The sequence below is a fragment of the Platichthys flesus genome, chromosome 15 (assembly GCF_949316205.1).
Source record: "Platichthys flesus chromosome 15, fPlaFle2.1, whole genome shotgun sequence".
Classification (NCBI taxonomy): domain Eukaryota; kingdom Metazoa; phylum Chordata; class Actinopteri; order Pleuronectiformes; family Pleuronectidae; genus Platichthys; species Platichthys flesus.
The window spans coordinates 6740968-6801606 of NC_084959.1; the positions used below are offsets into that span (position 1 = coordinate 6740968).

Consider the following 60639-nt stretch of genomic DNA (forward strand, 5'->3'; position numbering starts at 1 on the left):
ACTTGGCAAAGGCAACATGTAGGACTGAATTAATAACAGAGTGAACTTTAAAACCAACTCCGGGTATTTCTGCCCAGAAAGAGTATTCAAAATTAGACTTTATGTGTGTTAACTCACATCTTGAAAAATAGACTTGTTCTCGAAGGGAATAGAGCTGCATGAGATGCAACATGCTGAAACCACGAGGTCGGGTTTTACATCCTGACAATTTTATGCTCAGAATCGAAGCATCTGTGAAGTGGATGTCTCAGGATTTTGGAAGTAAGACACACATCTTGTGGGAGGCTGTGAAAGGGGGTAGAGCGGTCGTCCTCTCACCAGAAGAACAAATGTTCAATCCCACTCTTCCCCATTCTTTCAAAGTGTCCTTGAGAAGATACCAAACCCCCAAATTGACCCTTCTCACAGAAGCAAGTGCTGCACATAGATGCACAGTGCTATATAAAGGGATGCAGGTCGTGAACGTCTTCTCATGTAGTAAAGAAAAGTGGACGATCATTGTAATTTAATTCTCATTTTATTCAGATCCTACAAAAAAGGCGAATAAGAATATCCAGGACAAAAACACGTGTTGGTAGAACAATAAGTTAAACACAAAAAGAGGCTTTGTGTCAAAGAAATCATGTGAAGACACAGTCTATGCAAAAGGCATGTGAGTACACATGTTCTATGTATGTTAAAGCAATCACGATTAAAAACAAATATATACAATACCAAAGGAGCAATGTGGTAGCAATATCATTTTCACATAATTTACAAAGGTGACTAGTACAGATGGCATACCAGTGGCTACACAACATTGTTGATATCTAGAAAAAAAAAAAAAAAAAGACGGATATCAGCACGGCAAGGTTCATTTTCTCATCTGAAATAATCCAAGTAGTTTTGTTAGGAAGGTTTTTTAAAAGCAACAAATCATTGTTCTCCACCCAGTTCACAACACGCCAAGAAGGATATCGTAAGAAAACAAAAAAGTGTGTCAAGAGAAGAAAACTTGCGCCGTCCCCTCATTTCTTTCCTCCCTCCCTCTCTCAAGTACAACAATATTTTATTTATGTCTTGGCTGTGAGCAGAAATCTGAATTCAGAGTAGTAAGGGAATAAAAAGCTACGCAGACCTCCAACTTCTCTCTCTCTCTCCGTCTTCCAAAGAGAGGAGCAGTGCTGTTTCTCCGCAGTGGGTCCGACCCTCTACACACAGCGAGTAGTGCTCCCACATGTTGTCGACTGCGGAGCCCCACTTTATGAGTTTCTAACAGTTTTCTACGGCTCTATCTCCTCGAATGCACATGGTTGCTTTTAAAGGATGTGGCGAGCGGGCGGAGAGCGTTAACCCCGAGTGTTTTTAATAAACACAGCCGCTGAACTCTGTGCTCTCCCCTCGGTGAACTGGAATTCTTCAGTGTGAGAGCTCAAATTCCTCTCCCAGTCAGGTGCACGAGCCAGAAGCACTTTATCTCCTCTGTTGGGAATGAAATTCACTGCATTTGTGGCAATTTAGCTGAAAATGAATTCAGTTATTTTTTTTGTGCTCACATCTTTGACTAAATCTCACCACGACTCTCGCGGAGCTTTGAAAATGCCTCCTGCAGTTTTTGTTGACATTTCAGAAGGTGGTGTTTTCATAGCTGTGTACCGAGGCGTCCACCGCAGGTTATAGTTCAGCAAACCCACACCTCAAAGCAAACTGACGCACATTCCATCCCCGCTCGGCTTACAATGAATCACACGTAACAGAAAAGTGAGCAATACAAAATAAAAAAGTGACAATCGAAGAGAGATGCTCCCCCGTTTGCGTAACTGTATAAAAGTCTGAAAAATGAACATGTAAATTACAAATGCAAAAAGTCCAACGGCAGCAGGAGTATAATGTGTAACTGTAAGTTATAGTTTAAAAAGACACGGACACCTTTAAACCCCTCCAAGCATGAAACAATACATCACCGATACCTTCAGGGGACTCTGCAGAACACAGGCAATTTCCTAGTGGAGTGTTCTGTCTGGGAAACTGTGGCTATAATGGGTGAAATGGGAAATTCAGCAGCTCCTCTGCACACGTCATCACAGCAAACCGACCAATCAGCTCAAACCTCTCTTGTGTTAACTGCGATGCTTATTCGTTGTATTCTTTTTACATGGGATAATCTGGTAATGTGGCTGGAATGCGGATTAGAACATTGTTTTGTCTTGAACTGGTAGTTGTGTGTGTAGGACTCAATGGGTGAGTGGGGAACAATATCAGCTTGTTAATGGGTTGGAGATGCATTTGCATATTTTAAGATGCCTGATGCCTATTTGCATTTCATAAGGTCAGTCAGTGTAGAAACACACATTTCATAGGACTCTGCGAAAAGGTAAAAACTCCAACATCCAACGCCGTCATTCCTGCCTGACGGAGCCAAATGAAACCCAGGCTAAGATACTCAGTAGACCCATCCTCCCATATCCTGGCTTCCCACTTATATTACAGAATGACCGGCTCCACCTCCGGCTCAGACGAGCTCCACCTTGGAGTTGGGGTAGACCGCCACGACGTCGTAGCCCTCGGGGGCCTGGACGTGCGCCATGGCGTGGGTCTCACAGTACAGATTGTCCTCGATGAAAAAGTAGCCTCTCTGCTTGAGGTTGATGCCGCAGTCGTCGCACTTGAAGCAGTCGGGGTGGTAGAGCTTGTCCCTGGCCTTCACGATGGTGCCGCTGAAGGGAGACAAGGGAGGGGGAGACAGACTTTTAGACATTGAAAAAACAGCAGGGATGCAGCAGGGGACGGTCGCACAATGAAAAACAACCAACATGAAACAAACAGATGTTGTTTTTAGCCTTTATCCAACAAACACTTATAACAGATGCACCCTTTTGATTTATAATTGACGGGACCTTAAGGCACGAGAGCAATAAGAAACAACAAAAAATAAAATGATATATATACTGGAAAATAAGTGGTTAGTGGGTCATCATGACATGTCCATTTACTCCCTGGTGAATTAAAAAAATACAGGATCAGAGGACACATAAATATCTTCTATGTACTGATTTCAACTTTTTGTTTTGACTTCCCTTACTGTAGCTGCACAATCCTCTTGAGAAAAAACTATTCCTGAGTGTGTGGTTACTTTTTTTTTTGCTCTTTGTCCAAAAGAGCCACCAGGATTTATTTTAGGACCAGCTCTCCGTCTTTCAACCCTGTCCTAAATGTCCAGCTTGAGGTTTACAGTATGATTCATGTTTAGTGTCGACTGGTTTCTTGCTCGGCCTTCATGTGGCTCTCTTGGCTGCGTGCTCTGCTGGACTCTATAGTCTGAATCCAACATTTATTTTCTACCATCAGTGTCCAGGAAGAACACGGCCTTATATGTGTGGGGGGAGCGAAAACTAAAATAGTGATGATGATGCTTTGACGAGGAAAACGCAGGCGGCCTTAAAAGGCATCGCTGCAGACGACATCACATTGAGCAGAACACTTACAGAGGAAGCTGCACACTCACTGTTGTTTATTGCATTTCCCTTTATCTATGCAAATCAACGTTTATCAAGCTTTATAGCAACTAACCAAATATTTTTAACATATTCCTTCCTCGACAAAACATTACACATATTCCTTCTGTCACATATGAATAGTGCATGTTTGTTTTTCCGGCTTGCCACCGATCAACACTACTTCATTTAGACGCTCTCCGCTCTGTGACACAGTGACTGCACTTGTTCCTTCACATGCTTCCAGTTAGACTTTCCTCTCGGGACCCGATCATTCAGTCGAGGGCCTGCTGGCTTTTTTTTTTTTTTTCTATTTACTTTAACAGCTTTCCCCATCTTCCCACTTGCAGGATAAACCCCTGACTTCTGCTCTGCACTTGTTTAAAAAGCTGTAAAATGCTCCCAGGTCGAAACAGCTTTATTATGCCACACAAGCTCCCACAATGCCCTCTTGTTCACGGGTAGAGTAGGCCGATGACATCACTGCTTACCTGGTGCTTTTACGGGGGGGTGTTAGCAGTGCATGAAGGCTGGAGTGTGTGTTCGGGAATGTGCGTGTGCTCACTGTTTATGAATATGCAGCTACATGCACGTGTGCAGTCAAAAACACGTGTAAACACCATTTGTGCCAGGGAAGGGGTGTGGAACAGGGTTTGGTTTGATCCTTAAAAATGATGAATGGGAATACATATATTTTTTTCCCGAGCGCTTGCAAAATGACTGTTGTTAGGTTATGCTTTAACATAACTGGATAACTATGTTAACTTTATGACCACGAGCTGTGTCGATGAAACATGCGGGAGAAATATCCTTTCCAGATGGGGGAGTGAAGCGGCCTAAAGAGCGAGGCTAAGAGTAAATCATCGTATTTTCAGTATCATGTTTACTGTATCGTCAGCAGTCTGTAATCGTGGATCACGGAGACCTTTACTCGGCTGTCACTGTAAAGGATAGGACAGGATACGGGGGAGGACAGAGGATAGGACATGTAGCGATGGACGGGTGCTGCAGTAAAGTCTTGGACATATTATGTGGAGACAGACTCAACCAGAGGAGCTTCTACCTGCTGGGCTTCATTTGTTATACTACTCAGATCAGTGCTGATTGATAGTTTTACCTTAGTTTTGAAACATTTGACCCAAAAAGGATGAATTCATACTATTCATATTATCATCACATCATGTCTGTACTTACACAATGCCGTTGCAGCAGCGTGTGCACTGCGGGAGCTTCTGGAGACCAGGCATGGGGCTGGGAATGGGGCTTCCCAGTTTGGGGATCGGAGACCTGATTGGAGACTTCAAGTTTCTCATCCTCTCCGTTGGGGACACACCTAGAAATAAGAAAATAACAACAGAATAAGGACAAGAACGTTTGGAAACTGGTCAGGCCTTAAAAACGATTGTGTAATGTTCAGTTCTTATTGTTTTTCCAGAGTTGTTATCCAACTTTTCATTAATGTTGCTACAGTTTTACATATAAATAACTCTGTGAGGCTGGTGGATGATGGTTGCTGCCTTATGAGCATTTAGTCATGTCTAACCGGATCACATGAAAAACAGGCGTACGGTTAACACTGGATATCTGGAACCACTTCAGACTGGTGCACCAGGGTGGATCAGCTGGGCACAGCCACCGCAGCACAGAAGTGATTTTCCTTCACTTAGTTCACTGGGGATGTGCCTGCAGCTCGGAGGCCTCATATCACCCATACTAACAACCTGGCACCTGGCACCCGACTCAGAGGACTCTGTACCAGTTCCCCTCACACCGTGGCGTGTTAAAGAGCTGACAGGAGCTGGGTTTGTTATTCCTGGGATTAATGTCTCCACCAGCTAATGATGCTCTCTAATGGAGGAGCTCTTATGTGCAGCCCTCTTTGAGAGACATTGGACGTTTAGAGTTTTCAGAGTCAGGACGGACTCGTCTCGTTTGCACACAACTTCATACGCCGTGTTTCGTTTGAAGGACAGTGACAAGCCGGCGTATCCCACCCCGAGCAACAAGTGTGTCCCTCACTGTGACTAATATCAACCAGATGTGATGCAGAACAGTCAAACACTCCTGTGTGAGAGTGTGTGTGTGTGTGTGTGTGTGCGTGTGTGTGTGTGTGTGTGTTAGCCTCCGTCTGACTGAGACCTGTCAAGTGCAGAGTTTGGAGCCGGGGGGGCGGGGAGTAACAGGCAGAGCAAATCCCGATATTGAAAGAAAAATAAACAGCTGTAATAATATAAGTGTGTACAGCTGTTGCGGGGAGAGCAACCACTCTTTAAGGAAGTCAGAGAAAACTGTCTTGATTGTTCCTGACCATTTGCAGGTTTTAAATTCTCGAAGGGTTTTAAAAAGGGGATTTAGAAAGACATATAGAATTGGAAAATGGGGCCCAATGATCCGCTGCTGGAGGGATTCATTCATCTTCTCTGGGGACGTCAGAGAAAAACTTTGTTACAAGATAAAGAACAACTGAAGAAAGTGCTGACACGATCGTTTTTTAGGATTAATGAAAATCTAATATTAAAACCATGTGTTTATGAATCTTATCGGCTTCACACTGTGAGAGCAGTTTAGAATTTGGTGTGATACATAAAGTATTAATGACATTTGAATAAACAGGTGATCAACACTCTGAAGCAGCGGTGGCGCATTCACAACAACAACAACAACAACAACAACAACAACAGATTTTTGCAGTTCAGGGTCAAGCTCAAGTCAAGCTTCAGTTGAAATTCAAATTAAACAAGTAACCAGCTCTTTGTGCAGCAGAATCAGCAAAGCTCCCTCAGCAGGTCGTTTTATAGCTTCAGCTAAAAGCATCACAAGAGGCCAAGCAAAGAGCAGGTTTCATAAAAAGCCTTGAACTAGTTCTACAAATTAAATTAAGAATCTAAATAATGTCTGTTGGGAGATCTGAAGTGTTTTCCCCTGTGCCTTTCGACAGTTGAAGGGTCCCCCGTGGAATCCCATGTTTAACAACCACTGGAGCAGAAGTCTTAACGGGGCTTTAAATCTTTCCAGGTCCGTCTCGCTCCCTGAGGAATAATCATCTGAGCTGAACGTTCCCTGCAACCCTCGCACCCCGAGTCAACCTCCTCTGCACTGGATTGAAAAGGGGAACTTGACTGATGCGATGTTTATCTCCATCACTCTATCGCCTGCGCTGCATTCGAGCAGAGGGACCACTTTGATATGTCTCCCTTTGACCTCCCATATGGTGCATGGGACAAGGTGACCTGAGCGTTGCAGCTCCCACTATGTGCGAGCCATTTCGCGTTTACATTTCATCATCCAGCCGGCATCAATAATCAGAGAAGTGTTTTACTTTGAGAGTATAACATTTCCCTCCGTGCAGACCAGAGACGCTGATGGATGTAGGAATTCACAGAGGTCGTATTCTGGGAAAGGACACGGCCTGTTTCCCTCCTGAGCACTTTTACACGCAACTAAACTCGCTTTTGTGGCCGACGTTCATCATTGTGTGAGGCGACCATCTTTCTGCTGCAAAGATGGAAGGTCGTTTTTTTGGGACATAAACAGCTGAAGGTAGAAAATATGGCGGGTGGGAAGTTGTGAGGTTTTTAGTGGATGTCGGCGGCACTAATGTTTATTTCTTTTCCCAGCTGTTGAAGAGACACGTTCTCAAACGTCTTGTCCTCTCGTGTCCTTCTATCCCTGAATCTTTTTTTTTTAAATCATAAAGTGTAAATAAAATAAATAAAGAAATAAAAAGCATAAAGTAATTGTTCTTATCTTGAGTAAATGCTTATTTGTTCTCATACAACTTACACAAAGAAAACACAAATATTGGTAAATTGGGTTTAACTCTCTTTATTCTATCCATCTTAAGGGTTACAACTTTAAAACTCCTCCCCTTTTCTATATCACCGTTTCTAGCCAATCATTGTGAAGCCTGAGGAATTCTTGGAAAACTGACACTCTTGTTTGCTTTAACTTTAAAAGCCCCCTGAAAGTCAACATGGCCTCTACCGGGGGGGGGGGGGGGGGGTGGGGGGCGGGGGGTCTGCTTCTTCAAAAGTGGGACCAACTGTGGTGATTTAAAAGGCTGACAACAAGGTATGCGTAAAAAAAACAGGACGATTTCACTCGAACCCGCTCACAGCTGTTCACTCGACTTCCTGCCTGTCCCGGGGACGCACTGCAGCGACAGGATCTCTCACACGTCTCACGCAGATGAACGCCCAGACAGGTACAGCATTTTGGAAAAGTGATCCCGATGTTAAACCTGAGGATTCGTCAGGCTCCTCTCACCGAGGACCCGGTCTGTCAATCAACCTGTCGAGTCTGCCCCGAAGCCGAACGACCACCGACAGCAGACAAACACACTTTCCTTTTAATCTCTCCCATCCATCAGCGGCGCTACTTACTCTCTCTCTCTCTCTCTCCCTGCAGCCCCTTTGTCTATCATTAGCGCCACTCTTCTCCTTCAACAACACCCCCCCCTCTCGCTCGCTGCGTTGAGTGCGGTATTGAGCAGTAAATTCAGTTTGAAGCGGCCTGGCAGCGCTCCAGGCCTCGCTGCAGGAGCAGGCAGCGTTTGGTCCGTGTGCTCTGGATTATCCTGTCGGTTCTCACATCAAAAAGGCCGACCCAGAGGTGTGATAACCGGCAGGGAAGTTTTCACTTTTGCCCCCGGGATGGTAATATTCCACAGGGAGAAGAAATCAGTTGTTTTCTTCTAAAATATGAGAAACTGAGGCTTTTCCATATATATATCGCATTGTATATAGTTGCTAAAGATAATGATTTGCAGACTAAACGTTGCTATCTCGCTAAGTACCTGCACCGCTTATCCTTTTCAGGGTCAACGGGGGGCTGGAGCCAATCCCAGCTGTGTTTTGGCAGAGAAGCAAGATACACCGAGCTTTGATATTACCCAGCATTATTAGTGAGAGAAGAGATATGGGCTTATTTCGCTTTTTTCAAATATGAGTAGCGCGGTCTCTGTTTCCCGAAAGTGATTTGCAGACACGTCTTACACACAAATGGTGCCGGCATCCCGTTGATTATCTCCCATAAATTACTGATACATATCATCAGATCACTTCTTTATAATTGTTATTTCTTGCACTTTTTATATAAAGAAAAAACAAGAATAAAACTAAGGAAAAGTTGAAAGCATATCTTTAAACTGTGCAACAATACGGAAGACATGCAAATGATGAGTAAGAGTTTGACCTTGAGATCTCGACAGAGTATTCACTGTAAAAGTTCCTTGTGTCATTGTGTGTGTGTGTGTGTGTGTTGCTGATGTAGCTGCGTGTCTAATAGACAGAATGGCAAGCATTAATTGTCAATAATAAATAAACTGAGGGAATACAACTCCTGCAGTGCTTTTATTTTTAGTTAACATTAATATAAGATGGAATGCTCTCAAGTTGCAAGCCTGCATGCTGCAAATTTACTGAAATGGCTCCCAGGAGGAAACATAAACTGCATATTTGTCTTGATTTGTTGCATGGAAAATATTCAGTTTACTATACCACGACACATTAGCCATATTTCGTTGCTGTGGAACAGGAACATCTGCAACTGCACTGCCATCCAAAACCCACATCAGTCAAACCAGAGTATGTGAACTCTCTAGGAGCAGATTGAAGCAATTGCTCGAACTTTGGACAGAGCTTCTCAAATATGACAAAGTACACACGGTGCACACAAACCATTCGAACGATTGTTGACACGTGGAATTTGTTACTGAGCAAACATGCTGATTATGCTAAGAGGAATCCTGCATTAACAGCTGCTGACACTCCAGTTCCAGCAGTGAGAGTTAAAGGACGTTTCTAAAGGATGCCTCAGTGTGAGAAACAAGTATCAATCATTGATGATCCGAGCTAACAGGTCACCACCCCTGTTCCCTGAGGAGTGTGCTCTCTCGGCTGTGACATACCGACCCTCGGCTTATCATTACTGCTTTCACAACTTTTGTCCTGCGCTGGTGATAAACAAGGAAACCCGAAGAGAGGGTTTTAGTTCCGGGGATTATCCCTGCTGTCAGCATCACATGACTCCCTCTCAGAAGTTCGGCGGCCGCGTGGTCAGAGGGCCGACAGGAAAACCATCTTTCTCTCTTTAGTGACCTTTGTGAAGTTGTTTTTGCAGTAGATCGCCTTAGAAAAACTTCCCTCCCTTGTTCATCCGTGCGTGAGCTATTTAAAGAGCTTCATCCTTTTTTTTTTCTCCTCCTCTGTCTCTTGTTCTCTCTCATGCTGACTCGCTCGCTCTGTCCTCGCTGCCTGGGTCTTTCTATATAAGGAAAACTATGCCAGTTTGACAGAAGGATTTGAAAACAGTCTTGAGCAAGATGTTCCTTTGGCCGGACTTGGCCTCATTTGCATTGGAGGAAACATTGACCCAGGAATTGTCAGCATACACATGAATAAACAATATTCGGTTACAAAACAATTCGTGAGAATTGCATGGATGCACGCAGGCAAGTCCAGAGGGGCTTACCACATACCTCATCTCAACATTTAAAACTCAAATGAATGAAATTCAACTCCAGCTTCTGGCTGAATACCAAGATTGTTATGGGTGTTTCCCTGTTCCTGCACAAAGCAGCATGGTGTGAAGTGCAGCACAGTAATCCCTACCTCCATCCTCAGCCTCCAGGATTCCCTGGAGATACTTGAAGGAGCCGGACTGTTTGGGTTCAGAGACGGGCTCCTCGTAGTCCTGCAGCATCTTGTAGACGTCCGACTGGGTGTTGAAACCATTGTGGCCCCCGGGGGAGTGCAGGGGAGGCTGCACGGGAGACTGCATGGGAGGCTGCATGGGAAGCTGCACGGGAGAATGCATGGGAGGCTGCATGGGAGAATGCATGGGAGGCTGCATGGGAGAATGCATGGGAGGCTGCATGGGAGAATGCATGGGAGGCTGCATGAGAGGCTGCATTAGAGGCTCAGGGCTGAAGGAGACAGGAGAGGAAAGAGACAAAGTATTAATGTCAGGTGTTTAGAAAAACATGTAGTAATCACGGGAGATGATGTGAATTTGGCTGATTTGAACAATGCTTTTGTTGTGATGGGATGTTTGACTAAAGAAAGAATGAAAGGAGCTGAAGTAGCCTAAACATAAAGATAAAAAAAAAAACGCATGATTGTTCCCAGACCACAAGAAATGCAGCATTCTTCTTTCTACAAACATCAATCTGTCTTTTGCAGAGAAACGTCTCCGCCTTACGCTCGACATGTGATTCCACCGGCGTGACGTCTCAATCACAGCAGCCCCGCGCTCTGGTCGGCCATGTTCATCCATCCATCAAGTCATTCCACAACCGCACAGGAGAGAGCACGTTCACCCGATACATTCAAACCTCCCGGAGATGCACGGGGCTGCTGACAGATGTGCTCCAATCCTGACACACTCAACTGCAAGTGTGTCTCCGGACTCCAGGAGTCTGAAGGAAGTGCGGTGTGTGTGTGTGTGTGTGTGTGTGTATGTGTGTGAGAGAGTGTGTGTGTGTGTGTGTGTGTGTGTGTGTGTGTATGGACGTTCATTGGGAGTCTAAACTAACATATTTATCGTCCACCTGAGGGGACACACAACAAAAAATGGCTTTTCCAGAGGCACCAACTCATCTTTGCAGGTGTGTCAGGAGACATTAAGTGTTTATACTTATGTGTGTGTGTGTGTGTGTGTGTGTGCATCTGCTGCTGAGTGTCTTCATGGGATTCACTCTGCAGGTCTGTAAAAGAAACCTGGTGAGGTTTATGGATTTTAGAGGAAATCACTCGAGAACTATTTATAACCATTACCAGGATTTTCTCACAGTTGTGCTGTGCAATGAGGCAGGGGTGGGAAAACCCCAAGAGAGATAGTGAAAGCTGATACACCTCATGAGTCCCTGCTATCAACAACATAGAGATGGTTGAAAAAAAAATAGATTTCTAAAAAAGTTGTCATTTATATAGTTATATTACTTTGTAGATATATGAGGTATTATCGTTCTGCAGAGTCCAAAACCAGTGTTGCTTTAACGCCTGTTTAGTCTCCAGTGCAAGACCCAGTTTGAATGTCTCACCTGTGTGAGGCGCTGAGGTTCAGGCCGCCCATCTTGCTTGGCAGAAACTTGTCCCCGTTGCTGCCAGCGTAAAGCCCGGTCGGGTTGTTGTACTGTGCGTGTCCGTTTCCGTATCCATAGCTGTGGCCGTTGTTGGGCCTGGAGTGTCCGTTATTCACGTAAGTGGGCTGAGGGGCCGGTGGGGCCGGTGGGGTCTGGGGCTCGGGGGTGTATGAAGGTTTACGGCTGTAACCGCCATATCCGCTGCTGATGGGACGGAAATTCTAGAAACACAGGAGAAAAAAGAAGGATGTGTTAAAAAAACAAACAAACACAGGATACAGAAGATAAAATAGGACATTTTTTATGGTTTAAAATTCATGTAATTATAGAGAAACGGGGGATGCGATGGCGAAGGAGAAGCTTGTTACGTTAAAGAGGAGCTCCCTCAGGAAGGGAAATGGTAATGACTTAATTACAGAATGCATCCTACATAAAAAGAGAGAAGAGGGACAACTAACAAAGCCTGGTGATGCCCTGACTAGAAACCCACAGATCTTTAGAGGCTGAAAACGTGGTTGTTCCCAAATGAGCCTTTGCTGTGGTGAGGCCTTTTTCTACCCCCCCCCACTCCTTTCTATAATAGTCAGGGTTATAAAGAAAGACCTTGCATTATATATCCTGCAAATGCTTCTGTCAAAACAAATTAACTTATGTGGTGTAAACATGGCAACATAGCTTTCCCCCCGGCTGCTTCCATCTATGAAGTGAGTAGTCGACCGAGCTGATGGACTGTACAAGATTACATTTATTATCTTTCTGTCGTTCTGCATCAGACTTTGTCTCCGCTGTAACTTCATCCCAGGGACCACTGTTTAGACGAGTCGACCGGAGTAACGCGGGACAGATGCACCGGCGCCTGCTGAACGCTCGGCCCAGCGTGTTTATCTCGAGGTCAACGCCCTTTGCATGCATTTGCAAAAAAAAAAGCTCCACAGTGACATCACCCAGCAGCTCGGTGTTTATCAGCAGAACTCCAGTGATACCGCTCGGTAACCGAGACTGAACTTTTCCAGATAAAACGTTTTATTACATGGCTTGTGATGATGTCACCACCTCCGATAGTGTTTTAAGAGCTTTTGAATTTGAGAGATAGCAGCAGCTTTTCATGATGAGACGCGTTTACACGATAAGCAGGAATAAGCTGGAAATATGCAACTTGTTTAGTTAAGGGATGAAGCAGGATGAGAATGGAGTCATTGTAGATTAGAATGGTGCATTCGCCACTGGGAATAAGTGTGTGTGCTTGTGTAGGTGTGTGTCTGTGTGTGAGAGACTGTGTGGCTGACTGTGTGTTTTGGTTGAAGTTGAAAATGCCTTTTAGCTACAGGAGGTAGAGGTTCACGGCCTTTCCACACAGGACTCCTGTCATTTAAACAGATGGGTCTGCTTGATGTCATCCTGTCCTCGGCCCTCGCCTGGACCACACACTTCCTCACTCACACACACACACACACACACACACACACACACACACACACACACACACACACACACACACACACACACACACACACACACACACACACACACACACACACACACACACACACACACACACACACACACACACACACACACACACACACACACACACACACACACACACACACACACAGACTTCCTCAGATCTTTCCATATTCAGCACTTTTCAGCAGACTGGAGACCTTCGGCACATCTATCCGGACCAGCCCACATCTTGAACTCAGCCTCCTGCAGTTAAGACAGATGACTTTCTGGAAATCTAAAACCACTTCTTCCCACTCGCCCCAAAAACCATGGGCATGTGAGGATGGATAAATCCAGAAAGTCGGGGGGGTATCAAATTCGAGCAGGTGGCAATTCATGGTTTAAGTTCTCTGGGGAGGGCTGGGGGACGGGGGGGCAGTGCTCGAGGTAGCTTCACCCTAGAAGCCAAAACCCTGTTTGGGCAGAATATCAAAACCAGCCGGTTCCCTGTGAAGCCTGGTTCTCACCACATCACCAAACAAACCAAACCAGACCTTACTCATCGGCTTTGGCCCTGTTTGTGCAGATGGAGGATCTAAACTGAGCTGGATTAAAATATCCTACAATAAAATGTTAAGTGACATAAAACTGAGTTAGCAGTGATGTTCTACCTCTGATTAATTATACCGACCACAGGAGGAGTGTGAGGTCAGGTGCAAAGTCAGATTCACCCAAACAAGAACCGAATAACCCTTTATCTCCAAGCCACATGTTCAAATTCCCACGAAGGGGACTGGTTATGGTTATTGTTCTGTCCACCGATATGAAGTGGATATATCAATATCCAAGCAAATGGTAATCTCACTCTAGCCAGGTAGTCACAGTAGCATCTAGCTGGAGGTGTCACTTGGACAAGCATCAAGAACCCAACTGCCTGGTTTCTTAAAAATGCCCTTTTGAACCTGGCAATCTTTTATTTCACCGACAGTTCATCTTATGTCAACTTCCTGAGAACACGCCCAGAACTGGAAAGGTGAAGTCACTGTCCTTGCAAGTCTTTTTTAATCTTAAGAAAAACCCTGTCCTCATTTATCATATCTAGACAAAGCTACATCTGCAAATAACAATCGCAACGACAACTGTTTCACTGTCAGGCAGGTTTCGTCACGTCTGGGTTTAGAAGAATATAAAGGGAGGCAATCGGAGGAAAATCCCAGAGACTATTGAATTACACACCCCTGCAGAGACATGACGGTAAAGACATTACATTTATGACCCCTAATCTGAACAAACACGCCATGTGCAGGAGGACAGGTAATCACACGCTAACGTATACGACCATATATTTAAAAGAGAGGTAGAAGACAAAAAAGATGCTGATCTGGTTTTATTGAGTGGAGGGGAAAAAATAACCCTGAACGAGAAATAAAGTTTTATTTGCTTAGCCCTGAATCACCGGTGGGACCCAGATGGGCACCTGCAGTTCAAGTCAGGAGAAGCTGTGCACTCGAAACTCAGGACAAAAAAGGTTAGAGTTCTACTCGGGCTGCGATTGTCTCCACGGCCCTGAACTTGCCGAACTCCACAGACAGTTGTTTTGTTTCATTCCAGCCTGATGTTTTCCAGGATTACAAAGCCCATCTAAAGTGACAGAACTCCACCAGAGCCCTCGTGTCAATTCAAAAACAGCAGGACATCAAACCGTGATGACGCAGAATGATAAATTCCTTCATTCCCCTCAGTTCCTATTCCGATGAATAATTATTTAAACTTGATTAAGTGCCACATCAATTTTGACATCCAGCAGAGACAAAAGAAGCTCTTAAAAGTAAAAAAAACAAGGATTTACTGTGAAACTACTACACCTGAAACCACTGCTCTACTGAGGTTTCCCTGTTGTCGGCAGGAAACAAACATTCACCCATTTTCTACCTCACCCTCCTGCCAGAGCTGGTTGGACTCCTTCTGTTTCCCCCTCCACCTCCTCAGCCCTTCCTTTTGTCTTCTCCTCGTGTCACTCACTCCCCTCCGGTCGGCTGCGTGTCCGTTTTCCAGATATTTGTCTTGGGTGGACGGCAGATTTAAAAGCCTGCACATCTGGGGCTCGCCTTATAAAAATGCCAGTTTGGTAACATTCTGGAACCGGTGAGCGCTTTCAAGCTGCTCTAAAAGCACAGTTCCTTTTCTTTATCACGAAAAATCGGCTGTGAGACAACTGTCTCATTAAAGAGATTTATTTGACCTTTCCAGGGTCTGGTCTACATTGGGGTTTAATGGGGATTTTGTGTTAAGGTGACACACAAGCTAATCTGGTGGATGCCTCCTCACCCTTACGCTCCCGGTAACCTTATCTTGTTTTCCAAAAGTAGTCAAAACAGTTTAGAATTAATATGAGTTCCTATGAGCAGCGTCGGACCGCGTCCAACAGAAACTCAACATAACAAGACTTTTGAGAAAGGCCATCTGTGGGATCTTCTGTTTCCTAATTTCTGTCTCTTGAGGAAACGGCTACTCTTTCGTTTTCTCCCAAATCTCGGCTGCATTCCTCGCAGCTCGGAGGAAAAGAAAAGGGAAGAAAAAGAAAAAGAACCAGAGGATTTATGAGAACCAGCATTGTCTACCGCTGTATGCTCGTAAATTCAGACGGCTGCCTGATTCCATCGGCCTGTTTTACAATGGTGATCAAGCATGGCTAATGGTTCAGGATCACTGACCATGTATGTGTGTCTGTACGTGCCAAAGAAAGACAAATAAGGAAAAATATTAACCGAGGTGATTTCGGCCAAGTGGAGCCAAGTAGCACCATTCATCAACCTGACTGAAGGCTACTCTGATTAATAAGAGCTTGAATGTTTCAGCCACGGTGCCTCAGCCACAGTCTGGTCAGCCGGGGGTACACGGAGACGAGGAGGAGGAGGTAAAGGTGGAGGACGCTAATTGAAATCATATGCCTGAAGACCGAGAGCAGCCTGCCTGCCTGCCTGCCCCACCGGAGACACAAACAAATTCATGCTCAACACACACACACACACACACACGGACATCACCTCCTCCTCCTCCTCTTGCGTGGCTTAATCCCTCCAGACCTCCGAAATTAAGCTTTTCACATGGCGCTCTGCACCACTAACCAAACACAAACCAGCCCTTTATGGCTCCCTGGGCCCGGCCCTGGGTGCCTCTCTGGGAGCAGAGTCAGACGGGCTGAGGCGGAGTGGGGGTGCTGTGAGGAAGATTAATGGCGCAGTGGAATCCAAGGTCCTCACATACGAAACGTGTTGTAGTTTATCAATTTACACGTAATGATGAAGTGATATTCAACTTTAGATTTTTTCTAGCCCACACTGGTTTTGCCAAGTCACTGTAGCCAAGTACAGAATTACAACACAGCCTTAAGGATTCAAGTTACACCAATTTAATTTCAAGTGAGAGCATTAAAGAGAATAAAAAAGTTGTTAACTTTATTTGTATGGGACTGAATGTTCAGATGTTGAGGAGAAAACCATCTGGTTTAAAGTAAAGACACCAACTCTTGGGTGAGACACAGAGACAAAGAGGAGCCACTAGGCCTTTAGCATGATTCCTGTGGTTGGAAGGACAAAGTCAGTCAGTGATAACGATACAGAGATGGTTCCTTTTTAAAAAAGTCTGTTATCAAGCATTTACCTTAGTTGCTAACAGGCCAATAATAATTAATAATCCTACAAAAGACATATTTGTACTCGAGTCTCATAATTGTGTGTTTTGTGGAGAAGGTTATGCCCCGACAGTGGAAGGTTAAGGTGCAGATAAAAGATACAAGATACATTTATCAATCCCACACACATGCACAGACACACTACATGCAAATGGGGGAAATGTGTCATCTGCTTTCGACCCATCCGGTGAACACAGCAGGACACACAGAGCATTGGTAGTGGACCTGTTTTTCTGCACAAATGTACATCAGGACAACTGGAGGAATCTGTGACGTGTGATCCAAACCTCTCAGAATTTCACATTCTTTCCAACAGAGCCACAGTGCTTTGACAAAACTATATATACAACTGGAAATATACACATAAGGACATAAATAAACAGTCCCTATGCAGGAGGAACTTTGCCTATTGGGGAATTGAACACCAGTCTCCCCCATGACATACGATCGGATGATTCTGAAGTAATGAAAACACCATGAATCGTAGGTTAAAGCGATTGAAAACATAATCATGAATATTATTTTCCATTTCTACTTATAGATCTCCTTAAATCCTCCACACTGGATTTCTCAATGAACGCGGATGGTGCAACGTCTCTGCCTTCACTCACAGTTCAATGCTGTCAAGATGGTTGGTCCTTTGGTTCACCAAGTTGAATTTGATATGTGGATTTATGCAGGAGTGAAGCCACTAATGGCAGCAATGCTGATAGCATCTGTTTTATAGGCTTCAGTGACCTGTTTTCTTAGGGTTTAGATATCTTTGTCACTTCTCCTGCAACAGCTACGACACAGACCCAGAAAGTTGAAAAATTTCAAACCTCTAATCCTCGACAGACCTCTGACAAAAGGTTTGTTCTAAATCTGAACAGGTCTGGACGACTGCCCTCTCCTGGGACCTTTCTTACCCCTGCAGTGAGCGCTCCCAGTGACCCCGTCCACTCCCCGGCACGCTGACAGCCGAGCAGAGCGGGGAACGCTCCGTTACCACGAAAAGCCCAAAGACTGGTTTGGACATTTCTGGGATTACTGACTGATAAGTGAACACAAACATCCAAACAAGAGGGGTCACAGGTCTGCGATCTAACACGCATGAATACGGAGCTGTTAAAAAGACTTTCCAGCAATGACCCACTAGTCTGAGATTTCCTGGCAGGGGTTTATATTGGAGGTAGCAGTAAACATATTTTGGCAGCGTATGATAACACTCATAAAAGGTTTGATGGCCCCATATTGTTCAGACCTATTTAAGGTTCTCTAGGATCTAAATCTTATTCCATGTAACTGGTCTCATCTGGTTCACTGTTTATTATCTGAGATATGCATCTCAGACAAATCAAGTTTACTGCGCTGTTAAGTTTTAAACACTCGTGGGCAAATGATTCTTCATGACAGATATTTGAAAGCAGCTGATTTGTTCCATTCCTAAAACAGACGTTTTTTTAATCCTATCTATCACCTTTTTTTCCCTCCAGAGGATTAAATTCCAAGCAGTAAAGGAATTACTGTGTCTGTAAGTCATGCAAGGACTCTGTCTGTCAGCTCCTATTAACGTTAGCTCGGAGAATTCGACTTCAGCTGCCAGCTCCTGGCCTGGAGCTGGAAGCGTCAGTGACGTGTGATCCAGAACTTTCAGCTTCCGCATTGCGGAGCCTCATTCTTTCCACGGGGGCCACCGGGGCCACGGAATTTGGCCACAATAGCTTTCCCTTTAATAACGGGGTATCGTCCCAGGGAATGGCATCCTGATGTCGCTCGCCAGAAGAATATTGTTTCATTTCAGCATTGACGAATGGGCTTTTCCCACCTACTTGAAGCGGCTGCTGTGTAATTTCATGGAAGGAATTCTCAGAAACTTGAAATGTCAGTAACTGGTGGTGTGAGTTAACTGGAGCATGCAACTGATCCAAGAATAAAACTGACAACCAAGATGTTAGATTAGAGACCCAATTTAAGCCTGTGAGGCATTTTCCCTCAAAAACTCTTTCTTATCGGAAAAAAGGTTAAGATATAAGATCAAGACATATCAGGATACTGGTCCTTAAATCAAAGTTATGCAGATAAATTCTTGAATTAGTTTTAACTTATTTTAGTTCTGTTTTATAAGACTTGTGGTTGTTAAATTATTTATGAGCATCTAACAAAGCATGACGTAAACATCCATCTTGAAAATGGCAGAAAGTGATAGTTTGCAGATTTGACGGCTCTTGAGGACTTCTGATGAACACACTGTATCTGGAGTATTTTAATAACAACTCACATGTCTTAGAGAAACCAAACAAGAGCATGAAAACTTTTCATTTCAGTCCAAATGAGGGAATTTGAGAATTACGACTCACATTGCAAATTTAAAAACCATCTGTCGGAGCTGTAGCACTGTAGTTTCCACATTTTGATCTAAGCAATCGCATCTGTTCAAATGCACTTCAGCACACTGCACACATCAGCAAGTGATCACCGCACTTGACTCCGGCTGACTCCAGCTGAGGTTTTGATTAAAAGTCAATCTGAGGCTCTACTTGACGCAACGGGCGAACCACAACACACATGTTGATACGTGATGTGACGACAACCAGGGGGAAAAAATGTGGACTGCATCTGAAGTGGAGGGAATCTGATTCAGGAAAGGAACGAAAACAACCGGGAGCGCTCCGATGATGATGAGGGTACTGCAGGGTTTATTGAGACGGTAAAACAATAGCTGATTTCAGACGAAGTCCAGACTTAATATTGAGATTTTCCAGAGGAGCTGTTTGTCCAGGTAAGTTGATCCGGACATTTTCTGGAACGGGGCCTGGCAGAAAACTGTCTGGAAAATGGCCGAATGAGCCCAAGTGAGAAAAGAGCAGAATGAACCTCTGGAAAATTTCACAGCAAGCGAGTTGGCACGTTGAGGACATTTGACGGACGTAAAAGTGGAGAATACAAAAACCTCAGGATGAGAAAGAGCAGCCGTGCATACTGAGAAACATGTCATCTTTGAAAGACAGCTAATCTTTAACATCGTGATTTCCGATGTGGTATTCATATTTCATCTGACCCAAATAGGCCACTCTGAAATGTTCATATCTGAAAATTGCTGTAGAATAGTGCCAGAGGATTTCTGTGAGGAATCTGGTTTTGTTATTGTCATGCGTTTCAGTTTCAACTGTAAAACCCTCTGATTGTCAAAACTGCACAAGCACTTCATGTTGTTCTGCTTCAGACGGCTCGTCAATATCTCGTCCCGGACAGCTCTCTTTATCTACAGGAAGTTGTGTATGACATCCGGTGGACACCATTGCCAAGACGTGAGCGCAGCTCCATGGAAACACATCCCACAAACACTCGGACATTGTTTGGTAGAACATTCACATCAACAATATCATATCACACAGACACTTGTGTCCAAACAGCTACATCATTTCCACGTCCACTTTTATGACGACATCCCGAGGCGCAGGAAACGTCTCAGAGCTTCCACGTGTCACTTCCTGCTGAATTCCCACAAGTGAGGTTGGAATTTCTAACTCGGGCAGTTGCTCAAGAACAAGAAGCTTCTGGTGACAAAAGGAAAACTTAAGCACAGAATTCCCTGAAGAATGCTGGCATCACATTTAAGCCCTTTTTATTAGCCTTGAGTGCTGCAACTGTTCTGCAAATGCTTTACTGATGCTGCTGCCGCTGCTGCACTATTCTTAGTGGAATGAGTCAATCTTTCTTAGGCCGGGAAATAATGTGTGGTAATTTCCAGAGTATATTGTTTAGACATCAGCTGGTGTCCCTCTCTGGTCTCAGCTCTCACCCTGTTTGACAAAGAGCTCTGCTTCGGCAAGAGTCCCTTGGTTGGGGGTCACGTCACGTAGCGGTTGGCAAGTTTAGAATCTGCCAGCACAACCAGTTTGAAGAGTCCATTCTCTTCAAACTGGCTCAGCTCTAGAGCAACTGTGTATCAAACAATTCGGCATGATTTGGGTTGAGCCTGTGTTAAAGCAGTTTTCAGACAGGATCTCCAAATATATGGGCCCAGACAGGATATTGTCAGACACGTTTACTACAATGGGAAGATGTCCGGATCACTCAGACTTGGACTGGTGTCTGAGTGCAGAAGGCAGGACAGGACATTCTTAATTTCGCCAAAAGCTGTCAAATTTTCCCATTAACTTTCAGCCTCTTATACGTGTGTGGCACCTTTTCTTCACCCTGAGAATTCAGTTTAGATTTTTCCTGACATTTTGGCAGGAATATTTACAGAAAAATGTAGGAGCAACTGACTCTGACATTTGCGTTCTCACATACAGCCCCTCCAGGAAATTTCAGGATCATGTCTGGAGCTCAGTGCACGTCTGGAAGCAGCGTTAGAGGCCCCACCGCTTTTATAGTTTCCAATAAAGGCGAGGTGTCTGAGGAGCAATCACCATTGTGTCAGCTCGGCCCCTCCAGCTGTATCTTCACACAGCAGGAAACAAAGGAGAGAGAGAGCCCCGGCCTTTTATGTGACCCCGGGGGGCGGATGTTTCCCCTGCTCGGGCAGAGAAGAATTTACCTGAGCGTGAAGCTAAAGTGGCCCTGACTTAGTGGTTTCCAGGCGTCCAGGTTCACTTCATTAAATGAGACGCCAGGGAACATTTTTAAACTCCAGCGAGGGAGGGAAGGAGGGAGGGAGGGAGAGGAAGAAGTGGATAAGATGTTACTGAGATACAGGGAGAGGGGAAAAAGGGAGAGAAGAGCAGGCGAGAGGCCGATTTGCTGCTCTCACGTTTCCCACAAGCAAAGCCGTCCCGTCATGCATGTCCATGTTTGTATAAACCGCTGGAGCTGATGGTTCCTCTCACTCAGGTTTGGTATTTCCTCCTGTTAATCAAAGCAGGATCTGAAGTGCCGGTGCTGAGATTGTGATGTGAAGACTGTGGCACGGTTTTCACCATTGGCTGGAGAATACAAGACCAGCTTTGGGTCTGTAAAACTATCAAGATATCAATGATTGTCTTATACATGATCATTTAGGGTCACCGAAAATAAATGATTCATTTTTAAGCAGTCAATTTATGGTTGTTTGAAAAAGTTATTCCACCCAGGACTTAGGAATTGTTCAGACAAGTGGTTAAACTTTGTTAAAGATGACCTCTTTGTATAAGTTTAAAGGTTCATTGTATAGAATTCAGTGACTTCTAGTGGTGAAAACATCACTAGTATTATTTTATATTCAATTTCTACAAATAAATATTTTTCATCCCCAGCTGTTTCAGGAAGCCGTGGATCATGAGTAATATTCATCATTCAGCTGTTTCGGGTCATAGAGTGCAGAGGTAATAACCCAGTATAACCACAGAGGGCGTTGTTGCTCAGGGAAATTTACCTGGTGTTGCTTTAATTTTTGATTGACATCGTATTCAAAATACAGCTCAGTTTGCTGATTGGACATTTCAGAGTAAAAGTCCCCTGTGAAGCTGCCACTTACAAAGATGAATCATCTCACGAGAATTCTCATCCCACGAGCATCAACAACCCTGATTGATTACATGAGCTGGAGCCTCTTTCCCTTTTGTCTCTGCTGCTGAAAACAATATCTTCCTGTAAGGTGTCAAACTCCCATTGATGTGTGGACGGATAGATTTCATCTCAGCTCTTTGTGCGACTGCTCCGCTCTTTTTACACAAGAAGCCCCTGTCTCAGCGAGGGACACACACCGATCAGTCGTAACTCCACAGCCACCCCCGACACAATACTTGACAAATGGTCATCTCTCACATGTCTGAGCCACAATACGCTCATTGTCCTGACTGTTCAGTTCACACACTCGTCGTCATACTCGCAGCATATGTGCGAGCGAACGCACACACACATAGACACACACACACACAGACACACACAGACACACACAGACACACACAACCTCCTGTTCTCTCCCTGCTCAGAAACCTGTCGGCCTGCCAGCACTGGAAAAACTTGGATAAGATCATCTGCTTGAATTCATCCTTCCCTGAATATCCGTTTGGCAGCTCGTATGATTGGAGAACAATCAGGATACTATTTCAAACCCGTTCGAGTGAACAGTGGGATGCATTATCTCATTTGTGATCATGTGAGCGTTAGCGTATATGTGCACTTCACGGACCCAGGGTTGTGCCCGTTTCCATGGATTCTGTTTACGACATAAACAGACTCAGAAGACTTGAGTCTCACACCCACCAAAATGCACTTTAAAAAAAAAGTCGTGGCCCAAAATGTGAATAAGTCTCTCTTGTGACTGATTTGTGTGTCGACGTGCAAAGTCACACGCTCGGATTTTAACTTTAGGAAGTTATTGAATCTGGGGTCTCATTCAGAATTACGCAACATTGAATAGTCTGTGTTTAAAGGGTAATTTCATCCAAAGCAAAAATTACTATTTCAATGAATTAGTTGAAATGCAGCTTTCAGATGATTTGAGATGTGTTATTCACTTCTGCTGTATCAACACGGTAGCGTTCTCATTGGTGCATAACCCCAAATCCCGGTGACAGCGTAAAAGCTCCATTCATTTTTTCCCAGAGACAATGTTATGTGATTCACAGTTGGAGCTTTTCAACAACTTGGACGAATAGGAAACTTTCCCCTTAAAGTCAAAAAATATGCATCTGTGTTTGAAAATGCCTGGTTTCTAGATTTAAAAAAAGTGAAGGTATGAACCTGTGCTCATAAAAAACGTGCATCTCAGCAAGAATCCTTCAATAACAGTTTTATAGCTCTGCTACGTGCACCACTAACGGCAGGGAAGAGCCGCAGAACAAACAGCTGAAAGCAATCTGCAGCTTAAGTCAGTTTCCCTTTTCGGATTCCGGGAGAGTTTTGGATGTTGCAGTGTTTTCTTCACAAACTGAGCAACAAAGGATTTAGAGTTTGCTACCGCTCTGATTCACGTCAATGACTAAGAACAGCAATGGCAGCCATGGGTCCTGGGTATTGTGGTCATTAAACACCGGACTGATGGAGAAGATGTAATTTAAATGGACTGATAGTAGGTTTCCAGTTTTATCGACCAATCAATCAAAGTGCTTCACAGTACAAGACATATTCGCCCTTTTCTATCACACACTATTAATACCCTCATGGGCCATTTGAAGCTCGATAGTTTGGCCATCAAACAGTTTGGCACATGGACTGGAGGAGGCGGGGTTCGAACCCCCCACCTTCTGGTTAGTAGATAACCCTCTCATCTCCTGATGCATGTTTTTTCGGGATGAATGGGTCTGCCTTGTCTCACCACTAGAACACCACAAAGACAGATGAGGTCCCAAATCCAACCAAGGCTTCACTGCTTGACTTCACCAATTACTTATTTCTCTCATATTTGAGCTGGTGAGTAACATTTTTGGGGAATTTTTAAACCAAAGTCCAAGTAGACAAAGTCAGGATGACAAACTCAGGCCCTGAGCTGAGTTCAAATCTGAAGAAACTTCCGTGAGTGGTGCTTTTTCGGTAAATCCAGAGTAAACAGTGGTTACCTGTGAGTCAGGCTCCGTGTAAGGACTTGTCTTGCCGTCTTCACTAACAGTCGGCGACCACACTCTGTCTCCGGATCCCGACCTAGAAGACAATACCCATGAGAGAAACAGAAAGAGAGAGAGTGAGTCAGATCAATCTTTAGCCATCTCACACCCCGGCATTGAAGCGTTCAGCCCTTTCTGCCCAGACACACAAAGGTTTCTTTACCACAGAATATCAAGTTTTTCGAGTGTTATTATTTCTGCGTGTGAATGTTGGAAAGAGAGAAAGACATTACTTATTAAAACCCTCTTTGAATTATTCTAAGCTGTGTAAGATGACAACTTTAGAGTCACATGATACTCCATTACTGCGGTCTGATATTAGCGGTCTCCTGTTTGTGCCAAAACAATCACTTACAGTATAAATACACAAAATCCTTTGCAGCTTTGTGTCAGTATATATTTCAATGTGGATTTGTGCATTTGGCAGGTTTTCACATTAGCAAAAGGATAAGGCTACGTCCTGGGCCTCATTCCACTGGTGCAAAGATAAAGTCTTCATCACATCATAACTCCACCGGAGTCTTTGAAGGAGCACACGGCAGTCTGGGCCGCGGACGTTTCAAAAGCAGCGATAACAGAATTACTGGTATTTGAGATTTTCACCCTGCTTTTGAGATTACCAGTAATTGGCTGCGGTCGCCCATTCTGCTCCCACTGCACGACTTACAGACTCATAATTCAATTGGTCCTTTTTCAGCCAGAGAATGAAATGATTCTGTGGAAAGGGACTAAGGGCAACTAAGGGTTGCTCCTCATTGTGATTCATCAGCAACAATTCACATCCATTGCTGTTTCACATCAAGTTGATTTCGTGATGGTTTATGAAAGTCGTATGAAAAAGATCTGAGGAGACTTCTTTGGTTCATTAAGTTTTTGTTGCCATGGCGTGAGCTGCTTAGCGGGAAAGCATCCAAGCGACAACTACCAGGAAATCACTCAGAGTGTCTACAAGGCATGTGTGTGTGTTTGTGTTTGTGTGTGTATGTGTGTGTGTGTGTGTGTGTGTGTGTGTGTGTGTGTGTGTGTGTGTGTGTGTGTGTTTGTGTGTGTGTGTGTGCTTCTTTTCACCCACTTTCCCAGTGTACGTTTAAGGTTAGAGTAAGGTGAGGGTATTCCCCTTACTTCATGAAATGAATGAACCATAATACAATGTCTTTGGGGTTGTGTGTGTGATATTGTGTGTGTGTGTGTGTGTGTGTACTTATTTTCACCCAGTTTCCCACTGTACGGTTAAGGTTAGATTAAGGTGAGGGTATTCCCCTGTCTTCAGGAAATGAATGAACATCAATACAATGTCTTTGGGGTTGTGTGTGTGTGTGTGTGTGTGTGTGTGTGTATGTGTGTGTGTGTGTGTGTGTGTGTGTTGACGTCCTGCAGCTGGCACATTGTTGGCTGAGCTGAGGCCATGCTGCAGATATGAACCACGGAGGTGTTGCCATCAAGGACGTTCTTATGAGGCGCCGAGTGTCTGGCAGACGAACAGCAGCTACTGCGGAGGACAACATCCCCACATGTTGTCAGATTGTTTGGTTTCAATGGTTACGGCATAAAACAGCCCATTGAAACCAGTTCAGACTGAAGGGGCCTTTTTGAAATGACATTTTGGACTTTACCGTCCATCCATCATTAGTGAGGAACGCGGAGGCGTGAGTGGAAACTGGGATTCAAAGCGTTACACTGTCCCACTTGTTATACAGAAGGTCAGTCTGGAGCGGGATGTCCTTCGTGTACCAGAAGATTGAAAACAATTCCACAGTCAATCAAACTCAATGTGCCTGGTTGTTTTCATCAAGATCCATGAATTATCCCCTGGAAAAAAGGAGTAAATGTTGAAAAATGCAGAATCTCGCAATGATAAAGAAAGTGAAAAAACAATCCTGGATCCTGTCTCATTAGGATTTGCATTAAAATTCAAGGGGTTCGTCCCAGACCTGTGAAGCATCCTTCCACAAAGTTTCACGGAAATCCATTCATTTGTTTTGTGAAATCTTGTTTACACACAAACAAGCAAGCCTAACAACAAACAGACAGGGGTGAAACAATAACCTCATTGTCGGAGGCTGTTGACACTTTTTGTTTCTGTTTGAGTTATCATGAAAAATCTCCCACATCAGGTATTGAGCAATGGATGTAATCTTAAAACAAACATATTTTTACTTTCTGTTTGCCAGTTTCAGGTCAGTGTGAGAAACCCCCCCACCCCCCCAACCCCCCAGCAGTCGCAGGAACAAAAACACATTCCCAACCCGTTGATCATCTCTCCCACTGTTTCCATTTCTTCTGTCCGTCTGATCCAAGGATGAATCCAGCCTGCGAAGTAAAAACCAGTAAATCTGTATGAACCAGACTGTCATGATCTGCAAGGCTCAAGGAGACAAGATATTAAAACCGAGCTGCCGACTGAGACTTCATCTCGTCCTACTTCGACCTCCTCCGATGCCAAAAGGAATTGTGGGAAGACACCGGTACACTCGGTTTCTTAATGAGATTTACAATGATAAATAGGACAAGGGGGACGAGTCCTGAGCTCATTCCTACAGTGTTGTCTTTGATTTCCACCCGAAGGAACAACCTCGAGCAAGAGTGACTCCAGGCAAACGACAAGAAAATTGAAAATAAGGTGAAGGGGGAGCTGATTTCTGTAACCATGATACTCCTTGTGAATTAGAATAACAATCATGGACAGAAAGGGCAATACAACTTAAAAAAGTTTATCCACATAAGACTGATTACGAATGGACTCATGACAAAACACATATAAAGATTTAAAGGACCCCATGTACAGAGAGCAGCTCAGACAAAAGAAAATTCCCAGGTCATTTTTCTCTTCTTTCCTTTGGTCATAGTTTCCCTCGCTTGACCTTTTTAATTTCCTGATTGGGGAGTTCTGGTTTTTTCGGAGCAGCGGATGAGTTTTCTTTGGCTGCACACGGTCACCACGCTGCTGGAGGAGGAGGAGGAGGGGGGGCACGAGACAGACGGCTGAAAACCCAGAGTGCCTTCAAATTAAGATGCGGCCGATCACAGAACATTTCAGGGTTCACTTCAGAGTCCCGTCTCGCTTCCTCGAAGCCATCTGAACGACAGCGGTTTCTCAGGCCACTCGTACGGCAAACACCACCGGAGCGACTCCTGTGTTATTTTGTAACGTGAGACGAGTTCAAATGCTCGAGGAGCGGTTATGGAGGTCTCGACCTGAGCGAGTCACACGGAAAAATCTGCATCTGGCTGATGACAAGATCGAAGTGAAAGGAGAGAAGCAGGAGGAATGATTGTGGTCGACCCCCCTCCTCCCCTTTCTCCTCTTCAACTCCATTGACGCTGCCTTTATGGTCACCACAAAAAAAGAGGCCCTGGGAGAGCGTGAGAGGAATGACGATACGAGGGGATGAGGGAGGAGAAGGACAAGGCAGCGGTCCTGGTAGTAGCGCAGAGGCATGTGTGCTCCTTTGCTCCTTTGGCGGTTTCTCTTTGTCCCAGCTGGAGTCCTGTGTTCCTTTGGTCGCATGCGGCCTCGTGCATAATTCCTCAGCGGTGAGTCACAGGCTTTCGAGTCAAAGCGAGGCAGCAGGAGCTGATCCTGAGCCAGAGAGGTCCGACTCTGGGTCTCTTCTCTGCCTGTTCTCTCCGGTTCCTCCTGATCCTCGGCCCTGGGTTTGGTTCTGATTTCACTCTCCAGATCATCATAGACTCTGTGTTTCTCCCCCTGAAAGATTTGTATATATGCACGTGTATACAACATGCAACTATGTACTGTGAGCATTCCCATCAATGCATTATAACATGAATTCTACAGTGTGATGAAATAAGCTCAACTCGATGACTGACTTTGTTTCGGGGCTTTCAATCAGATCAGGATCAAGGAGGCAAATCAAATTCCAAATTATTAAAAGTTATTTTCACATGCAGATGAATAAATGTCACTTTTAATAGATTAACGCACATCAGCAAGAATAAAACCTATTTAAAGGGATGTGTTGAGGAGTCAGTTACCATTTTAATCTCTAATACAGAGTCAAATTATTATTGTGTTTCATTAACACAAACCATGTTTGAACTAAGTATTGAGGATCTCACATGACCACTTGTTATCAGCTATCCCACAGTCGACACTTACATAACTGAAGTGTAAACACTCTGCTGGTTTCAGTCACTGATAAGGAAGGGAACATGCAGATAAAAGCTTGGAAGTGAATCTCAGGGACCATTTGTTACAAATACCACGACTGCTGTTGCATTTGTTCAGGTAGCTGTAAAAAAAAATCTGTACCTTTGTTCAGATCCACCTCATAATTGAATGTATATCTTGGTTTATGTTCCATCCTTGGACAAAGTTTCATGGAAAAGTGTTTATACTTTTTATAGTAATCCACACAAAGCTAATAACCAACAACACAGGGGTGAAAATGTAACCTCTTCGGTGGAGGTTATAAAAAATGTATTTTATGAAAATCTCCTTAAACTACTTAATCATCTGTTACCATTTCATAAAATCTAAACCAATACAATCAAATGGAGACTCTGCATCGGGAAGGGACGTCTCTGCACAAGTTAAATTCCAATCCGCCCCATCAAAGGCTTAAAACCCAGAGATGACCAAACTGTGTGCACGTCATCCTTCCCTTCAGCCAGGACCTAACTGCAAATTCTCTTTCTGACTGTAAGTGAAGCTGAAATGAGAACAGCAGGGTGTCCCTGTTTTCATATTAGACCTTTTTATAGAAGAATAGAGCAAGACCCACTGTAACGCAGCTCAGGCATCATGACTCATTTCTCGGCAGATTTAGCTTGCCACTCAGCATGACGCTTTCCGGACAGCTTGACCGGCGGTGGAAACACACATCACAACCGCCGCCATCTGTTTCTCAGGCCTCGGCACGACCGCACGGCTTTCTCCAGAAGGCTCGGGGCAGCAGCAGGGAGGTGAGGTCAGGGTGAGGGAGATGGGAAGAGGAGAGGAGATGAAGAGGGGGACGTGAGAAGAAGCAACAGCTGGGGATAGGTAGGGTGGGATTTGGGTTGGGAGAGGGGGGGCGGGTGAACGGCACATTGAGGGGCAGGCATAAGGGGGGTAAGGGGTGAATCAGGAGGGGAACAATGGAGGGAGGAGAAGAAAGTAACCTCCACAGCTGGTTCTTGTGTTCCCAGCGTCGGATGTACAGGCCGATCAGACATGACACACACCAGTTTGGGCCCAGTGAGTCTGTTCAGGTCGTCTGACACCACCCCGAACCTAAGTGTGTGTTTTTTGCGGTGGGGGCGGCAGCCATTTTTCCTCCCCGGCGAGACGACACAGCTCCATTTGATCGCCAGCGCCAGCACCAACACCAGCGAGGGTGTTTCAGCTCTCAGCTGAGTGCTGACAGGCCTGAAGCGCGTGGAGGACGGGTTGGAAAATGGAAAAAGCCGGTGACCTCAGAGTACTTCTTACTGTTTCCTTGTCCTCGTCTCGCCTTCTTTCCTTCTCGGTTTTCTCTTTTCGTTCTGCGATTAATCAGCTTCCTCACGTAACCGCACACTGGACAAACACGAGTCCAGCCAATAACGCAGAGACGTTCAACTATTAGTAATGCATAGTCCACCTCTGCATCCATTTTATTCTATAGTGGTATATACAGGTATCAGCCTGGGTTCTCCTAAAGTGTAATTACTTATTTTGACTTTTTATGGCACAGTTTCCGGCACAAAAACTCCTGAATGTGGCTCGTTCAAGTACATTTTCTAGAGGTTAGAGGACAATACTGAATTCACTACCTGCTATAAAAGAAGAGGAGACAAAGTACCAAACTTTATCACGACCAAAACTAGAACAGTGTTTACCTCTGTTAAGAAACAGCAGTTCCCTTAAAGTCAATCAAGCTGCACCAGATTTCTCACAATCATAGATATCAGTTCCCTAAATTATTCCCTTGGAAATAAGTGAGAAAGTTGAAAAATGTCCCATCGTATTGAAACGAGCAAAATATAATCCAAGGTCTGTCTCCTGTTCCGGATCTGCACCCAAATTAACCAAAGTCTAACAACATCTTACAATGACATTTTATAAAAAATAATACCACACAGAGAAGTGCAGCTGCTGCCCCCGACTTTCATGGTTCTCCGTCACTCCTCAATCATCTTTCCTGTGTTTCCCCGGGGCAGCCCACCAGAAACCCTCTTTTAAAAAACGCTCTGTATTATGAATTGTGAAAAAAAGAGAAGGAGAGGCGGGTTATGAAAGTCATAAATGCGGGGACCTTACAAAGAAACATTCTTGCATTACACAAGACCTCAAGCTCAGATGCAGCCAGGGAACTGTAATTTTGGTTCACAGCAGACGTGTGGACTCATATATTTGTCGGTCGGCAGCAACAGAAAATTACAGGTCTCCCGTTTCACCATCTAGGACTCTGTGACTGTTTGGAGGATTTTACAGCGTAGGCCTTTAATGAGGGCTGAGAGCTGATGTCCTCTAAAATATTATTTTCTTGTGAGTCAGCATGGGTTCGGAGAGTCACTCCCAACTTTTCTCTTTTTTTTTCCTGGGCCTCCAGAATCAATGGCTTCCATTGAATAATTATTGGTTTTTCCAGTCACCCGCAGCCGAGGAGTGTTTCCAGGGAACTGAGAGAGCCTTCAGTCCACATCTGCTTTGGTAAACAGCGATAATAAGCACTTGACTTTTACAAATCAACATGACGCCCCCTTTTGTTTAGATAATTGGGGCATAAAACAAACCTCAATGCTCTTTTAACAGCTCATTGACTTTCTGTAAGAGCTTCTTCAAAGTTTGAAAATGTTTTATGACCCCCCCCAATAGTCGCCTTTGCATCATGTCTTATTTATTTACTTATTGTTACAATTTAAACCTCTGTGTGCTTCTCGCTGGTTAATTTGCAAAAGCGTGACCTCTTTTTTCCCCTATTAATGAAGTTAGGCTTGGCTCTATTTATGTTTGTCACGGTGACTGTTGCTGTTTATTAACACACAACTTCCTGCGCAGCATTTCCCCAGAGAGAGAGAACATGCTTCCCCCACAGTAGGTGTTTGGTAGTGTGGATGTTACGCCTCTAATTACCTGGAAAGAGTTGCGTTGGAAAACATGTGTATGAGGTTTTCACTCATTCACAGCTTTGATTTGACAAGTCAAGCTCCAGGGTCCATTCAGGCGAGAGGGGGGGCGCCTGGTGCAGAGCATGCAGGAGACAGGACATGAGGGATACTCTTCGTCTTCTACTTGTATTTTCATCCCGAGATATTTGTATTCTCCCATGTTTCATCTGTGTCACGTGTTAGAAACTCGCTGGCTGTGGATATTCCAGACATCTTCCTTCTGTATTCTCATACAGGCTCACTCAGGGGCCACGGGGCTTGGAAATGTGCGCTCACACACACCTCCCACCTGAAAATGTCAATGTTTTAAAGCAGCTTTGGTTCCATCCTCTCTTTTTTCATCCTGTCAGCCACTACCTGTCTGCTCTTGTCTTTCCAAACTTGCATATGCATTTTGAAATTTTGTCCCCCCCCCTCTCTGCTTGAAGGCCCCTCTCGCTCTATCTTCCGTCTCCTTCACCACCACCTCATTTCAGCTCCGGAGCCAAATGGGTGTGTGGCTGTACGTCGCTCTCAGACATGACTTGCCCTCCTCCCGTCTGGCAGCGGGGCGATTCCCTCTGTAATTATTCAACCAATATACACAGAGAAGGTCACATACCAGCAGCCCAGCCTTGTCCTGCCTCTGTTGATATATGACCGAGCATCCAACCGCTATCTTGTCAGCTTAAATGAGGAATTAAGGAGGATTGATGAACAACGCGGGTCTGTCTTGTGGTTTTAATTTAGCAGAATCATTTTCAGCTAAGTTAAGTGAAAGAGCTTATCGGGTATCAGATATCTTTGTTGACATCATGTAAAAAACATTTTCATTTAACCCGTGAGCATTATGTGCCGTGCGATATTATGGTACCCTGATAAAAAGTCAATTTTAACATAGATTTCTCCTATAAAAAAATTAAATAACGTCAATTCCCAATACAAAAACCTTAATGATAAGCATCGGTTCGATTCACATCGGTTAAAATTAAGATCAAGATACGTGGGTTTAAAAAATGCTGCCGTTGATGTTTAATAAAACCGTGTAAAAGAAAGTATGCAGAAGAAAACTTGTATGTACCATGAAAAGTGACTTCTTAAAAACTCAGCCAAGGGTTTCAAGTATCTATCACGCAGGTGCTCCTGCTCAAATCCTTCCTATGTTCCCTATTGTGATAGATAACTTTCAGTGCTTCAGGTAGAATTTAAGCTGAATTTGAAAACCCCAGGGTGCAACTGGGTAAGTGTGGCAGTGCCCTTGTTTGTGCTGCTGCAGGTGTAGAGGTGCTCCCCTGCACTTTGAGCTAAAAACCAACTTCAAATAGATTTTCAATCCCTATGTGGACAAGCCACTGAATGCTCCATCACTCAGTGTAATATATGAACGGATGGGTTCCTCTACAAGCTGAGGTGAAGGGCAGGGGGGGAGCTGCATGCTGGACTGACGCTGTACAACACCAATACAGGGCAGAGAAACGTGTGAATCTTCTCTCGTCTGAGGCGTCCGATTACTGCGGGAGTGTGTTCTTCTTTCCACTGCGTCTGCAGGTCACAAACCATGGAGAGAGAGAGAGCGAGAGAAGACTGCGTCGTCTGCTGCCCTACAAGGAGAGAGCTGAAGCACCAGTTGGCAGTTGTCACTTGCAACCGAGGCCGAAAACCACAGTGTTCTCCATCTGAGAGGTTGGAGTTTAGAGGTTGCCAGGTTCGCGCTGCACTTTCCAGCCCAAAAAGCAACCGTCTAATACAAATGTGGGAAGCGACCGCCATTTCAGTTTTTTCCTCGGTCGTTCCCCTCCTCCTCCCCCTCTCTCTGTGTCGTTAACCGTTTCGACGGATGACTTCCACGTTGCCCTCGGCCGCTTTTGAATATGATGCAGAGTGGAAGACAATTTTCCACCTCATATAGTGGAACAATGCAATTTATCTCCCTGTGAAGTCCGCTCAAAAAGGTCACCGTCTGACTCACTGTGTGTGCCCAAGCCCCATTGACTTTGACGGCGCTCTATAGGAGCGGCGGGTCGATCATTCAAACCGTCGTAAACCTGTCATCTGCCGCCATGACTCGACTGCGCCAAGCTGAACAGACCCTCCACAAATAGAAACAATATGGCTTCCCGGACGAGAGGCAGTGAATACAAACATCCCTCAGGCTTTTCAACTTCGAGTCACTTAATGAGCCGCAGAGCAAAAACCATAAGCTGCCTGCGCCGAGGGTCAGAGCAGTAACGACTGATTAGCAGGTGACTAATGCATGAACATTTCCTGATGTGGGATCAGTCTGCACATATTGATTCTCATGCTATGGAAAATAGGCCGAATCCAGAGAGGAGGACCAGACTACCACGGTCTGGTAAGCTCTTTTCTTTTATTAACTCCATACCCCCAGGTTTTATTCATTTTCAGAACTGTAGTATTCAAACACGTGACATAAATTGAGTCAGTTTATCAGACCTCATGTAGCTCTATAGAGCTGTTAACACATGTGCACCTGGAGGTCCCCTTTCAGGCAAATAGAACTAGATGGATGGAGTTAGGTCGAGGGATCTCGTAAATGAGGTTTCTTGATAATAGCTGTTGCATGTTGGTCCTAAGATGTAAAAAACAATGAGGTATAAAAACGTTCATTCATATCCACCCGCCAATGTATTTCAAGTTTATTGTGCATCATAACGTCCCGAGGTTCAGTGACTGTGTTTACACTGATAACAAACATTAAAGCAGGAGAAGAAATGCCGGCGCGTCCATAAAAGGCAAACTTGATGATTGTCCTTTGGCAAAGGCAATGAAATGTGAATACTGAGGAACCTGTCAATCGCGCTTCACCTGCAGCCGCCAAGACGCAGTGGTCAATTCAATCTAACTTTATTTAACTTAGTTTCAGACCCATACCTAGGTCCAGAGATTGTCTTTAAGATACTGCAGTGTGTCTAAACGATCTGGCTGCGAATATAAAAAGAGCAGAGTATTGAAGGAGCAGGCGTTCCAAAGACAGAGGGGCTCGTTGTTAAAACATATTGATCCTGGCAGACTACTGCTGCGCTGAAGGCCCAACGTGCACACCTCTGAAAGGAGATAGTACTATCTAATTTGAGGAGCTGAAATTGGAACACTTGGAAAACAGCCATCTGTGCTGTCACGACTCATGATACGGATCCATAGAAATGCCTGCATATTGCGTCATTTATGCTTTAATGCGGTTGCACGAGTGATCTAGTGCACTAGCCCTGTATGTGTATGGAATATAAGTGTTTGTGTGTTGTTGCTGGTATGGAATGTTGCATATTGGGCGGTATTTTTTTGCCTAGAGAGGCAGAAGTGCACACGCCTATCCTGGGAAGAAGAAATTAGTGCGTTCACCCGGGTGTCATGTTTCCATCACTGCTGACTGGTGCCGGAGCCAATAACAGCTTGTGTCTACTGAGGAGTCATTTGACCCATTTCCACTGCAGAACGTAAGCCAGATGTTTGTGGGTGTTTTTTTTGACCAGTGGATCGGGGGCTTGAGTCATTCTCAGGTTCTGACCAGATGACCGGTGTTGTTAAGTTGCTCTGGTGAGAAAATCCTTGTGTTTGTTTTGTACCTGATGATGTCGAGCGCGAGCTGCCGAGTGCAGGCTTTGATCCTGTTCTGAGCCTCCATGTGAGTCATGCTCTCTGTGCTGTCGCCATTGATGGCCAGGATGGTGTCGCCTGGACACAGGTCGCCTTGGGCCGCCTTGCTGCCTGCTGTGATCTGGAGACAACACACAAAGAGACGCACACTTAGCAATCCGAGCAACACCCGAAACAGCAAATCAAGGGAAAACAAGAAAATGCTTTTTTAAATGGTGTCAAACTGTCAGGGAGACAGAAATACAAGAAGAGTATTAGTGTGGGATTTTGAACGCAGGGGCCAAATTCAACAAGAGCAACTCTCTTTTGATTTACGTAATATTATGCTGGGCAGCACCTTTGGTTTACATTTTGAAAAGCCAGCAGCGACGGCACTGGGATGTGAGAGGCCGCTCGGAGTCTCGATGGAAAGAACTGGAACTTTTTTTAAATTCTGCAAAAAACTCAAAAAACGAACAATCTGCACAGCAACTCCTTCACACTGACAAAAGTCCCATTGATTAACAGGATTTGAACCTTGAAACCTCAACTGTCTCTGTGCAACGTCAGATCCACACAAGCATCTGCTCAACACGTTCTTCTGCCTTCTTGTCACGAATGTCCATATCGCTCTAATGTTGACGATTAACCGAAGACAGTGAGCAGCTTCCTCTCTGCGATGCTTCAAACTAGAGAACAGGCGGATGCGCGGACATCTGAGCACCACGGGGGGGGGGGGGGGCGGGGGGCGGGCGTCCCACTGGGTATCCCTCACCTTCTCAGACACACTAACTAACATATGATAACACTTTTCTGTTATCACAAGCACACACTGACACGCACAACCGTCCCGGCTGTTTCCAGGCCCGCCTCTGACCGGTCCACAACTCTCACGGTGTCTCCAGTCGCTCTCCGTGCGCTGCAGAGCTAGGAAACGTGCGAGGATCCGTTTGACTGTGTTTTTCCAGCCATTAAACGTGCAGAGATCTGCAGCAGCTGGATTCGATCGCCCCGGCCGCACTGTTTTTGTAGGAAATTAAAGCATTAATCCGTGTGACACTTTCACCTGAATAACAGCAGGATTGTGCTACTCTCTGCTGCAGATTCAAAAATGCGTAACGGGGATTAAACCAATGTTCATTCAGAACATTTGTAACCGCAACACGAGGAAGGAGGAGAGGAAGACGTTTTGGCTTGAGCGGTGACAGCTTCTATGACGGCACCACTTTATAGGGCTGCAGCTAACAGGTACTTACACTCCCACATTATTTATTTCACTTTCAATATAATGTTAAAAACTCATCATAGCTTGAATCCTTGTTTCATCTGGCAAACAGCTACAGCAAATATGCGACCGAATAAAAAGAGAACAAGACGGGAAGTGCCACCCCAGCCAAAAGGCTAAAAGGGCTCTGTTGTATAAAAGCACGGGCAACACATGATTTATGATTATTTTCCAGTTAATAAGCACCTTCCATGTCGAGGGCTGGTGATTAATCTCTGTCCTGTCATCCCAGGTTTTTAAGTGGAAACCTCTCGATGAGCTTGTTCGTCTCCAAACCAGAACTCCCACTGTCTGACCCCACAACGTCCTCTAATTATCCTATCACCTTGACAGCTGTAGATTGAGACGTATCGTGTTTGGAACAGTGACACCTTGTGTAGAAGTAACACTTTTCCCTTAGTCGAGTCTCAGATGTGATTGGAGATCCACTCTGGATGAACAGCAGAGAGGAGGAGGAGCCAGAGAGGAGCAGAGAAATGGGACGAGTGTTTTAGGAGCAAAGGCTCACAAGTTCACGCTCCATGAAGCAGATGTGGGGGTCCTGATTTACAGCTTTTTAATGACCCCAATGTCCCTGACTCAGTTCCGGCAAGCTCAGAGGTGAGCGGCATTCTGGGAAATGTGCATGAGTCTCGTGCAAAGAAAGGAAAAGACTCTGAACCCACTTGGTTCATCAGCTGCTTTTGCAGAAATAACATCAATCCCAAATCTGGACAGTATGATCGAAGGGGGGGTGGTTTCAGAATAAATACTTTTTTAAAGAGTATTAGAAATGTCACTGATTGTGTTGGGGGGGGTGTGTGTGTGTTCCTTTACTTATATCTTTGTGAGGACCATTTTAAGCATTGACCCTACAGAATGAGGACATCTTTGGATAGTGAGGACATTTCAACAGTCCTCGCTTTTTCAATGGGCTGTTTGAGAGTTAGGACTTGGTTTTAGGGTTAAGGTTAGAAAAAGGTTTAGGTTAGGATAAGGCATTTAGTTTGCACGGTTAAGATTATGTCAATCAGTGTCCTCACTAAGATAGAAGTACAAACATGTATGGGTGTGTGTGTGTATCTGTGTGTGTGGGGGGGTGGATGGGTGTGTTTGATTTGATTTGACCCTGGGTTGCGTCATAGTGGATTGTTCAAGTCCATAAGTGAGTACTTCAGGGTCAGGCCACGAATAGTTAAGCATGAATCACACGCACACAAGGGCCCACACACAAACACACACACATGCACACACACACACACAGTGGTGGTATGCCAAGTGCCATGGCTGAGGTCGTCACCAGAGGTTAAACATTCCCCTAACGTTAGGAGGGTGTAGAGTGGTGTGGTTCAGAAGTATCATCATCATCTGCTATATTTACACTGCAGATGTAGGTATGTAGTGATGATGGAGCTGTGGAGCTTTAATATTTAGCAGCATTTTCTAATTACTCCAAGCAGCTTTAAAGAATACCATCAATTTGTAGGTGTTTTTTTAACTGTAACTTTTTATTTTTGTCCTTTTACTAACATGCAAGTGACAAAAGCTAAGACATCCATTTCCCCTTCTTTCATGTGTTGACAGAAATAAGATTAAATTATCCCGAATTAAAAATAAGAAGAGACATGCGTCTGAGATCTGGGGCGTGTGACGGCAGCTAATAAACAGTTATCTTGGCTCAAAGGCAGAGGGAACCAGAATTGCTGTGAACTATGTTTGGTTTCTGTTGTGAGGCAGAAAAGACAAATAAATGAAATAAAAGTCAAACTTTGACGAAATAAGAAACTGACTTTAATCCCATCTTCACCCACTTCTCTCACTCAGACAAATCTGCATGAAATCCTGACTTCAGGTTTAACTTTGACGTTACACAACATATACACACACCGGACAGGTCTTTATTATATCATTATACTGATTGCACGAGCAGCAGTTGTGGCTTTGAGGCGGAATCGATCCCACAGAGAGCGACTTCACCGGGTGCTGGGCAATATAAACAGTCACATCACAATCGGTGACATAGTTAAACGCTACCAGACGAGGCGGTTAGCAAACGACAACCTCGTGTCACAACGAGTCATGGTGTGGCACGCTGACGCCTGACGATTGTGGTCTCACAATGGCCGTGTGTCTCTGTGGGTCTGAGAGGGAGACGGAGGGAGACAGAGGACACAGGTGGACCGTCCATGTGAAAAGTACAGTGCACATTAAAGCTGCAGCCGCACGCTGAGTGTGACGTCAGCCTCAGGGGAGAGTGAGACTTTCTTTTATTACAAGATTTGAGCCATAAAATCAAAGTGGTGTTGACCTTAAGCACAAAAAAGGAAAGAGATGAGGGACAAATACTTTCATTTTAGCTTCTGTTCTAAGTGTTGAATAGTTACTGCTGTTAGGAAATTTAAAATGAAGTAGAAGTAGTTTATGAAGAAGTAGTTTATGCTGAATACAGTGTATATGTATAATATAGTATCAGTCAGAAAGCAGTTTGTAGGCACAGACATCGAAGTTAAACTGCTCTGAACTGGACTGAAAATCGTTGTGGGTTATGTTATAAAACTGTTATAACATAACTTTTCACTGACTATGTCATCCTGTGTAGTTCATACTGAAATAATTCCATTTAATCCAAAAAGAATGAATGTTTTAACCATTATGATTTTAGTTTTAGATCAATTAGAATATGATCATGAAAATAACAATCTCCCAAAGAAAATGCTCCATCACAACTGACTGTTACCAAGTTCTCCTACCGCACATATGGAGATTTAATCACAAGACAGGGGTCATTTAGTGTTGGATATAAAAAGAATAAACGTTCGAGCTGTTTAGAGCTTTCGCTTTAGTTGGATTTAAATAGGAACCCTAACCCTAACACCAACGTCCCTTAGCCTCTACATCAGTGACCAGAGGGTTAAATTATATCCACATTCAACCTGACCCGATCATGTAAACACCTCTTGACCTGTAAAAACCAGCGAATCAACTCGTGGTGGGTTGTTTCCAAGCTTTGTGAAAGAGGAACCTGTCGCTTCTTAATGTTTTTCTCATGCGTGAATTCCTCAGAGGCTTTCTTTTCCTTCTCAGCTGGGTGGGATCAGTGAGGCGCACATCTCAACAACAAGAGAGAATAATTCCTGGCAGCATGTCAGGCGCCTTTGTTTGCTTGTTGGACGCCCGATAGGAACCATGGTTATGACCTTGGTGACGCTTTTGGAGAAGCATTACATAGCTCGGGGTGTGAGTCTCTCGCTGGTGTGTGATTATCACACTCAGACAAAGACACTGCGTCCGCCAAGACCAACAAGAAACACCGTCGCTCATGATTTAATTCAGTATGTAAGGTTAGACTTTACTGAGGGCAGGGGAAATGGGAGAGTCACTTGGTGCTTAATAGCACGCTGTAATGCATTTGTGTGTCTGTCTAGGATGACCACGATATCGCTCATCAATGTTACTCATCAATAAACGCGTGGAGATCCCTGTGAATCTGAATCGTGATGTCATTAATAATCACTCTGACTGGTTTTTGCAGACACTTTCCCTGGAGAGGTCTTTGTCACCATGTGAAGTTTCAACATGTTCATGGGGCAAACAAAGACGTGGATGTGGTGATCATCACTGACTGAGATGACAGGCAGTTGGAAGGGAAGGCACATAAATCAAGACTTAGTTCATAAGATGAGAGGAAGCCCAAGGAAGAGCAGTGTAGGATATGTTGCTATTTGGACACGTGATCTGTTCGATATCAATGAAATTTGAACAAACAGGCGACCAGTGCTCCTGCAGCATCAGCAACCCGGGACTCTTCAGTGTTACGAAGTTTGTGACAACATGACAAAAGCCTGTTTCACAACAAGGGCAACAAAAACGAATTCTGTATATCGGGAGTTCTGCGTAATGAGTCGAGATTCGCCGGACTTACAGTAAACAGATGAACAGCTCTTTGTGCAGCAGAGGGGTTCTTCATTCCAAACAGACATGTTCAGAACGGGGACTTGTCCAAGTCAATATAAAGAGAAATACTGGAGGAACTTCCCGCTTTCATCACAGCCTTTAACACAAAAGCACTTTGACTATTCAACAATGAAAGACCAGGACTCGCGTGAACATCAGCTACAGACGTTCATACACCAGACCGCCAGATGAGGAGGAAAACGCTCGGCCACAACCCAAGGACTCACATTGTCTCCTCCGCTTTACGGACTCAGGAACTTCACATAAAGCTTTGATGACAACAGGAAATTCCTCGACGGTGCCATGAAGCCGATATCTCTGTTTCTAATAGAGCTGCTGGCATCTGGAGAAAAGGAGCGACGACCAGCAGAAGAAACCGACCCATGTGGCTTCAGGTCACATGTCGGGTCCGTGTGGCAGGGAGCTGGACAGATGTACGCTCCCTGGGTACAAGGGACATTGAGTTCATGTGATGTATACCCGCTAATGCAATCAAAGTTATAGTTGCTCCTAATTCATTCGCCTCAATACACTTGTCTAATCAGCATAAGACACGTGAAGCGTTATGATTCGTTAGGGCTTTCGCCTTTTCTCTCTGTAACGCTATAGAATTCCAGAAATTCCACCAGCAAGATGTGATACGTGGGGACTTACAGATAAAGAATGAATAAGGACGAGGAAGGTGCAAATACAATGAGACTCTTTTTCTCTCTGCTTTATTTATTCCTTGAAGGATAAAATCATATTTTTAACTTTATGCCTGAAGGAGATTTTAGTCTTCTAAATCATTACTCCAGTCTGGGTGTGATCCCTTTACCTCTCTGCTCCCATCAATCACAATAAATCCATTACAAGGAGGCATCTGAGGCATGTGTATGTGACCAGTGGGTGCAGGAGGAGTTCATACAGGGACCGATAACCCCTTGAATGAACATTTAAAATGAAAATGAGTGTGTCAGTGTTGCTTTAAGATAACTTTCCTTTGAATCCATAAACAACATTCAACTGTTTATCAGATTCTCCCACTTTGATAAGAAGGTATCGGTCTGCCTGTGGTTGGACTTTGACTGAATATTGTTGGATTGAAGAATACCAGTTTGAAACATTCTCTGGTTCCAGTTTCTTAAACATGAGGTTTTGTTGGTTTTCTCTTATTTTGTGTCACTGTGGTTTAGTTCTTTCACGTCAGGATGAATGATTGAGCAACACACACTTTGAAGACATTGTGTTGGAATTTGTTGTATTTCACTCACAAAACAATAAATAAAATACTAAAAAAAAAACCATCCACTCACCACAAACACAGTTAAAAGAACTTGTGCGAAACCCGAACTCTAAATAAGCCACATAAAACTCGGAGACAGGAAGCTACGCTGGGATTCGGGTCATTATTTGAACAACACTCAGCTGTAAATTCCTGTCCAGCAGACGACTGTTTGCCCGTTGGCAGGACTGACAGGCGTCCTGCGTCACCCGCTGCCCGGACGTCGGCTCACAAAAGGGGCTTAAACCACAGCTGCCGTATTCAGCGTGTCCTCTCGAAATGCTTCTGCGGTTACACAAGCGATATTTTCATATTCGTCTGCGTCCCCGCCGGTTTTCCTCTGTCGTGCGCACGCAGCCGTTTAACAAGCTGCCACCGCGTACACAGGCATGTTATCAGGGCGAATGTTTCCAGAGTCAAGTAGACGTGCCGTTAACTGGCGGGAGTCCTAATGGGCTGACAGGAGACTAATGGGCCCATCCCGGGACATTACCACCTTAAGCAAAGAACCAGCTGCTGCCAGCAGACCTTGTTTTCTGGTATTTACAACTTTCACTGTCTCCCAGGTGCTTCGTGGCATCCGCTTTCAAGTATGCAGAAATAAAGAGGAAGGGAGGAGATCTGTCAGTCACGCAGAGCAAAAGGTATAATCAGAAGGATTATGTAAAGAACTGTAAAACTTCAAAAGAAACAAAAGTTTTTTTCGGTCTTTTCTTTTACTCTACAGAGCCACATCCTCCACACTGTTCTGGCTTGTACGAAGATTAGGTGATATAAAAAAATCCCCCAAAGAGACATTTTGGATCCTGTAAGACATAAAGCATCTCACTCTGAAACTCTCACAGGCGCACTCCTCGTCTCCCACCATGCATCTCTCTCCGTGTCACCGCTCAACACCCTGTAATTGTCGTCTTGGGCGCGCAGTGTACGACAAGAATGCAACAAGCGTATGACGGAACAACGAGTTTAAGAGACACAGCGGCAATGAATCACAAACTCAGAAGGCAAGCAGCTCCCTTGACATGAGGCGAGAAGACACTGTTCCCATCACTGAGTTTATTTTTCTAAGTTTCTGTTGAATTTTTTCCTTTGACCAGCTTCTGTGAACCAGAATATGAGACACCAGTCGAAAGCAATTACAATGTCGTGCCAGTAGAAAGCTTTTTGTGTTGTCAGCTGATGTGTCAGAGATACAAAAGGCTCCGAGAGGTGTAATCCTGAATCTCTCAGCCGAAACACATGCCTCTGACATTGCTTTTTCATTTAGCTAAACGCGCCTGCATCACAACAGCTGCTTCCCTCTCTAATTTTCAAGCCAAGAGTTCTGGAATCAGCCTCAACCCCATTATTTATTCTTGCAAACAGCTTTTCCATGTTGCTTTTATTGCCACCTTATGCAACTGTCTGCAAAGTGAAACGAGTAATTAATTTCACTGATGCCGTCATCACTGAATTACGCAATGTTCACACACACACACACACACACACACACAAACACACAAACACACACATAAAGAACTCCCCCGTTGCATGCCATGGTTTTTCATATTGGCAGCAATGCAAGCATGAACAGATACTGGTGAGTAATTGTGAGGGTGATTATAGTGAAACCGCAGCTTGCCTACTGTACAAATTACTACAAGACGTCAGGAAGGTACGTGTCACGAAAAAACCTGACACGGCCCGAAGCGGCACAGAGCAACATCTGGTCTTTAACGTAAGCAGTGAGGACAGGAGAGATGAGGCCACAGTGTCGGTTTCACCATTTTTTCCAAATGACTTCTGGTGTTGGGCAAAGACTCAAGTTGGAAACGCCGCTCCGTGCAGATAAGTGAATCATGGAGATCAAACGTACAGCGAGCGATCCACACGGCCAATCATATCTGAGCCCTTACCCAAACAGGACATTTAGGTACAAAGAGCTGTGAGTGTTTGATTTCTGGATTTTTTAGTTGACATTTCAAAACATCCAGCTTTCGTTTCACTTTGATTATGAAAAGAAAGTGCCACAAGCAAACCTTCAGACAACTGTGAATCACACAGCATCACACAGCTCTCCTTCTCAGGGATAGGTTTTCAAACAGGGAGCACTTCAGGTGACCTTCAGCGGCCGTCTGCTCCGCTCGGAAAGTCGTTAATTGCCCGCCGTAAATCTAAAAGCTACACCTCTGGTCTGAAGCGCAGAGGGCCCTGTAGTTAAAGGGCCGGTTTGGGGCCGGTGATGCAGCTGCAGAGCACAACACCTGGAATCCCTCAGCAGCACCACTGAGCTCTGATGAAAAACAAATGTCAGCGCCCCTCCACCCCCTCCCTCTCTCTCCACAAGCCCCGCAGCAGCATCGGCCCTGTGTTTACCCAGGCTGGGATAAACTATAGGCTACTGCCAGATCCACTGCCAGCACACTGACTCCTGACCCATATTCCGAGGGTCAGGGAAGTTCACAGAGGTTTGAGAACCGCAGAGCCACCAGGTCAACTCACAGATAAACACATGCAATAATAATAATAATAATAATAATAATAATAACTTTTCACCTCCTTCACTCTGTGAAAAGTTGGAAAAATAACATTGAATCGCATTATTTCTATATTAAAAGTTAAGTTAAACTAACCTTTGACCTGTTGGATTTTTTCCGTATATTGATGATATTATATATGATTTTTTGCTATGAGATTAATCTTTAAAAATAATCCTATATATATATATATAAATAATCTCGCATAAATTGACTCTATAGATGACGTTCACAGACCCTTGATCAGCCAATATGACTCAAACCGAACCGTCCACTTCAGCTGCCAGGAATCAGACGCCACCGTCTGTCAGCTTCTCCTAATACGATTACAGTTCCTGCTGCGAGGGATAACGGACCTGGACCTGATCTCAAATCTCATCTAGGATGAAGTAGCAGGTCACGATTTTAGGATGACTCACTCGAGCTTTTCAACTCGTCAGGTAGAAACTTTGTGAGGATGAAAACGTTGTAAAAACCACATTTTTGTCATAATTTTGTGCGTAAAAATGTAGAGAGTCTAAGGTGAACCGAGGGGCTGACGAGTGGCTCCGGCGCTGCGTATTTGCGCACATGCCGAATGAATGGACACGCAACGGAGACACCGGACAGTGAAGCTTGCACCTACCCTGGAGATGGTCAACGGCGTGCTGAAGTCCCGTCCTCCCACCAGGCGGAAGCCCCAGGGAGAGGGTCCCTTTAGCGTCACGGTGTGGGACATGTTTGGCACGGACACTGCGAGAGGACACACAGACAGACGGATGGACGCCGAGCAGGGACACGGACGCGCTTCCTTGATAGAGTGCAGTGGAAAGAGCCGACGAGAGGCAGCCGGAGTCCTGCGCCTGGAGCTGCTAAGCAACGATGTGCCGACCCTGAAAAACTTTCCTCCTCCTGCCTCAAGTTTAAATAATGAAGCCGCCTGTGACGCGCGGTGACGGCTGGTCCTGCCCCCCGGGCTGCCCCAGCTCCTCCTGCCCCGCTCCAGCCGCTCTGCGCCGGGTGGGAGGGACGGAGCTTGTTCGGAGGCGTCACGAGAATCAGCTTCCTGTTCAGCGACAGGTATGAATGTGAGTGATGGGAGTCAGAGAGCTGAATGGAGGTGATCTGTTTACTATGAAGTTTATTTTCCCCATTAATTCATACATTCATAAATACAATTACACACACACGTACATACATAGATTCACACAAACACACACACACACACACACACACACACACACACACACACACACACGCATACATTCATACATGCTGTCCTTTTTTTCTAACCCTAACCCTTTTTTCTGCATTTAGCCAGTAGCTCCCTCATCAATGAGATAAGTAATTGAGTAATTCCAACAATTGAACTTGAACTATCTGTATTTTAAGAAACATTATAATCTTAAACATCAATCCACGTGTGATTGCTGGAAGTTTGAGATTAGTCATTTATTTGATCTGTTTGTTATTTGGAAGTAAATAGTGTAAACAGGACTTCTATTCGGATCGAGAATTGTCCCTCATATGACATAACACCCATTTGATAATCAGCATTTAAGAAAAGCCCACAAGAGGATAAAACACCATTAAAGTAAAAAATTACAATCGAAAATGTTGTAATGCTGATGACTAGGCCATGTTAATATTTAATTTAAACCAAAGTATCAGACAAAGTGAAAGTTGGAGCTTATGCAGATGCTGGAGGAGAAAAGAGTGCAGTATTATAATTCATCCTGTGATGAACATGACTGTGAGACATTTCAATAGAAAACCCCAACAGACTGTAGAGCCACTAACCAGCATGACCAAAAATAAATGAAAACCTAGATGGTGGAAGCAGAAGAACCTGCTGGTCTTCGGGTCCTTGGAGGATAATCTGGACTTCCACTTAAAACTAGGAGGCCGGTCGCTCACTGATCAGGGTCTTAAGCTAAAAGCAGCAAGGCCTGACGATCACCTCCAACCCCCCACCGACAGAAAAGACCTCTCCCACATGTCAGGGAATATCCCAGTATCCTCTCCGTCCCGCGGCTTCGATTCTCAAACTCCTCCAGTCAATTACAGAGTGAGTCGCTGAGCTGTAGTACAATTTTTTCTAACTGCACAGCCCATGATCTCATAGACATTCCTGGGAATCAGTCTATTTTTTTTTATTCTTCAGACGACTGCCGGCCTGTGGGGCTCCGTCTGAAGGTCTGACTCACCTAGAGGCAGACGCTCACCCGTCCCAGTTTCTGTCTCGGAGAGCGACGCTGAGGTCAGACCAGCTGGATCTAAAACATCACGCTTCATCACGAGTGACTCTGTTTTTGATGTCTCGTATAAACTTTGGACAATGAGCGGCTGTGATGCAACGAGTCACTACGGATGCACACGGGGATGATTAGAGCCGACACACTGTTTTTACAAGAAGAACAAACAAAGAAGAATCAGATTAAATCCTGAAATACACCACATTTAGCGACTATACAAGACATTTGTATAAACGCGGGTAAAAAAGTTGATATAAGAGTTTGCCCTTCTGTTTCTTTCCCCTTGTGAGTCATGTACGGCGTCATGAAATGGTAACCAACGTGCCGGGAACCTTGCTGTCTTGCCAGTGAAGCATATTGCATGATATGAGGGGGAAGAAATGCTGTGGCACATTGTTTAAGTACAAAAAAATGTAAATTGTGTGCGCGTCAGAAAAGTTGCGCTGGAAAAGTTGTTCCATCCGCATCTGGACAACCAAAATAAAGAAGAAGAACGAATCAGCCCTGTCACCCGGTTGTCAAGTTTCCATCACTGCCGATCGGAGCTGAGGCCGATAACAGCCTGTGTCATTTGACCCGCATTATATCCATTCACATCGCAGACAGAAGCCAGATGTTAGTGGTTTTTTGGACCAATTGAAAAGACACTTCAATAGAATTTATTGTAAAGACACTTGAATCAACCCCTATAGACCTTGGATCGTAGAAATTAGCTCATAGATAATCCATCAGGTGCTGACAGCGCTCATTTTCAATTCTTGGACATACTGGTGTAAAAGAAACACTTTCCTTTTTCCATATATTCCCTGTTATCACATGTTTTACAGCAGGACATTTCCGCAAGTGAAAAACATGACTTTGTGTGTCGACATGTAAACAAAGGTAACCGTCACATTTCAGCAGGTGTCACTGAACAGTATCCACAGACTGCTCCCCTAGTCGTTACATCAAAGGCTGGCTATCCAAAGAGCAGTCAGCGCTGGAGAGTTATTGTGCAGATGAGCCTGCCGACAGTTCGGATATGTATCTTCTTCAAAGCCCGTCGCCGGTAAATCTGAGTCAAACTACAGAGAGCTGCAATCTCCCAAGCCCCCCCCCCCCCAGATGACTATCATTCGACTTTTTCGGAGAAGTCCTCTTTAAACGCCGACAAATCTATTTACTCCCTGATTTTGACTGTGCATTGCGCAGCCAGGAGGAACCTGGGGGAGGCAGGTAGGACAGGCGCTGATGTAATCACGCGCCGCCGGCCTCCGTCTGGATCATTACTGCTGTCAGGGAGGATGAGCTCATCTGAGCTGTTGCTCGAATGCTGATTCCCCAGCTTCTTCTCTGGTAGAAAATAGACTCCGATGGTTATTAATGTTCCCGAACAGCATCCAGCAATCAGCAAAACATTTCTGGGTAAAATCCTCGCTGAGTCTCTCAAGCTCAGCAAGAAACGTTGCGGACAGATGTGTGTTTTTATTAGAATACCTGGGGTTTTTAACATTGTTCCTCTGCCCAGATGAATTTGAAATATGTCAATGTTGTGCATGTTTTCCCAAAGGCTGCACACTCGTAACCCAAATGTAATGTTTACAACAGAACTGAAAAAGAAAATAATATTACAACATTTAGTGTATTTAATCAAAGTGGAAAACCTAGAAAACTCTACAAAAACTAACAGCAGAAATACTCAGTACTTGTATACAATGCATTCATTTATTATGTGATATGTGAAAGGAGATAGTGACCCACTATAAACCCATGAACCATTATCAGCCCACTGCAGTTCACGATTAAAGATTTGAGGCGGTAAATGTGACACCAGAAATAAAAGTATAATAGTGTCAAAAAATCTTTGCAAAAACACTTTGGAGTAGTAAAAAGTTATGTAGTTAAGTAAGTCATAAAAAACTGAATTTTAATAGGCTTCATAATAAAATAAATGCACATAATAGACCGAAAGTGTTCTGCTCAAATTTAGATGGGAATTTCAGCTGTTTGAAGGGATGTAGATTTTATGGCTCTGTTTCTTTCTGAGAGCTGGTCGTTTTGTCTCTGTAGGGGGTGGGGGGGTCTCCTAGGTTTATGTGTAGGTGGATAATGAGTGGGTGGGATTTGAATCAGCCCCCCCCCTCCCCCCTCGCCCTTCTCAGTGATGGAAATCTTTTAGCAGCTGAAAAGCCACAAAGTTCTCTCAGGAGGCCAAAGGACAGATATTGGACTCAAGTCATCGAGAAGAAGCCACTGACACAAAAGTAAATTCTACTGCTGTGACATCACTGACAAATATTTGCTAACGTGTTCCCCTCAGTAACTCACATTTACAATTTTAATACCAGAATGACTTCAGCATCATGAACCCAATTTTGACTGAGTTCCAAACGTCTGCTGTAGCAGCTCCTGATAGGTTCCATATTTCCTACAATAACATAAAGATTATAGATGATTTTTTATTCAGTTTTCGTGCTCACACATCACTTGGTACCCCTCTATTGAAAAGGGTTAATTCTTTGGTTGGACACAGGCAGGAAACAATGGTGCCACTAATCATCGCTGGGGCCCGGAGCGCCCCATGGGGGAGCAAATAGTTCTCCGGGAATCATGAAGCTTAATTTTTTGTGGCCGTAATATTGCTGAGTCAGAAATGAAAAACAGATGATCTCATACCGTAAGAACACCACAGACCCGGAGCCATCCCGTAAGAATGCTGCAGACTTGACATCAGCAAGTTGATGTGTTGAAGAATAATTGATCATGAATAGTTGATACGGGAGGAAATACTAATCTCGAGGAGTAACTGTGGTTTTTTGGAAAAAAGAATATAAATAAACCTTGATGCAGCTTGTCCATCGTCGGCCGTGTTGTGAACGGTTGTCTCTTGGCCACACACACTGACCAGATGCTAGCAATGAATATTTAATGTGGTGCCGCAGTATTACAGTTGTTGGAATAACAAAAACAGATGTGCTGTCCATTAACATGAGATACAATCGAAAACGAGAATAAAATATTTGCTCACTGTTGAGACAGCGTGCTGACAGGGAAACAAGGGGGCTTTATGTGCAAAGTTAAACAACAAGCTAAATGAAGAACCCCACTCTCACCCCACACTCTCTTCGAAGTGTCCTTGGCAAGATACTGAACCCCTAAATTGCCCCCCTTTCACTGTCAGTGTAACTTCTCACACTCAGCAACTGAAAACCAACTGATAATTTATCATAACTGCAGGTGGAGGGATATCAGGGACGTTTGGGAATCACAAGTCAAGCTACGCATTACGCGAAACCGTAAATCACTCAAAGGCATGGAGAAGAGCAGGAGCTGGAACTGCTTGTTAAAATGTTTCCAATGAGACTGCGTGTTACATGAAATTCCACGCATGTGCTTCTCATAAAGAGGCATGAGTACAGTATGTATGTATACATGTATTTGCATGAGTCTAAAATATGTTATTATGTAGCTCTGGCTGTGCAACATATCTCATCAGGGGCCCGACATTCCTGGTTGGAGATGTGGCAAGCCTGTTTATTTTATGTTTGTATTTAACATTTGAGACATGTACGTGCAAAATACTCAAATGCCAGTGCGAGAGTATAGACTATGCTTTGATTCTATGTAAAAGAAAATGCAGAAGATAAGAAAATGAATAATACAGAATACAAACTAGGACACAAGGCTGGACTCTGACCTGCGGGTCGTTGCAGCTTTTTGACCAGCGCTGTGCTAAAAGACGTGTTGCAACATGTCACCTCCTCAACTGCTCAGTTGTTTTGAGTAACAACTTCAAAACTCATTGTTAGTTGCATAATCGCATCGAGAATTATATTTTATTTGTGATGTTCCGTAATAATCCACCCAAGTTATCTGCCTCTATGAGCGTCTCGTATTTTGACATGGAGCTTATTTATATCCTGAATTCAACAGGGTCTCCACCCTAAGTGGCCAAAGAGGCTTGAATACTGTCAGTGTACCAGTAGCGGGCTTATCGGTCGCCTGTTGTTAATTACAATAATAAACATGCATTTAAGGTTTTGGGATGGTCACGGTCGGGTTAGGTTTAGACCTAAAAAAAAACTACTTGGTTAGGTTAAGGAATATACTGTGGTTGGGGTTACATTAAGTGTTTCCTTTAGGTTAGAGGACCTAAGTCATTGTGGCTATAATAACAGGTTAGAGAGTTGGTTCAAGGTTGTGAAATGGTCACGGATCAGTTATTAAAATTGATTATTGATTTTGCATCCACCTCTATACCTCTCCTTGAGGTATAGAGGCCCGAGCCCTCGGCTAATGTAAGCAGCCACAAACCAAATGTCAGATTTAAATACAAGAGATTGTTGTGTGCTTCTTGTTCCCTACTTACTGTGAGTGTTTGAATCTCCCAACAATGTTTGTTTATTTCACATGGAGGGGATGGTGTTTATAAACTATACTGCATCCAGCCACCAGGGGGCAAACCAGATGTTTTGGCTTCACTTTTTGTGAGGTGTTGTTTCATAAATCTTTAAAAACGTTCTATAAATCTCGTCTTTTGATATTTCCAACTAATTTAATTTTGGAAACTGTGTCTTCTTCCATCTTTCTCACACTTTCCTCCCTTCTCCAAATCTCTCTCTCTCTCTCTCTTTATCACACGCCCCCTCTTAAAGAGTGTCTAATCAAGCTCACCAGGATGAGTCATCAAACCATTTCAACCAAGACATCCACTGAAACCTAAACGAGCCGTAGACAGCTCCCAACTGACACCAACACCCGGTCATTACACCAGAGTGAACCCAGCGCTCTTCATCTGCTGCACTCGCATGTAAACAATCCACGTTCAGAAGGAGCCATCGTCAAACAGGCCCACAGCGTCGAGGAGTGGACCGAGGAATTTATTTCTGTGCTATATAATTAAAATGGTTAAACGTGCAGTGACCTGAAAGTGACCGACATCGTTCGACCTGGAAGTTAAAGCACAGACAGACAAACGGGTAAAGAGGACATGACGCAATTCAAAAAGGACCGAAATGAAACGGCCTGTTACCTTTTGGATTTCGTGGATCATTCGAATTCAACACTGCCAGATGAGGTTTGATCTTTCTGGGCAATTAATTGATTACAGTTGTGGTTCCAGTTGGAAGATGCCTCATTGAGGAACAAAAGAAAAAGTCGAGAGCACCGATCAACATTTGGCCTCCAGAATGAAACAGAATAAATCAACACAAGGCACTGAACCCCCGCCCGTGGAGAACTACAATAAAGGGAAATGATGCTTGGGGCCACGAGTTTGGCTTCGGTATCATCTGAAATTGATTGAAATCGAATTTAATCTTTATTAAATAACGCCCCCCCTCACACACAGAAATTACTCCAGATCAACACTATAACAGTGCTCCCTTTGTGCCCGTGTGCTGGATGTTTCGAAGCTGCTGGGAAACACAAATGTTTCTCACGTGTACACATGCCCGCTGCCGACAACTGAGATCAGCACATTCACTTCATTGTGTTTACAGTTGATGTGCAGAAACACAGAGGGCTGATGCCAGCCAGCAATCCTGCATCTGTGAAGGCCTGTGAAACCAATCTATTCAACACATCTACAACAACATATATGTGAAATGTCAATGTGCATTTTTCTTCTTCAGTATAGTTCTGAAGTACCTGTACTTAAAACTTGAATACTTTAACTCTGTGCTGCTCTGTACTGCACCACCGCGAGTTCTGGCAATCTCTCTGAGGATCTCATCCTGGTACCTAACGACATGGAGGTCTGTTGGTCACTGACCCACCGTCAAACCTGTCAAGGTGGATGATGTGACGGGGAGTGTACCATTCACCACGGCGTCTCCAGACTCTGTAACATGTGCTCAGTGTGAACCTGCTCTCATCTGTGAAGAGAACAGGGCGGACCTGCCAATTCTGGTGTTCTCTGGCGAATAACAATCGAGCTGCACGGTGCTGGAAATATGCAAACCAGTAGCCTGCTGGAAGTCGTTTTATCTGGCTCTGGCAGTGCTCCTCCGGTTCCTCCTCGCATAAAGGAGCAAATACCCTCTGCTGGGTTGATGCCCTTCTACAGTCAAGCCCTCCTCGTGTAACGGCCGGTTTCCTGGTACCTCCTCAATGCTCTTTGGACTATCGGTGCAACCTGATTGGGCTGCAGGTTCCGCCCTATGGTACCAGTGGTGAAGGACACAAGCAAAAGACAAAACTAGAGGAGAATCGTTTAGGAAGGAAAAGGATAGAGCGTTTTTCTGTGGTCAGCACATGGAAAACCGTTCCCTTCTGGCCTCTCCATTGAACCGGTTGGTGAAATTGATTCACAATCACTTGTGTTTTCTATAATTGACGGATTGAAATCCCCGAAGTTTAGCTGACTTGGTGTTATACTGTCACGATAAGTGTTTTTGATTTTGCATAATGGTAATCTGTGCAGTTCCACATTGAAACATGTTAAATAATCCAGATCAGTATGATCAGATCACAACTAATGCAATCCTGTTTACCTTAGCCTCAAAACTGGAGCAAATAAAACCAATCAATATGCCACCAGCGTTCCCACTAAACAACTGCATTTTGCCACTTTCACTGAAAGTATCAGGGTACACTTGAAACACCTGTGTATTGTGGTACTAGTTATTTAAAAGTAGCTGTGCGTTCGCTATCCCTGCTACTAAGTGGGTGTTCAGGGATTTAACAAGCAGAAAGCTCTGTGATCCCTCTGTCTGTTAATTGTGGTTAGTAATTTGAAACCTCTGTGTTGATGACGAGAAGGTTACAAAGCTCCCTGTGCTGCGTTATACTGTAAACTGGGGATTCTAGTTTGCCTGTTAAACTTATAGGCTTGTAACGTGGAGTAAATAGAGTCAGAATGAGCATGCAGTGTCGTGAAGTGTTTACTTTAAAACAAAGAGGGACAGAAAATACACAAAAGTGTCCGGGTTAGTTTCTTGTGTGAAAAACTGTGTTCCCTGCTGCGTCTTTTCTCAAAACCACAGGGGTTCGACTTCGCCGGCTTCAATGAAGGAGCACATGTTCATCTGAGGAGGAACAGGTGCTGCACAGAAAAGCTAAAAGATGAGACACCGGAGGGGAAGTCCCTGATACGTGAGTCCATCCGAGTCCGGTTCAGTTCAGTTCTCACGACTCATGACTCAGCTTTGTTTAATGGACAGTTGTATTCACCTCGTGGAAGAGGAATTTGTGTCTGAGGGAAATTAAATGAATCTCACAGACATAAAAAACTGTTCCCCGTCATTCCTATATTAATTTGTTTGTGTTTTTGCTTAATTTATTTTGGAAACCTATTTATATAGAAAGGTCCTTTAGGTTTGTAGATGGCTTTATATGTCTTATATAACTTCAAATTTGTTTTACTTCGGTAGGTCTACCCTCAGTTTCTGCATCACGCTTTAACTCTGATTTGTTGTGAGCTCAGTTTTTCTGTGGAAAAACTTTGAACATCACTTTGCACAGCGAAGGTGCAGCACCCTCATAAGAAAACAATAAGCAAACACATATTAATGCGCAGGGTTTTAACATTTTTATTGACATCAAATGTAACATGCAGTTTTTCGAGGGAAGCTGGAGTTGAAACTGGCCTGAAGTCTGATCATTTCCCACAAGACTCCTAAAAAGCTCGGAATTTGAACATGCATGCAGCCCACAGTGAGTTTAGCAGGAGAAGGTGTCACATTGTTCGTCTCTGAGGAGGGATGAATTACTGCTACTGGTTAGCAGCTGTATAACACCCCTGTCACCACACACACACACACACACACACACACACACACACACACACACACTTTCCAATTCAGAATATCCTAGAACATGAAAAAGAAAGTATTTGCAAAGTTCTGAAGTTGAAGATCTTTATGAAAATATGAATAAATAAACAACAATAGGTTTTCTGTTTCTACTCCTCCTCCGCTCCCCCTTCACCTTCCTTCATCCTCCCTCAATAGGTCTAGCCCAGTGCAGGAATGTCAAACAGCACTTGAGAGAAAGCAACATAAAAGAGACCACCAAACAGTACACACACACACACACACACACAGTTGCACATGAACCCCCACCTACTCACACAACCAGCTCCACCACCCACTCACACACTCACAGGAAATTGCCCGGTGTCTGGCATTTGTTTCACTTTATTTCTTGAAAGCTTGTTTACCTGCCTCCCACTTTAACGCAGCAAAGAGCATCAGCTGACCTCGACCAGGCGGCCGTGCAGACACTCAGCCCCATCAGCAAAGGCTCCACCGATGTTATGAAAAACAAATCATGCACATCCTGCTGTGGCAAAGATAAATAGCAGTTTATCACATTGAAGTTGAATAATATAGCTTTCTTAATTTTCTTAATCTTAATTTGCCATGCGTCCTTTAAGGTTTACAGCAAGAATCTACTTGGATTACTTTTACATTCCTTCCTAATATTATGTCACAATACTTCCTTATTCCCATCATGCATCATTGAATTATGGTGAATTAAGTCCTGAGTATAGTAACGCTGGCAACCTGCTCATAACAAAACTGACTTCATCTGGGGAGACAATCAACAATCCAAAACTTTATTTATACAGTACCTTAAAAATCAAAGTGCTTTACGAGCGATTGACTGAAGGTCAGACTCCAATTCACTCATGCCTTGTAAAAGTTCACAAAGACAATGGTAATAAAACAATACAATGTTAATAAAACAAGAAAGAAAGAAATAAGAAGAACAAAGACATTATAAAATACAAAATATAACAGGTGTAAATTCTACAGAAAAAGCTATAAAATTATACAAATTATTTAAATTCTAAAACACTACATGAACGTTTGTTGTTTATGTTTAAAAGAATCCTCTCTGCTCCTCTGGAAGGCTGATTCATCGTCTCAGAGCGTGATGGCTGAAAGCAGCTTCACCACATGTTTGTGTTCTGCTCTGGGGAACAGCTGAAGAAAGTCTTGATCTAGGAGTTTGTTTAAGTTTAATGCACTCCACTACAAGTGTCCCAGAGGAAAGAAGAAGAAGAAAAGTATTGTGAGATAATGGAAAAAATGAATTACAAGAAACATTAATGTGAGGAAATGTAAAAAGTCATTCTCCAAAAGATTCTTCAGGACAAAACAGTCTTAAGACATAATTATTGTGACTACGATAAATAATATAACGTCACGCTTTTTAACACAAAATGTTCAAATACAATTTAAACAGGTTCATTAGATCTATTATTATTTCACTTGTGTGTGTGTGTGTCTGTGTGTGTGTGTGTTTGTGTTTTTGTGTGTGTGTGTGTGTGTGTGTGTGTGTGTGTCTGTGTCTGTGTGTGTGTGTGTGCTCTAAATGATGACAGGATGCGTTGTCTGGATGAGGAGCTGAAGAATCCCTGAGAACCTGTTTCCAGCCTCCAGGCGACTCCCGGGGTTTTAAAGAGACTAAATGAGGGAGAGTTTATCCTCCTTTGCATAATGACTTCCAGACGATCACATGTTGCTTCCCTGTCAAGCTGCCGTCTCCCCTGTCTGGGTTCATCATCGAGTTAATCCCAAAGTAAACAAACTTTTTAGGGCTTGGCAGGGATTTGAGTTTTGACTGATATGTATCTCAGACAATCTGAGACTTTCACACAACTGGTTGCTGTGGAAGTTCAAAAACATTGATTTCAGTGGATTAAAATAGCTAATATAGATTAGTACCTTGAAAGTACTTTGAATGTTCTTTGTGATACTGCATGTTGGTATTTGGTGCTGTAGAATTAAAATGTAATAAATAGAAAACAAGGTTAAACATAGCTGTGGATTCCGATGAGGAACGGATGCATGTATTATATATAAATATATATATATATATATCAGAGAATAATTCATGGATATTGATTTAAAAGTTTAAGAGATTTATATTTAAGAGCTTGTGCAATTTTGTGCAGATCCAAATAAAAGTCTGGATCAACACTCAAAAAAGAAAAATGCCTAAAACCTTGAATTTTTGTATTTCGATTACATATTAAAGTTCCATGAAACTTCATTACAAAGTTCAATGTAAAGGTTCTCTTTGTGACTGTTAACATTGAGCCCACCAAGTTTTAGGAATGATGGTTTTGAGTGTCAAACCACAGGAATTCAGACACTATGTAATATCACGTGTAGATTAATAATCCAGTAGTTAATATGCACAGTTAGGTTTTCAGTTCGTATTAAAATTCCTCTTATTCTGGGCTTTGTATTTTATTTGTTTCCATACACGGTGAGTTTCCTTTTGGCTCGGTCAGCGTTTGTGTCAGTCATGGAGCTAAAATCCCTCCGCTGCATTTTGGGTTTTGTGGTGGATCCACACCTGCCAAGACATGTTTTTATGACACCAGCTCCCAGGAGAGACACATTTTCTTAGACTCAGGTCTTCTCCAGTCAACTTCATTGTAAAAGTCCCTGGTACATACAACAAGGACAGAAATAGACTCACAAAAAATCCCACAAAGCCCACACAGACTGAAAGTGTCCAGGAACCCTCCTCCTTTCAGGAGCTGGACTCCAACAATCGGGCCACTGTGGTCACGTCCCAGTCACTGACCAGGTTTCTACTCAGATGTTATCATGTAACTCAATCTCGCTCCGCTGCACCTTGAAGAACTAATTCAGTTACAGGTGCACTGTATGTCTGTTTTTAGCTCTTTCGCTCGATGGTTCTCGCTGATGTCAGTGACATCATGTCTGGTCTGTCTGCCAGAGGGGAAAAAAATTACAACCACAGAAATAGAGATTTCGACATTGAGGGATTTGGGATCTGCAGAGCTAGATCAACAGAAAGTCTCTAGATTTGAAGTGAGTGAATACACGCTGTCATATCTGATTGGCGTGGCTCAGAGTGTTTCTCTTTCTGCTTCACTCTGTCATTCTCCGAAGGAATCTACGCCTTCAGCAGGCGGCGGTTTTAAGATGCAATGTGGTTTTTGGCCTAAAGTGTTCAGCTGTATGAAATGGAAGACGACCCGGTTGCCTGCTCTCTCTCTCTCTCTCTCTCTCTCTCTCTCTCTCTCTCTCTCTCTCTCTCTCTCTCTCTCTCTCTGCCTCCCTCTCTGTTGTCTTTGCTCCCAGATTGCTCCAGCACATGTCGGGGGGGGGGGAGTTTTATTTTTCTATGCCTCCCCGTGCTGTTACCAGTCAACTCGTCTTTTTTTCCGAATGAGAACAAAGTGCTCTGGACGTCGATGTGATTTGACAGCCAGCAGCAGTAACACAATCCCCAAGGTCAGGCGGAGCTGTGTTTTTTCTGGACTTAGTTGGCTCATCATTTACACAACAAGCAGGATTTGACCTGTTTCCTGACTGGGAACAATTTCACTGCCAAGCTGTGAGCCAGGTTTAGCTGTGTACTGGTGAAATAGAAGAATGGTCTCATGGCATTTTCGCAGCTCAAAAAAAATATTATCTAGACAACGTAGGAAAGCAAGAGTTTAATTTAGAAAGTTTGACAAGCTGAATAAGCACTGTGTTAATGTGAGGCACCGTCCATCCCTCCACCGGAAGAAGAGATCCGGTAAAGCTCTATGCCAGCATTTCTCCTTGGCATCTTTTATTGCAGTGGGAAGTCCTGAAGCGGCAGACAGGATGGAGGTTTCCAGTCCTTGTGCGGTATGAAGTCAGCGCGGCCCTCTGTGCGCATCCAGAACAGCGCTCTCTGGAGGGGTGACCTCCGGGGTCAAGCCTTCCAGGAGTCGTGTACTCACTTCAAGTCTGTCCTCGAGTTTGTATTGTTTGTGTCATAAACCAACTTGGGGCCAGTTCATTGAAAGACTGGTTTCAGTGTTTTCAGACCATAATACATGATGTATAGGTGGAGGTGACATGATCAGTGATCCCAGAAACTGAACTCTGCCTCCAGGTGAAAATAAACTTCTGACATTTTCTATTTTATGAATAATTATGATAATAACAGTAACATTTTTCACATGGCAAAGTGCAGCTCAGTGGACTCTACAAGAAAAATATAGTTAAAACTGAACAATAGAAAACAAATCATATAAAGAATGTTTAAACGAGATTTTAAAAACATTAGTAATCTTTAAAATAAAGACATGATTGAGATTTAATAAAAGCAGGACTTTAAAATATTTTTAAGCATATTTCTGTACTATATGGATAGAGTATTATTAAGTTAATGATCACTTTGAAAAAACACAAACCTCACAAATTAGAATCAAGAACCAGGAACCATAATCACATTGTTTTAACTCTACAACATCAAAAATCGACCTTTCACATACTGACACATGCTGAAAACAAGGTAATATAACAATAATAATACATATTAATGTTAATAATACATTTTAAAAGAAATATTTCTATTGGCTTTATATTGTATAATATTGTTATTTCAACTACTGGCTTAGGGCTACCTAAAAAACATTTTGTATTGTTCTTACAGTAAATGCAATCATGTACTTCCAACTAAAATACATATTTTTTTGTTCTGCTTGTGTAGCTTTGTTTATTTGCACATGCACACACTTGCCTGTGTTCATTTAATCGTCACGTTCTTAATATCTCATCCATCATCACGTGTTCCAAGCTGCCTGGTCGGGACGGGCCTCGCAGGGCGGCTCCTTCCTTCTGTATTTCACAACCGTAAAAGGCTGTGACCTGTTTGTGCTGCTCGAGCCGCCTGCTTTTTCATCCGGGAGAGCTGTGCAAATATTGGTGAAGCCGTAACTCACTGATAAGTTGAATTGCTCGATAATGCATCGGTGACAGGAGCCTTTAGTGAAATGAATGCAAACACAAACGCTTCCGCTGCGTCACCAACAGACTCACATGTACCGACCAGTTTGTACGAACAATGAAAGAAGGAGAAAAGAAACTGGAAATGGAAAGAAAGCAAGATTGAGAAGATTAAAAACTCAAAAGGTTTAGTTTGCCCAGTCTGGGCTACTGTGAAAAACATGGCAGCCTCTACATAAAAGGCTTATTTAGATTGAACAAACTAAAGTGAAAACATCACTATGATTATTTTATATTCAAGTTCGGCCATTAGATCTCTTTCAACTAAATTGTACGCACTGAACCTTTAACAGACGAGCAAAGCTCTCCAGAGAAAGGTGGAGGTCGGATGAAGAAGTGAGTCTAAATCCCCGGTAGCTGTGAGTGTGAGTGTGAGTGGGTATTTGTCTGTTTGTGACGGAGTGTCCTCTGTGTATGCTCACCCACAGGACCCCTGTGACCCCCGACACGATGGGAGGGCGTAGAAAGTAGATGGAAGCACATGCTGTCGGCAGAGCAGTTAAAAACACACCGATCGACTCTGCAAAGCATTCCTGTCTCCCACTCTGCCCTCCGAGCTCGCTAAAACAAATGTGAAGGATTTCCTCCAAATGACATTTGACAGCAGTGAGGTGGGAGCAACACTTTGTCTCTCGCGTCCCGAGGGGGGGGGGGGGGGGGGGGGCGGGCTCATTTTGTCTGCGCTGACAGACAACTCATGTTACCCAATCCTCTGGTGATGCAGGCCTGAGTAATTGTTTGGCACGAGCCCACACACACACACACACACACACACAAACATACACAACCAAAAACAAAACTTGTTCTTCTGCTCCTCTAATGATTTAAGGGTATTTTATGATTGAACCAAAACAGGCTGCGTCTCTACCTGTGTTGTCAGAACACAAACACACAGAGACAAATACCTCGTGTGAAATCTCCCCGTCGCTCAACGGAGTGGATCGGAGTGGACCCCTTCCCTTTGTGCCTCCACTGTCGTCTTTCCTGCCTCATTACCTGGTTGGAGCCACTGGACCGGACACACGCTCGCTGACTTGTTTTCTCTGAGTCTTGCTGTGCTATTTAAACCCCCCATCAGTGTCGAGGAATAACTGCCGAGTCGCTGTCAGGGTCCCCGAGGTCAGCTGATGAGGTTTGATTAAAGCGCCTGAAACCCAAAACTCGCTCTGTGTGGGTTCACTTTCAATCACTCGGGGGCTCAGACAGGAGCCAGAGGTCAGGTGGCACATCAGAGAGAAAAGCTCACATCACATCTCACATGTACATGAACCACACTGTCTCTCTCTGTGTGAGTTTAGCTCGGCCCTGCGGAGCGAGGGAGCATTTTTTGACCTTGTGGCCTCTCGGATGCTCGACTCGCCGCCCTGAGTCGAGTGCAGGACGGTGCCTAAAGGGAAAGTTCGCAGAAAAATTAAATTGCACTCATTATCTACTCCCCACTTTGCTGATGGAAGGGTGGGTGAAGTGTTTTAGTCCACAAAACACTTCTGGAGTCTCCGGGGCAACTTTGTTGCAGCCAAACCCAATATGATTGATGTCAATGGTGACCTATTCTATAGACAACAGAAATACACAACATGTCTCCGTACTGCTCGTGTGGTGTCATCCAAGTGTCCACAAGCTCCGACATTCATATTCGACTCCGAACAAGGTCTTCTACATCATGTTGTAAGTCTAAATGTTAGTTGATATCTTCCTACGAGCTGCGTTCACCATCGTGGGGCTAAGACCACTAGCTTAGCCACTTCTGGTGAACTTTTATGACTCAAACACATAGTAAGTGACCTTGTTTCGGTTTAAATAT

General features: G+C 44.1%; 1 protein-coding gene across 1 annotated transcript; it reads right to left on the bottom strand.

Annotated features, from left to right (window-relative positions):
- Positions 1–498: 498 nt before the first annotated feature.
- pdlim4 (PDZ and LIM domain 4) lies at positions 499–44911 on the bottom strand. Its single transcript, XM_062406580.1, has 7 exons — positions 44496–44911; positions 34863–35014; positions 24163–24244; positions 11515–11777; positions 10085–10398; positions 4668–4806; positions 499–2696 (listed from the first exon to the last, which is right to left on the bottom strand). Exons 1-7 carry the CDS (start codon positions 44586–44588, stop codon positions 2492–2494), a joined length of 1248 nt encoding a protein of 415 aa, XP_062262564.1. The 5' UTR covers positions 44589–44911; the 3' UTR covers positions 499–2491.
- Positions 44912–60639: the final 15728 nt, after the last annotated feature.

Bases quoted from the DNA above. Each gene is read 5' to 3' on its own strand.
- pdlim4 (XM_062406580.1), bottom strand. From the start codon at position 44,588: ATGTCCCACACCGTGACGCTAAAGGGACCCTCTCCCTGGGGCTTCCGC. The intron at 11,778-24,162 runs GTAACCACTGTT...CTGTGTTTCTAG, and splicing joins ACACGGAGCCTGACTCACAG to AATTTCCGTCCCATCAGCAG. The intron at 4,807-10,084 runs GTAGGGATTACT...TCTTATTTCTAG, and splicing joins CCTGGAGGCTGAGGATGGAG to GTGTGTCCCCAACGGAGAGG.